Raw genomic sequence first — 72,089 nt, 5'->3', positions numbered from 1 at the left:
GGCATGGCTCTGTTGGTAAAAATTGAAATCAAATCATTAGAAAGAACTGACATTGGGTCGGAAGGTGTTGAATCATTGTGGATCGAGCTAAGGAACTGCAAGGGTAAAAAGTGCCTGATGGGAGTTGTATACAGACACTCAATCAGTTGTAAGGATGCGACCTACAAGTTACAACAGGAGATAGAAAATACCAAAGGGGCAATGATACAATCGTCATGGGGATTTCAATATGCAGGTAGATTGGGAGAATCGGTTTGGTGCTGGATCCCAGGAGGGGCAATCTCTAGAGTGCTCACAAGATGGTTTTTCTGAGCAGCTCGTGGTTGGGCCCACTAGAAGATCAGCTGTTCTGGACTGGGCATTGTGCAATGAACCGGAATCGATCAGACAGCTTGAGGAGAACGTGGTCATAATATGATTGAATTCTCCCTGCAGTTTGAGAAGGGGAAGATAAAGTCGGATGTGTCAGTATTACAGTGGGTAAAGGGAATTACAGAGACATGAGAGAGGAGTTGGCCAGGTTTGATTGGAAAAGGACACTGGCAGGGCTGACAACAGAGCAGCAACAGCTGGGATTTCTGGAAGCAATTCCGAAGCCTCAGGATTCTATAGAGGAAGATGTATTCCAAGGGCAAGATGATACAACCATGACTAACAAGAGAATTCAAAGCCAACATAAAAGACAAAAATTAGTGTGAAGTTAGAGGATTGGGAAGCATTTAAAAACCAACAGAAGGCAACCCCCCTGACAAAGTAATTAAGGTGGTAAAGATAGAATAAAAAAAAGTAAGCTAGCCAATAATACTGAAGTGGATACCAAAAGTTTCTTCAGATACATAAAGTGCAAAAGAGAGGCGAGCGCAGATATCAGACCACTAGAAAATGATGTTAGAGAAGTAGAAATGGGGGACAACAAAATCACAGATGAACTGAATAACTATTTTGCATCAGTCGTCACTGTGGAAAACACTAGCAGTATTGTGGAAGTTCCAGGAGTCAGGGGTCATGAAGTGTGTGAAGTTACCATAACCAGAGAGAAGGTTCTTGGGAAACTGAACGATCTGAAGGTGGATAAGTCACCTGGACCAGACGGTGTACACTCCAGGGTTCTGAAAGAGGTGGCTGAAGAGATTGTGGAGGCATTAGCAATGATCTTTCAAGAATCACTAGGTTCTGGAATGGTTCCAGAAGACTGGAAAATTGCAAATGCCACTCCACTCTTCAAGAAGGGAGAGAGGCAGAAGAAAGGAAATTATAGGCCAGTTAGTCTGACCTCAGTAATTGGGAATATGTTGCAGTTGATTGTTAAGGATGAGGTCTCAGTGTACTTGGAGGTACATGATAAAATAGGCCATAGGTTTTCTCAAGGGGAAATCTTGCCTGACGTATTAATAGACAATAGACAATAGGTGCAGAAGTAGACCATTCGGCCCTTCGAGCCTGCACCGCCATTTTGAGATCATGGCTGATCATCTACTATCAATACCCGGTTCCTGCCTTGTCCCCATATCCCTTGATTCCCCTATCCATAAGATACCTATCTAGCTCCTTCTTGAAAGCATCCAGAGAACTGGCCTCCACTGCCTTCCGAGGCAGTGCATTCCAGACCCCCACAACTCTCTGGGAGAAGAAGTTTTTCCTTAACTCTGTCCTAAATGACCTACCCCTTATTCTCAAACCATGCCCTCTGGTACTGGACTCTCCCAGCATCTGGAACATATTTCCTGCCTCTATCTTGTCCAATCCCTTAATAATCTTATATGTTTCAATCAGATCCCCTCTCAATCTCCTTAATTCCAGCGTGTACAAGCCCAGTCTCTCTAACCTCTCTGCGTAAGACAGTCCGGACATCCCAGGAATTAACCTCGTGAATCTACGCTGCACTTCCTCTACGGCCAGGATGTCCTTCCTTAACCCTGGAGACCAAAACTGTACACAATATTCCAGGTGTGGTCTCACCAGGGCTCTGTACAAATGCAAGAGCATTTCATTGCTCATGTACTCAATTCCCTTTGTAATACAGGCCAACATTCCATTAGCCTTCTTCACTGCCTGCTGCACTTGCTCATTCACCTTCAGTGACTGATGAACAAGGACTCCTAGATCTCTTTGTATTTCTCCCTTACCTAACTTTACACCGTTCAGATAATAATCTGCCTTCCTGTTCTTACTTCCAAAGTGGATAACCTCACACTTATTCACATTAAACGTCATCTGCCAAGTATCTGCCCACTCACCCAGCCTATCCAAGTCACACACTTGGAATTCTTTGAAGAAATAACAAGCAGGATAGATAAAGGAGAATCGGTTGATGTTATGTACTTGGATTTTCAGAAGGCCTTTGACAAGGTGCCACACACGAGGCTGCTTCACAAGCTACGAGCCCATGGTATTACAGGAAAGATTCTAGCATGGATAAAGCAGTAGCTGATTGGCAAAAGGCAAAGAGTGGCAACAAAGGGAGCCTTTTCTGACCAGCTGCTAGTGACTAGTGGTGCTTCACAGGGGTCTGTGTTGGGACCGATTCTTTTTACATTATATGTCAATGATTTGGATGATGGAATTGATGGCTTTGTTGCAAAGTTTGCTGATTATATGAAGACAGGTGGAGGGGCAAGTAGTTTTGTGGATGTAGAGAGGCTAAAGAAGAGTTTAGACAGATTAGGAGAATCAGCAGATGGAATACAGTGTCGGGAGGTGTATGGTCATTCACTTTGGTAGAAGAAATGGAAGGGTTGACTACTTTCTAAATGGAGAGAAAATACACAAAACTGAGGCACAAAGGGACTTGAGAATTCTTGTGAATTACCTGTGGTGAGGAAGGCAAATGCATTGTTGGCATTCATTTCAAGAGGACTAGAATATAAAAGCAAGGATGTAATGCTGAGATTTAATAAAGCACTGGCGAGGCCTCACTTGGAGTATTGAGAGCAGTTTTGGGCCCCTTAACTTAGAAAGGATTTGCTGGCACTGGAGAGGGCGCAAAAGAAGTTCACGAAAATGATTGCAGGACTAAATGGCTTGTCATATGAAGACTGTTTGGTGGCTCTGTATCTGTATTTGCTGGAATTCAGAAGAATGAAGGGTGACATCATTAAAACCTATCGAATGGTGAAAGACCTTGATAGGGTGGATGTGGAGAGGATGCTTCCTGTGGTGGGAGAGTCTAAGACTAGAGGACACTGCCTCAGAATAGAGAGGTGTCCTCTTAGGACAGAGATGAGAAGGAATTTCTTTAGCCAGAGATTGGTGAATCTGGAATTCTTTGCCACAGGCAGCTGTGGAGGCCAAGTCTGTATGTATATTTAAGGCAGTTGATAGATTTTTGAATGGTCAGGACATGAAGGGATATGGGGAGAGGGCAGGAGATTGGGCTGAGGGGAAAATTGAATCAGCCAGAACAGTCTCGATGGGCCAAATGGCCTAATTCTGCTTATGGTTTTATGATAGTGTAGTGGTTAGCATGTGATGCTATTACAGTTCGAGGTGTCAGAGTTTAATTTCAATGTCCTCTGTAAGGAGTTTATACATTCTCCCCATGACTGTGTGGATTTCCTCTGGGTGCTCTGGTTTCCTCCCACAGTCCAAAGATGTACTAGTTAGTAGTGTAAGTGCCCCACGATTAGGCCGGGGTTAAATCAGTGGGTTGCTCATTGGGCTGGAAGAGCCAGTACCAAGCTGTAACTCTAAATATTAAAAGAAATTTTCCCCTTCCGCCCAGGGTCTGAAGGTGACGATGATCAAGCACCCAGCCAGCTTCAGGCTGGTGGGCCACCTCGAGGAGCTGAAGGAGAAGGGGAGGGGTGAGCGGACAGTGCTGTACCAGGGCCCCGTGAGGGATCTGTGCCCGCTGGCACCCAACAACGTCAACACCATGGCTGCTGCCGCTATGGCTGCCCACAACCTGGGCTTCGATCAGGTGCAGGGCTGCCTGGTTGCCGACCCCAGGTGAGTACAATGTAGGGAGAGCTCGTTCTCCTGTGCTCTGGTGGGAAGCAGGGCCTAGGCAGGAGCCTGAGCCTGAAGTGCGGGATGGTTGATTGAGACGTGGGCAGCAGCGTTTCAGAGGAAATCACGGACGCTGGTTCAGTACGAGAGTCCTGACCATCATCACTGTTCCTGCATTCCCCTTCCCACTTCTACCTTCTGTACAGATTCCAGTGAAATCCTCCCTCCCTGGAACAATTAACATACAACACAGAACTCTACAGTACTTTAGTGTTCTCGTGCAGTGTGTAGAAACTCTGATCTAAACACCAAGTTAAACCGTAGCCAATGAGGACAGGATTGCAGTAAGATTAACCGTTTACTGTTGACTCTTCCACAATAACGTATGGTGAAAATTGTTGATAAAACAATACAAAATATATACAGTATTTGTTTCCTTCTTGGCATCACATTTGCATCATAAATACTTGTAAAACTACAAACCATATTACATTAAAGTCTCATTAAAGTACAACATACAGTCAGAATCTACCTACGCCATCAACAGCTTTAAATACACTTCAACACAAACTTTCCAGCAACGCTTTCAATAGCACAAGAAAATAAACTTTATCAACCGTCATTTCTTTTAACAGAATCAGCGTTAACATTTTTATTTCAACATATCTGCTGTCATATGAACTTACGGCATTGCTTCTATGATGTTTCTTAGAGTGTAGAAATGGAACTTTTCTCACGTTGTTCCTGCACACACAAGCCCCCGCCTTCCCGTTTCTCCAAACCGGTATTTACTCACAAGACGCGGCAAAACCAGGTGTGATGTCATCACATGTTGCGATACATCGCAGATAATGAATTTACCTTCAACAACTGCAACGTAGTTATCAACCTTAACTTTAACTAGAAAATAATTACAAATGAATTATTCAAAGCGAAAATGTAATAAAGCTAAATAAATGCCTCGAAGGCAACACAAGCACAGTACAGGCCCTTCACCCCTCTGTGTTGTGCTGCCCCTTTAACCTCCTCCAAATCAATCTAACCCTTCCCTCCTCTGTCACTCTCCAGTTTTCTATCATCCACATGCCTATCCAACAATCTCTTAAATGTGTCTGCCTCTACCACCTGCCCCCCCCCCCCCCCCCGGGCAGGGCATTCCACACACCCACCACTCTCAGTGTTAAAAAAAACTTACCTCTGTCTCCCTCTCTAGATTTTCCTCCAATCACCTTACAATGATGCCCCGTTTATCAGCCACTTCCGCCCGGAAAGCGTTAATGATGTTACCCAAATCAACCGCACACGACAAGGATTTTCTGCGCACTCTCTGGGTGGTCCAGAACAGATTAAACCAGGACAGTGCGCCAAAGCTGATAGCAAGGGGTGATTATGGTGGGTCTGATGGGGTGGGGGATGTTCCACACTGGTCTGGTAGTTGTTTGCTCTTTGACCCCACAGTTTAACGGACTGGCACGTGGTGGACATCGAGCTGAGAGGCCCAGTTGATGAAGCCACAGGTCACCAATTCACAGTGAAGAGCACACGAAGGAACCCCTCCTCACCGGGAGCAGTGACGGGGGCTGTCACCTATGCTTCATTCTGGAGTAGTCTGCTGAGTAAGCACCAGTCTGTGTCTCTACCTCAATACAGTCCAGTCACTGACCAGGCCCGAGTATTACCAATCTGTGCCCCCCCACAACAGGCCAGAGCGAGACAGTCCAGTCACTGGCCAGACCCAAGTATTACCAATCTGTGCCCCCCCTCAACAGGCCAAAGCCAGACAGTCCAGTCACTGACCGGGCCCGAGTATTACCAATCTGTGCCCCCCCACAACAGGCCAGAGCGAGACAGTCCAGTCACTGGCCAGGCCCGAGTATTACCAATCTGTGCCCCCCCACAACAGGCCAGAGCGAGACAGTCCAGTCACTGACCGGGCCCGAGTATTACCAATCTGTGCCCCCCCACAACAGGCCAGAGCGAGACAGTCCAGTCACTGACCAGGCCCGAGTATTACCGATCTGTGTCTTTACCTCAATATGCCAAGGCCAAACAGTCCAGTCACTGACCGGGCCTGAATAAGTACCAATCTGTGCCCCCCCCCAACAGGCCAGAGCGAGACAGTCCAGTCACTGACTGGGCCTGAGTATTACCGATCTGTGTCTTTACCTCAATATGCCAAGGCCAAACAGTCCAGTCACTGACTGGGCCTGCCGATCATGTTACATCTTTGGCCATTGGAACCAGAGAACAGGTATCCGATCCACCACATTGAGACGACCCTTTAACCTGGAGGTGAGGAGGGGAGTTTCTTTAGCCAGAGGGTGGTGAATCTGTGGAATTTGTTGCTACTGACAGCTGTGGAGGCCGAGTCATTGAGTAGATTTAAAGCAGAGGCTGATACCTTCCTGATCAGTCAGGGTGTCAAAGTTTACAGGGAGAAGGCAGGAGAATGGGGTTGGGAGCGAAAATAAACCAGGGGTGATGGAATGGTGGAGCAGATCGATGGGCCGAGTGGCCTAATTCTGCTCCGATGTGCTATGGTCTATTGGAGAACAGAGAAAATGCTAAGGAACTCTGGTTCTTTCAGACCTGATATCGACTCCCCATTCCTGCCTAGTGTTATCCCGTTCATTGGGAGGCAGACCCCCCCCTCCCTGATTGTCACCAAGTAATAAACCAATTGACCAGTTCCCCAGCAGTGCCCCCCTGCAAAAAAAGTCAGGGAACAGGGGCAACAGAGGCCACTCGGCCCCTCGATTCCGCCCCGCTATTCACCATGTCTCCGGCCGATCTAGACTAACCGCTTCCCCGGACACCTAACTCCCCGTTTCCCTGTCTTCAATTTAAGTACTCCCCGGGGCGATCCCGGGCCTCTTCTCACCGGTACCCCCTCCGGGCTCCGGGTCCCGGTCCCCAAGACCCGGACACGGGTTCCGAAACCACCCCCCCCCCGTCCCAGACACCTGGCTCCCCTCCCCAGGACCAATCGGCCCCTCCAGTCCCTGCTGGGAACGGAACCGCTGCTCCGCGTCCCAGCCGAAAGCGAAACAGGTTCAGTTTGTGGAACCGGTCAAGGGTTTTATTTAAAATTGAAGATAAATTGTTGTTAAAGCGGCTGTTTAAAGCACGAACGGCCTCGGATCATGCAGAGCAGATGGAGCGTTTTCTCTGCCGCTCTGAATTGTGGGAATACAACCCGCCATAATTGTGTTCCCGTTACCGTCTGGAGCACGTATTGTTATATTCCACTGACTTGAAGTCAGTGCACTCTGTTACTGCATCCTGATAAATCAATCAGACTAGATCGTTGTATTCCTAGACTGTCCCATCAAGTAGGGTTATTTTACTTCAGGGTATTTTAGGGTTATTTTACCCACCAGGCTATTTTACTTCCTTTCCATGCAAATATTTAATTGCTAACATCCTCACTTTATTGTTCTTCCTCAGACTGCAAAGGTCACGGGGGGAAACTCTGTCTCTGCTGATGATCCGTCCCAACCAAACATTATGGAAGACTGCGTCAGCGTTTAGAACTTAAGCGAGTGATACGACATTGTAGGAAACCATAATTCCTCACACAAACAATAAAATCGCGATCTATATTATTTGTGACACGTCTGGAGTCTCTTTTTGGGGGAGGGCGGCAAGCACCTCGTGCAACCAGGGCACTGGTTGACTGGTTTACAATCGGGTTCATGATCACAAAATGGCAATCGAGACAAACCAGGAAATTCTAGGCAGGTCAGCTTGTATCAGTGATATATTGTAGAAGATGTTTAAGAGTAGGAAAGCTCAAAGTAAGTTTGTTATCAAAGTACATATGTGTCACCATATAGAACCCTCAGATAATTTCTTGTGGGCATACTCAATAAATCCAATGACCATAATAGAATCAATGAAAGACTGCACCAACAGGGCAGACAACAAACTGCGCAAATACAAACAGAGGGGTAATAACTGTTCCTAAACCTGGTGGCGTGAGTCCTGAGGTTCCTGTATCTTCTTCCTGACGGCAGCAGTGAGAAGGGAGCATGTCCTGGATGGTGGGGTTTCTTGATGATGGATGCCGCTGTCCTGCGATGATGCTTCCTGTAGATGGGCTCAATGGTGGGGCTGGGCTGTATCCAATACTTTTTGTAGGATTTTCCAGGGCATTTGGGGTTTCCGTACCAGGCTGTGATGCAGCCAGTCAATACACTCTCCACTGCTCATTGATAGAAGTTTTAGATGCTATGCCAAATCTTCACAAACTTCTAAGGGTTAAAGGTGCTGCCGTGCTTTCTTCATAATTGCACATGTGCTGGGCCCAGGAATGTAAAGTTGCTCCACCTCTGATTCCCTGATGAGGACCGGCACGTCAAATTCTGGTTTCCTTCTCTTGAAGTCCCTGGTTTTGCCGACATTGAGTGAGAGGTGGTTGTTGTGGCACCACTCAGTCAGATTTTCAATCTCCCTCTTAAATGCCAATTCATCACCACCTTTGAATTAGCCTACAATAAATCAGAGGTGTTGTCAGCAAACTTAAATATGGCTTTGGAGCCAGACCTGTCTGTTTACAGACTTATCACTGCGCTGGAAACGTCCTGTCTCTCAGACATGATTAAAACCTTGATGATCGACAAGGACAGGACAGTGGATGTTGTCTACCTAGACTTCAGTAAAGCTTTCAATAAAGTCTCTCATATTAGCCTGATGCAAAATGTAACGAGCTCTTTGGGAACGTGCGGGGCACCGCAGAACATCGGGCTTCAAGGCCTTTAGAGCACCTGAACTGGTTAATTGTTGGTTAATGAGTCGTTAATCATTTCGAGCTCCTTGTATTTTTCTCGAGGGATTCGCTCTTTGTAACAAGTCTCCTGATGTTTCTGTTTAAGCTGATTAAGTTTACTTTGATGGGTTCAGGGACTCCGTGTTACTTGTATTATTGAAGTGGATGCCCGATTAGCACGAATTGCGGAGTCCTAGTCTTGAGAATGTTATTTTTCACGGTGTCGCTCAGCCGAGCCACTGAAGTTCTTTTGGAATTATTATGACTAAACTCTCATTGCCATCTCTACATCGGAGTCAGTCTTTCCTCTGCACCTGGGTTCCAATCATGCCAGCACACGTTGTGACACAGTTGGGATCCATGGAGACTAGGTGAATAGGATTAAAGTTGGCTTGGACATAGAAGGCAGAGTGCACTGGTGGGGAGGTGTTATTCTAACTGGGGGCCCTGTAATAAGTGGTGTACCACAGGGACCAGTACTGGGACCTCTGTGATTTGCACAAAAATGGAGGTGGAATAACTAATAGCATCGACTGAAATGTGTATGGTGAGAAAGGTTGTCAAAGGATTCAGCACGACATAGATGTGTTGAAATGTGGGTAGAATCAGCGCACGGTCCAGCAAAAGGCACAAATTATTGTCTTGGATGTTTTATTGTGATTGCACGACCCGGAGGGACACCAGTAATGCAGAATACTGCAAGCCTGGTCACTGGTTTATCAGTGAGACTGGCAGCGGGTTCGTGGGAAGCTGTGCTGACTCAGTTGCTGCACAGACCAGGCTCTCACGCTGCAGCTGCCCAGGACAGGAGATGCCAAGGTGGGGTAGAAGAGGGCAGGGGCATCTATGGGCACTATATGTATATAGTGATTGTGTGTATTTCTGAAATCATAATTATATGTACTATATGTGATGTGTGCTGCTGGTACTGTGTTTTGTACTTTGGCCTTGGAGTAACACTGGCTCAATTGGCTGTATTCATGTACGATTGAATGACAATTAAAATTGAACGTGAAATAGCAAATGGAGTTTAATCTGGGCAGGTATGTTGCACCTTGGGGAGGTCGGAGATTAGACATAGACAGTAAGTGGCAGCAGCCCGCACAGCGGTCCATAGCTCCCTGAAAGTGCAATACAAATAGATTTGTTTATTCGTTCTGTGCTGTGTCATTGATATGGGCGATCATGGTCTTTCCATGACTTGTGATCTGCACCGGCTGCTCATACGACCATCCACCACCTGCTCCCATGGCTTCATGTGACCCTGATCAGGGGGCTAAGCAGGTGCTACACCTTGCCCAGGGGTGACCTGCAGGCTAGCAGAGGGAAGGAGCACCTTACACCTCCTTTGGTAGAGATGTATCTCCACCCCACTGCCCTGACAAACAGATCATGCTTGTAAGGAAAGCACTTCACCTGCTTGTTTTCATCAGTCTGGCTGTTGAACATAACAGTTGGGAAGTCACACTGCAGAGGTGTAAAACTCTGGTTAGGTCACATTTGGAGAACTGTGTGCAGTAAAGTTATGAAACACAGGCTAGATGGCTAGAATCTTTCTCCGGCTGTGGAACTGGAAACCATACATAATGTGAGTGGGGAAGGTTCAAAGGAGATTTAGGAGGTAATTTTTAACACAAAAGTAGAGGTCTGAAATGTGGGGCTTGAAGAACTAGATAACGTAGTGGATTTTAAGAGGCAGGGACCAGAGGGAAATGGTCCATGTGCAGGTGGGTGTACATCGTCGGTACAGACACAACGGGCCGAAGGGCCGGCTCGTCGGCTCTACAGTTTAATGTTCTAAACATTATTCTCATGCTACCGTCTGTATAGACAGGTTTAATTCCAGCGCAGGGTGAGAGTGTTTCCATGGCGCCATGGAGCTCGGAGAACATGCACAGTGTTTGTCCAAATCAGGTTTCGAAAGACGGCACGGGCCCACGCGTTAGTCCGAGGGTGTGAGACCCGAGATACCACTGTATTGCAGTTTTGTACTTGGGATTGAAAACGGAGTTTAAGGAAAGTTGCTGGACTGCGATTGCACAGAGTGAACAGCAGGGGGTGCCCTTGACCACGGGTTTGATTAAACAGCTAACCAGTGGTCGGGGTTGACCAGCTGTCTATGTGATTCGCAAGCCTGGCAGTACAATATGGAGAGCAAGCTATTCCCGTGTAGCAGCGCTCTCCACGCAACTAATGAATTTAAAGGAACGGCAGAGACTGATAAAGTTTGGCACCACTGGCGTCGCAGGAGTTGCCAGTCAGCGTTGAACTGAACTAACTGCGTTAGGGGCTCCCGATCCGGATTTTCCCTCAGGGTTTACTCCCGAAGCCTTCCTCGTGAGTGGGTATGGCCGCAAGGCCGTGGAGGTTTGAGATCAGAGTATTCCTTCTCCTCGATGAGCTGCCAACCACAGCTGACAAGCCCCACCAGCCCCTACATTGGAGATTCCACCTCCCCTCCCCCGCCGCCAAACTGTACCTGTTCTTGTGTCCGGGTGTAAGATTTACTCCCTGAACCCACTTACTGCTCCCCCCACCCCTCCTTGTCCCACATACGGCACCAGATCACATTCCCCGCGTGTCACTCAAAAGTTATTGAAAAACACGAGGGATTCTGCAGATGCTGGAAATCCAGAGCGACATACAACAAAACGCTGGAGGTACTCAGCAGATCAGGCAGCGTCTGTGGAGAGGAATTTGGGCCCATGTCCTTCATCGGGACTGGAAAGGGAAGGGACGAAGCCAGAATAAGAAGGGGGGAAGGGTTGGAGTAAAAACTGGCAGGTGATAGGTGAGACCAAAGGGAGGGTGGGGGAGTGGAGGGAGAGGAGGGATAAAGTAAGAAGCTGGGAGGTGATAGGTGAGACCAAAAGGTGAGACCAAAGGGAGGGTGGGGGAGTGGAGGGAGAGGAGGGATAAAGTAAGAAGCTGGGAGGTGATAGGTGAGACCAAAAGGTGAGACCAAAGGGAGGGTGGGGGAGTGGAGGGAGAGGAGGGATAAAGCAAGAAGCTGGGAGGTGATAGGTGAGACCAAAAGGTGAGACCAAAGGGAGGGTGGGGGAGTGGAGGGAGAGGAGGGATAAAGTAAGAAGCTGGGAGGTGATAGGTGAGACCAAAAGGTGAGACCAAAGGGAGGGTGGGGGAGTGGAGGGAGAGGAGGGATAAAGCAAGAAGCTGGGAGGTGATAGGTGAGACCAAAAGGTGAGACCAAAGGGAGGGTGGGGGAGTGGAGGGATAAAGTAAGAAGCTGGGAGGTGATAGGTGGAAAGGGTAAAGGGCTGAAGAAGAAGGAATCTGACAGGAGAGGAGAGTGGAGCGTGGGGGAAAGGGAAGGTGTGGGGCATCACGGGGGGTGAGGAGAAAAGAAGAGGTTGAGAGGGCAGTCAGAGTGGGGAATGAGGGAGGTAGGGAGAATTTACTGGAAGCTGGAGAAATCAATGTTTATGCCATCACGTTGGAGGCTACCCAGACGGAATACAAGGAGTTGTTCCTCCAACCTGAGTGTGGCCTCATCTTGACAGTAGAGGAAGCCATGGATGGAAGTTGAATTGAAATGGGTGGTCACCAGGAAATCCCTCTTTTTGTGGTGGACAGAGAGACAGTTGTTAGTACTTGGTGGCCAAGAATTTCCCTTTTTGAACTACTGTGCACGTACCTGTGTTTCGTTCACCAAAGTCCTGCTTTGCTCTGGTCTTTCCTCCTCTGTCCTATATAATGTATATTGTCTGTTGTTGCAAGATTTTCACCGTATCTGCATCACTGTGCCTGTGCACATGACACCATTCAGCACATCTACATGAAACGCTGTTACAGGAAAGTAATCAGGGACCTCCACCACCTAGGACATGCTCTCTTCTCACTGCTGTCATCAGGAAGGAGGGAGGTACAGGAGCCTCAGGACTCACACCACCAGGTTAAGGAACAGTTATTAACTCTCAACCATCAGGCTCTTGAACCAAATGGGATAATAACATTCACTTGCCCCATCACTGAAATATTCCCACAACCTATGGACTCATTTTCAAGGACTCTTCATCTTCTGTTCTCAATATTTATTGCTTATACATTTACTTTGAACTTTGTATAACGTTGACTTCACTCCATCGGGCAGAAGAGGCTCCAATCTCATTAGTGTTTAACCGATCTCGATGTCGCCTCGCCGATACTCCTGGACTAACCTGTGGTCTCCCAGGATAAACTGGTCACAGACAATCTCAGGGACAGAGGGCTCCACTGGCAGACAGAGCAGTTTCAAAGTCTCGGAGGATTATGGGTTTCAAGGTCGTCATTATCAAGAGGACTACGTGCCAAACAAAGTTAAAATGGTCCAACAGGAGACGAAAGGTTACTCTCAAGAGCTAGCTGAATCCTGGGCACAGATCGCTGACAGATAAGCCTACAAGAGAGAAGGCTGTACTTGATCTGGTATTGGGAAATGAACTTGGTCAGGTGTCAGATATTTCAGTGGGAGAGCATTTTGGAGATAGTGATCACAATTCTATCGCCTTTACCATAGCATTGGAGAAGGATGGGAACAGACAAGTTAGGGAAATGTTTAATTGGAGTAAGGGAAATATGAGGCTATCAGGCAGGAACTTGGAAGCATAAATTGGGGACAGATGTTCTCAGAGAAACGTACAGAAGAAATGTGGCAGATGTTCAGGGGATATTTGCGTGGAGTTCTGCACAGGTATGTTCCAACGAGACAGGGAAAGGATGGTAGGGTACAGGAACTGTGGTGTACAAAGGCTGTTGTAAATCTAGTCAAGAAGAAAAGAAAAGCTTACGAAAGTTTTTAAAAACTGGGTATTGATAGAGCTCTAGAAGATTATAAGGCTCACAGGAAGGAGCTTAATAATTAAATTAGCAGAGCCAGAAGGGGCCATGAGAAGGCCTTGGCAAGCAGGATTAAGGAAAACCCCAAGGCATTCTACAAGTATGTGAAGAGCTAGAGGATAAAACGTGAGAGAATAGAACCAATCAAGTGTGACAGTGGAAAAGTGTGTATGGAACTGGAGAAGATAACAGAGATACTTAATGAATACTTTGCTTCAGTACTCACTACAGAAAAGGATCTCGGCGATTGTAGGGATGACCTACAGTGGATTGAAAAGCTTGGGCATGTAGACATTAAGAAAGAGGATGCGCTGGAGCTTTTGGAAAGCATCAAGTTGGATATGTCTCTGGGACTGGATGAGATGTACTCCAGGCTACTGTGGGAGGCGAGGGAGGAGATTGCTGAGCCTCTGGCAATGATCTTTGCATCATCAATGGGGACGGGAGAGGTTCCGGAGGATTTTTGGAGGGTTGCAGATTCAAGAAAGGGAGTAGAGATGGCCCAGGAAATTATAGACCAGTGAATCTTACTTCTGTGGTTGGTAAGTTGATGGAAAAGATCCTGAGAGGCAGGATTTATGAACATTTGGAGAGGCATAATATGATTAGGAATAGTCAGTATGGCTTTGTCAAAGGCAGGTCATGCCTTACGAGTGTGATTGAACTTTTTGAAGATGTGACTAAACACATTGATGAAGGAAGAGCAGTAGATGTAGTGTATATGGATTTCAGCAAGGCATTTGATAAGGTACCCCATGCAAGGCTTATTGAGAAAGTAAGGAGAGATGGGATCCAAGGGGACCTTGCTTTGTGGATCCAGAATTGGCTTGTCCACAGAAGGCAAAAACTGGTTGTAGCACTGGATGTCAGTGACCAGTGGTGTGCCTCAGGGATCTGTTCTGGGACTCCTTCTCTTCATGATTTTTATAAATGACCTGGATGAGGAAGTGGAGGGATGGGTTAGTGAATTTGCTGATGACATAAAGATTTGGGGTGTGGTGGATAGTGTGGAGGGCTGTCAGAGGTTACAGTGGGACATTGATAGGATGCAAAACTGGGCTGTGAAATGGCAGATGGAGTTCAACCCAGATAAGTGTGAGGTGGTTCAATTTTGGTAGGTCAAATAAGATGACAGAATATAGTATTAATGGTAAGATTCTTGGCAGTGTGTAGGATCAGAGGGATCTTGTGGTCCGAGTCCATAGAATGCTCAAAGCTGCCACACAGGTTGAGTGTGTGGTTAAGAAGGTATATGGTGCATTGGCCTTCATCAATCGTGGGATTGAGTTTAGGAGCCGAGAGGTAATGTTGCAGCTATATAGGACCCTGTTCAGACCCCACTTGGAGTACTGTGCTCAGTTTTGGTCACCTCACTACAGGAAGGATGTGGAAACTATAGAAAGGGTGCAGAGGAGATTTACAAGGATGTTGCCTGGATTGGGGAACATGCCTTATGAGAATAGGTTGAGTGAACTCAGCCTTTTCTCCTTGGAGTGGCAGGGGATGAGAGGTGACCTGATAGAGGTGTATAAGATGATGGGAGTCATTGATTGTGTGGATAGTCAGAGGGTTTTCCCCAGGGCTGAAATGGCTAGCACAAGAGGGCATAGTTTTAAGGTGCTGTGGAAGTAGGTGCAGAGGAGATGTCAGGGGTAAGTTTTTTGATGCAGAGAGTGGTGAGTGCGTGGAATGGGCTGCCAGCGATGGTGGTGGAGACGGATACGATAGGGTCTTTTAAGAGTCTCTTGGACAGGTATATGGGGTTTAGAAAAATAGAGGGCTACGGGTAACCCTAGGTAATTTCTCAGGTAAGGACATGTTCGGCACAGCTTTGAGGGCCAAGGGGCCTGTATTGTGCTGTAGGTTTTCTATGTTTCTATGACTACAGCTCAACATTCAATACCATCATCCCCTCAAAACTAATCAATAACCTCCAAGACCTTGGCCTCAATACCTCCTTGTGCAATTTGATCCTCGATTTCCTCCCAGTCAGTTCGCATTGGCAACAACATGTCCTCCACGATCTCCATCAGCCCAGGTGCACCACAAGGTTGGGTGCTCAGCCCCCTGCTCTACTCGCTTCACACTCGTGACTGTGCGGCTGAGCACAACTCCAATGTCATATTTAAGTTTGCCGATGACGATCAGCATGGATTTGTGAAAGGAAAATCATGTCTGACGAATCTTATAGAATTTTTTGAAGATGTAACTAGTAGAGTGGATAGGGGAGAGCCAGTGGATGTGGTATATTTAGATTTTCAAAAGGCTTTTGACAAGGTCCCACACAGGAGACTAGTGTGCAAACTTAAAGCACATGGTATTGGGGGTATGGTATTGATGTGGATAGAGAATTGGTTGGCAGACAGGAAGCAAAGAGTGGGAGTAAACGGGACCTTTTCAGAATGGCAGGCAGTGACTAGTGGGGTACCGCAAGGCTCAATGCTGGGACCCCAGTTGTTTACAATATATATTAATGATTTAGACGAGGGAATTAAATGCAGCATCTCCAAGTTTGCGGATGACACGAAGCTGGGCGGCGGTGTTAGCTGTGAGGAGGATGCTAAGAGGATGCAGGGTGACTTGGATAGGTTAGGTGAGTGGGCAAATTCATGGCAGATGCAATTTAATGTGGATAAATGTGAGGTTATCCACTTTGGTTGCAAGAACAGGAAAACAGATTATTATCTGAACGGTGGCCGATTAGGAAAAGGGGAGATGCAACGAGACCTGGGTGTCATTGTACACCAGTCATTGAAGGTGGGCATGCAGGTACAGCAGGCGGTGAAAAAGGCAAATGGTATGTTGGCATTCATAGCAAAAGGATTTGAGTACAGGAGCAGGGAGGTTCTACTGCAGTTGTACAAGGCCTTGGTGAGACCGCACCTAGAATATTGTGTACTGTTTTGGTCTCCTAATCTGAGGAAAGACATTTTTGCCATAGAGGGAGTATAGAGAAGGTTCACCAGATTGATTCCTGGGATGGCAGGACTTTCATATGAAGAAAGACTGGATCGACTAGGCTTATACTCACTGGAATTTAGAAGATTGAGGGGGGATCTTATTGAAACGTAAAAGGGGTTGGACAGGCTAGATGCAGGAAGATTGTTTCCGATGTTGGGGAAGTCCAGAACGAGGGGTCACAGTTTAAGGATAAAGGGGAAGCCTTTTAGGACCGAGATGAGGAAAAACTTCTTCACACAGAGAGTGGTGAATCTGTGGAATTCTCTGCCACAGGAAACAGTTGAGGCCGGTTCATTGGCTATATTTAAGAGGAAGTTAGATATGGCCCTTGTGGCTAAAGGGATCAGGGGGTATGGAGAGAAAGCAGGTACAGGGTTCTGAGTTGGATGATCAGCCATGATCATACTGAATGGCGGTGCAGGCTCGAAGGGCCGAATGGCCTACTCCTGCACCTATTTTCTATGTTTCTATGACAGCACTGTCACTGGCCGAATCAGAGGTGGGGAATGAATCGGCATGTAGGAGGGAGAATGTAAATCTGGCTGAGTGATGTCACAACAACAACCTCCCACTCAAGATCATTAAGACCAAGGAGTTGATCATTAAGTGTAATGAGCCAGACCTCATTGGAGGGCCAGCAACTTTAAATTGTTACCTTGGAGGGCCTGTCTGGACCCAGCACAATTACAAAGGAAGCATAGCAGTGCCTCCACTTCCTCACGAGTTTGTGGAGATTCGACATGACTTCTAAAACTTCTACAGATGTGTAGAAGTACATTGACAGTCTGGTATGAAAACACCAATGCCCTTGAATGGAAAATCCCACAAAAGGTAGTGGATATGGGCTAGTCCATCATGGGTGAAGCCCTCCCCACATCTGAGCCCATCTACATGAAGCACTGTTGTAGGAAAGCAACACCCATCATCAGGGACTCCCATCACCCTGGACATGCTCTCTTCTCGCTGCTGTCATCAGGAGTGAGGCACAAGAGTCTCAGGGCTCACACCACCACGAACAGGAACAGTCATTATCCCTCAACCATCAGGCTCTTGAACCAAAGACAGTAACTTCACTCGCTCCATCACTGAACTGTTCACACAACCTATGGACTCACTTCGTTTCATGTGCCTGATGCGTAATGCGTATTTGCTAATTATTATTTCTTCAGTTTTTATTTGCACAGTTTGTTGTCTCCTGCGTTACGGCTGAACACACAATTGGTGTTGTCTTTCATTGATTGTGGTATGGTCATTATTCTATAGATTTCTGGCCGTTGTATATGGTGACACATATGTACTGCGGTAATAAATTTACTTTGAACTTTTCCAGAGGAATGTTTATTCTGTATCCGTCCTTTAACCTCTAACTTTATTTTTATATAATTATTAATTCTGTGTAATTGTTTTTGTTGAATGTCAGGCCCTGACCAACACGCCACAGCACATTCCCAAAACCTGGCACTGTTTATGAATAAAGTTGATGCTTGCTTTCATATAAATTCTGCAGGACGTTTTTAACCTTGTATTTGTGTCTCCTCTCAATAAAAAAACACAGTGGATACATTTGTTTATATATTTCTTACTGTAATTTATAGTAACTTTACGTTTCGCAATGTACTACTGCCGCAAAAGGACAGATTTCACGACGTACAGTGATGGTGAACTTGGTTCTGATCGATCGCTCTCATTGCCTGTGTACACGGACATCGTGTGTCCCCCCCGGCACCCGGTTTGCTTTCGCCCCAGACCAGTCCGAAAGTCCACATGAGGTTAACAGTTCCACTGGCGATTCAGAAGCTGCAGGAGCGCCGAATTTGGCGGGGGTAACTCTCCCACCCTTGGGGAACGGCTCAGTTCTCCGGTCCATGGACACGCCGGGCCTTCCAGGATCACTGGCCGAACGAGACCTGCGGTCCAGCGGGAAGCTGGCCCCGGCTCACCACCCGGACGTTCTGGGCTCTTCGGCTCCATGTCGCGTCTGGATTCGGCCAAGTGCAAAGGAGCCGCGCTCTGGGCTATAGCTGGGGCCGGACCTGCCAGGCGGGGAGGTACGGGCCGGTGTAGCAGGCCAGCGGGCACAGTCTGTTATGGAGGAGGCTGTCGCAGGAGGAGCTGGCGGCCAGGTGTTTGTAGAGGTCCAGGGGAACCCCGAGACCTTCCCCGGGCACGGCGGGGACCACGAAGGGGTTGAGGGCGAGCGAGGTGGGCAGGGACGAGTAGAGAGGATGCTCCTTGACCGGGAGCACGTAGCCGGCGGGGAAGTGCGCCCGCAGGCCATCGGTAACGGCGGCGTCCGGGACACCGGGGGCCGCCAGCAGCCAACCCGGGACGGCGGGCAGCGGGGGTTTCAGGGCCTTGCCCTCCCCAGCCAGCCTGTCCTTGGCCTCGGGCTCCCTGGCCAAGTGGAGGGGCGAGACGACGCGGAGCTTCCTGCCGTAGCAATTCGTCTCGCAGTCCTTGGTCCTGAGCTCCGGCCGCGGCTGGAGAAGCGCCCCGTCCAGCTTCGCTCGCTTGGCCGGCACCTTCCTGGGCAGGGCCACCGTGAGGGGCGGCACCCAGCACGCCTTCGGCTGGTGGGAGGGAGCGGGCAGCGGGCCCACCCTCAGTGCCTCGCCCTTGGGCTCCGGCACCCAAGGAGCCACCCGGGGCAGGGCGAGCTCGGCAGCACGATCCCCCGCCCGGCCCAGGCGCCTCGACCCCTTGTCGAGCGGGAGCACGAAGGCGCTGAAGTCCCTGAAGCCGCGGAAGCGGGACATCGGGCTGGCCCTGGTGGGGAAGGGCTGCAGGAGTTGGAGTCCGCTGAAGGGCAGTTCGCAGCCCCGGCTGCCCTTCTCGTCCCGCGCCGGGTACAGGGGCAGCGGGGCGACGGGGGCCGCTGGTCGGGGCGGCTGGATGACCGATGGTCTGGCCAGGGGGAGCTCGGTCGCCGCGAACCGCTTCTTCTTCGCCAGGGGAGAGATAATGTCCTGCTCCCTCCTGGGCCCCTGGCCCTCCTCTGCCCCTCCGCCCGCTCCCCAAACCTCCTCGCCGGCTCGCCCTGGCGACCTGCCGCCGCCCTTCTCCGCCGACTCGACGTGCGGGCATTCGCGCTCTTCAGCGGTGGCGGGGCCCGGAGGCGCTCCCTCCTTCTGCCCCCTTCCCGAATCCTCGGCTTCTGCTAAGGGGGAGGCCTGGGGAGAGAGAAGCGTGTCACTGGGGCTACCGAGCTAAAACATGACCAAAGGTGAGATTGTCCTGGGACTGCCATAGACCCGATGGACCGAAAGGCGGCAGGAGAGGGCCACTCGGCCCCTCCGGCGCATGCCCAATTGCCCCTGACCTGTGTACCCCTTTCCCCATGGCTCTCACTAACGAGTTAGGTCACTAGTCCCTCCTCTTATTTACCTTCCAACAGAGAGAGAGAAAGATCTGTCTATCAACAATCCCATCAGCCCCAGCCTCCCCAAATTACTACCTTCACCACATTTCCATCAACTCCCCCAGGTTCTACCCCTCACCCACACACGAGGGATCAGATAACCCACCCGTCCTGCATGTCCTTGGAACGTGAGAGGGAACGGGAGCACCCCGGGGAGAACGTACCAACTACACACAGATGGTTCGAACCAGGGTCCCTGGCACTGTGAGGCAGTGGAACCACTCTTTGCTTTGCTGTGAACCCCCACCCCATCAAAACAACCGTACCCTGAGTGAGTAAGTTACCCTACCGCACTGCTCCCGCCGATCTGCGGCGCACCATCCTTTGCCGGTTTCCGTTTATTTCCCTGATCCTTCAGCTCGGCGCCCGGCCCCTTCCCGTCCTTGGCTTTGACGACCCGGTACTGTTTCCGAGGCTTGCTCGCCGGCAGAGGTTTGTCCTCTTCCCCCTTCAGGTGACGCTCGTAGGGCAACACCAGTCTGCCCGGTGAGGGGGGAGAGAGAGAGAGAGAGTGAGTGAGTGAGGGAATGAGAGAAAGAAAGTGTGGGTGAAGGGAAAGAGAGAGTGAGTGAGGGTAGAGAAAGTGTGAGTGTGTGGGTGAAGGGAAAGAGAGAGTGAGTGAGAGAAAGTGAGGGGAGAGAGAGTGAGTGAGAGAAAGTGAGGGGAGAGAGAGTGAGTGAAGGGAAAGAGAGAGTGAGTGAGAGAAAGTGTGGGTGAAGGGAAAGAGAGAGTGAGTGAGAGAAAGTGAGTGAAGGGAAAGAGAGAGTGAGTGAGAGAAAGTGAGGGGAGAGAGAGAGTGAGTGAGAGAAAGTGAGTGAAGGGAAAGAGAGAGTGAGTGAGAGAAAGTGAGGGGAGAGAGAGAGTGAGTGAGAGAAAGTGAGTGAGAGAAAGTGAGTGAAGGGAAAGAGAGAGTGAGTGAGAGAAAGTGAGGGGAGAGAAAATGTGGGTGAAGGGAAAGAGAGAGTGAGTGAAGGGAAAGAGGGAGTGAGTGAGAGAAAGTGAGGGGAGAGAGAGAGGGAATATGGGTGTGTGAGCCAGAGAGAGGTTAAGATTGACTTTATCACATGTACATGCAGTGAAAAACATTATTGGCATCGAATCGGTGAGGAAATGCTGGGATCGGCCTGCAGTTAAGCGTCACCACATTTCCAGAGCCCGTGTAACTTGCTCACCACTTAACTAACGCTAACTGGCACATCTTTGTAACGTGGGAGGAAACCGGAGACTGACACTAGAACACGCCCATTGCTATCTCGGCTGCCCTTTGGTGGGTACACGGTAGTGTTGCGGTTAGCATAACACTACTACAGCTCGGGGCGTCGGAGTTCAGAGTTCAATCCCAGTGTCCTCTGCGAGGAGCTTGTACGTTCTCCCGGTGACCGCATGGGTTTCCTCTCACTGTCCAAAGGTTAGTATGTTAGTTGGTTAAATGGGTTTAACTAGGTGGCTCGTTTCAGACACCTGTTTAGCACAGTCATGGGCTGCTGGTGGTTCCAGCTCACCGAAGAGGATGTCTTTTGGGATGTGGCCACACTGCATGTGGCAGACATGCCAGACCAGAGCCTACACACTGGGGAGAGAACAGGGTACTCTGTCTCCAGGAGGTGTCCAAGAGATAGACACTGGGGAGAGAACAGGGTACTCCGTCTTGCAGGAGATAGACACTGGGGAGAGAACAGGGTACTCTGTCTTGCAGGAGATAGACACTGGGGAGAGAACAGGGTACTCTGTCTCCAGGAGGTGCCCAGGAGATAGACACTGGGGAGAGAACAGGGTACTCTGTCTTGCAGGAGATAGACACTGGGGAGAGAACAGGGTACTCTGTCTCCAGGAGGTGCCCAGGAGATAGACACTGGGGAGAGAACAGGGTACTCTGTCTTGCAGGAGATAGACACTGGGGAGAGAACAGGGTACTCTGTCTCCAGGAGGTGCCCAGGAGATAGACACTGGGGAGAGAACAGGGTACTCTGTCTCCAGGTGTCCAGGAGATAGACACTGGGGAGAGAACAGGGTACTCTGTCCCCAGGAGGTGCCCAGGAGATAGACACTGGGGAGAGAACAGGGTACTCTGTCTCCAGGAGGTGCCCAGGAGATAGACACTGGGGAGAGAACAGGGTACTCTGGACTCTGTCTTGCAGGAGGTGCCCAGGAGATAGACACTGGGGAGAGAACAGGGTACTCTGTCTTGCAGGAGATAGACACTGGGGAGAGAACAGGGTACTCTGTCTCCAGGAGGTGCCCAGGAGATAGACACTGGGGAGAGAACAGGGTACTCTGTCTTGCAGGAGATAGACACTGGGGAGAGAACAGGGTACTCTGTCTTGCAGGAGATAGACACTGGGGAGAGAACAGGGTACTCTGTCTCCAGGAGGTGCCCAGGAGATAGACACTGGGGAGAGAACAGGGTACTCTGTCTTGCAGGAGATAGACACTGGGGAGAGAACAGGGTACTCTGTCTCCAGGAGGTGCCCAGGAGATAGACACTGGGGAGAGAACAGGGTACTCTGGACTCTGTCTGTCCAGGAGGTGCCAAGATGCAATGAAGGCGATGAGCCTTCTCTCCAGCCTAGCCTATGTTGTCCAGGTCTCACTGCCGTACAGCAGTGTGCTGGCAATACAAGATTGTATTGACTGGGAGTCTGGAGCTCTCCCAGACTCGCAGGGAGGCAGGCAAGAGTTGTTGCACCCTTCCTGACACGTTGTGGATTTCTGCGTCCAAGGAGAGGTTGTCACGGATGGTGGACCCGGTGTGTGAACATCGAGTTCGTAGTCACCAATGGTGCCACTGCATCTGGTCCCAAGACCTTAGTCTTTCCCAGGCTGCTAGTCAGGCTGGCAGGCCTGGGAGAGCGATCCGTCAAGCTGCGGAGCGTGGGCTGCGAATGATGTATCAGCTGCAACATCATGTCTGGGATCATAACCTCGCGCACTGGGTGGGGTTAGAAAGCCTGCCATCTGGCGGTAGGTGCAATGTTGGATCCGTGCCTCAGGAGAAGAGCAGATTCCTTTGAGTGCTGGGACCAGAACACAGCCTGTGTCTGTAAATACGGTACAATGAAAGGGTGTGTGCGAGCTCCCGGGGAACAGTGCGTGCCAGGGCTCTGTGCCACCTACTTCTCGTAGTGCCGGCGGGTACAGGTGGCTGCGCTGGTGCTCCCTGGGTTTCCCCCAAGCTCGTCGTAGATGTTCTTCCAGAGTCGACTCGTCGTGACCTGCGGGGGCATAGAGCAGAGGCGGTGAGTGAACGAGATTCAAGCTCCAGTTTCCTTCTCAAGTGTTCATCGAAACATACAGTGAAACGTTTGTGTGAACAACCGACACACCCAAGGATGAGCTGGGGCAGTCCCGAGTATCCTGGCGCTAACGTTGCATGGCAGACCACGCTGTTCCTCCTTCCAGCCCCACCCACGTACACAGTCCTTTAACCCATGGCAGACCACGCTGTTCCTCCTTCCAGCCCCACCCACGTACACAGTCCTTTAACCCATGGCAGACCACGCTGTTCCTCCTTCCAGCCCCACCCACGTACACAGTCCTTTAACCCATGGCAGACCACGCTGTTCCTCCTTCCAGCCCCACCCACGTACACAGTCCTTTAACCCATGGCAGACCACGCTGTTCCTCCTTCCAGCCCCACCCACGTACACAGTCCTTTAACCCATGGCAGACCACGCTGTTCCTCCTTCCAGCCCCACCCACGTACACAGTCCTTTAACCCATGGCAGACCACGCTGTTCCTCCTTCCAGCCCCACCCACGTACACAGTCCTTTAACCCATGGCAGGCCACGCTGTTCCTCCTTCCAGCCCCACCCACGTACACAGTCCTTTAACCCATGGCAGACCACGCTGTTCCTCCTTCCAGCCCCACCCACGTACACAGTCCTTTAACCCATGGCAGACCACGCTGTTCCTCCTTCCAGCCCCACCCACGTACACAGTCCTTTAACCCACCACCTGCCTCCAGCGGACCCAGGTTCGAACACAAACACACAGACTTCGGGTCCTCCACTACCCCAGTGAACCGGGAGAGATTCGCTGACCGGTCTTGGCTAACGGACCTGCTCTGACCCTCATCACTAACCGAATGACACACCTACCAGGCCTTAAACTCTGTACTCACAACACCAGGACTCTACACTCCACCCCACCCCATTCCCTTTGACCTCCTCTCCCTCCAACATCATACCCGTCCCATCTCTCACCCTTCCCAGCTCTGACAAAGGGCAATACTGTTCTCAGGGCCAGAGGGAGCACGATCTGGGTGAGCTCCCTAAACAGTGAAATCACGTCCTCCACCTCTGCTGGGATCTCACTAGGAATATTGTGTTCAGTTCTGGTCACCTCGTTAAAGGTGGGCTGTGGAAGCTATGGAGGGGCTGCAGAGGAGATTTACCAGGATATTGGCTGGATTGGAGATCAAGTATGAGTGAGCGAGGGCTTTTCTCTTTGGAGTGAAGGAGGATGAGAGGTAACGATAGAGGTGTACAAGATGATATCAGGCATAGATCAAGTGGACTGACAGAGTTCTCCCAGGGTGGAAATGGCTAACACGAGGGGACATGATTTAAAGGTGACTGGAGGGAAGCATGGCGTGGGGGGGGGGGGGTGGTTGTGGATGTCAGCCAGTTTTTGTTTGCACAGGGAGTGGTGGGTGTATGGAATGCACTGTCGGGTGGTAATAGAGGCTGAGAGGTGGCAGATGGAATTCAAATGAGAAAAGCGTGAAGTGATTTACCGGTACTTAGGAATGTCAAAATCATTTGAAGTCAGAGTACAGGGTTAATGGCAGGATTCTGAGCAATGGAGGAACAGAGGGATCTTGGGGTCCACATTGATGGACCCCTCAAATTAAGGACATTGAAGCTAGGAACATGGATGAAGGAAAAATGGAGGGTCATGGGGGAGGGAAGGGCTAGATTCATCTTGAGTAATTTAAGGGGTTAGCTCAACATAGTGGGCCGAAAGGCCTGTACTGTGATGTACTGTTCTATGAGTTAGGGCCACAGTCTGACCCACCGAGTTTTTACAGAATTTTCTTTACTCATTTGAGACCAATGGGAAAGCATCAGCCAATTCAAAAGCAGCGTGGGGACAGAGTTCAAGCACAACATAGTACCCCAAAACACCCCCACCCCACAACATAGTACCCCAAAACACCCCCACCCCACAACATAGTACCCCAAAACACCCCCCACCCCACAACATAGTACCCCAAAACACCCCCACCCCACAACATAGTACCCCAAAACACCCCCCACCCCACAACATAGTACCCCAAAACACCCCCCACCCCACAACATAGTACCCCAAAACACCCCCCACCCCACAACATAGTACCCCAAAACACCCCCACCCCACAACATAGTACCCCAAAACACCCCCACCCCACAACATAGTACCCCAAAACACCCCCCACCCCACTGTAATCCCAACAGAGCACCAAGGGAGAACTGCCTGCCATCAGATACACAACGGCCCAGCGGTCAGACAACTGTCCTGGGGGAACTGACGTCAGGACAAAAGGGGCCAGCAGAGATGGTGGGTTCAAGGGGTTGATAGGCCTGTTCCTGCTTCTATTTCCTTGTGAGTGTGTATCAGGTCACGTCACAGTTCACCAGGTCAGGGTGAATCGGGGTCACGTCACAGTTCACCAGGTCAGGGAGTATCGGGGTCACGTCACAGTTCACCAGGTCAGGGAGTATCGGGGTCACGTCACAGTTCACCAGGTCGGGGTGACGTCACAGTTCACCAGGTCAGGGTGTATCGGGGTCACGTCACAGTTCACCAGGTCGGGGTGTATCGGGGTCATGTCGGGCAAATTCCTTACAGAGGATGCAGGAATTGAACCCATGTCAGCTGCTACTACGCCGCCCCTGTTGCTCAGGAGCTGGTACGTTCTCCCACAGTGACGGAAATCGAACCCCCATCGCTCATACTCTATTTAATATTTCAGTAATATTTGAGTAATCCTGTGTGCGTAAAACATTCTTGTCCGGTTAAATAATTTATTACAAGTCATTCATTTAAAATATGTTTATTCCATACATCATCACGCTACCACATGATATGTGTGCACCTCACTTAAAGTAAACACAAAGTTTACTTTATGTACCTATGGTACCCTGGCTGTAATGCCAGCACCCCGCCCATAGGCATATACATCTCCCCACCTTTCACAGGCTCTCTCCCGGGATCAACGATGGTTTCAATCCTCTCCGACTGGGCCAGGGTAAGGACCTGCAGCCTCCCTCTGCTGGGGCAGGGGCAGGGGCAGCACTCCCCTCAATTGCCAACAGAGGGCAGTATGGTACCACCATGGCGAGCAGGGGCTCAATTCCAGCGATTCCTGCCAGGGTTTCCCCCACACGTTGTAAAGGTGTCCCGCTTGGTTAGGGCTAGTAAATTGTGGGCATGGTATGTTGGTGCCAGAAGCATGCTGTCACTGTGGGCATGCCCTCAAACTGTGGAGGTCAATGACACAAACGCCAGTGGGCAAAGGAAACTGGAGGAACCCAATCTCACACAGATCTCTCACACCTTTGAAATGATTACTTACTGCCCGTTGCACGCTAGGGTTTAGGGCAGCAACGACAGTCCTCCAGCTCTATCTGCTCATACCATTGCACACAGATGTAGCAGGAGTCTTCATTCCTGTTTCCGTAGCATTTTTTTTTTTGACCATCCAGGGTTGTTAACCCTGAGCTGAACCCCCGAGCCTGGAGGACCGGTGGAGCGCTCAATGCCTGGCCTCTACCCTTTGACCTGTTTGGCATGGGTGACCCTGCCCACAGCCAGAGCACAAGGCCCTGACTCCAGCCAACATCGCACTTCGGGTCGGTGAGGCACGCAAACCCTACGACAAGGTTGTGGTCCTCTTGGAGGTTGAAATCATTGCTCTAACGAAGAAGTTTGCAAATGGTTGAGACCGGCCACGGTCAGGTCCAACCAAAGAAAAAGTTCACAAAGCCGCCACTTGCAAAATGACTGGTGGAAAATAGTTCTGTCAGCGAGGCGTGTGCCTGTCCAGTAAGCTAGCTGCATTCGAAGTTACTGGTGTGTTTTTATCAGCTCTCCATCTGTTCACACTTCCTGACACAGTGAGACACCATTTCTCAGCAAGACTTTAATTCCCACGTCTAAAGTCAACAGTTTGAAGGGGGTTTCCCCGTTTTTGCCCGGCAGTGTGCTGTGAATACTTATAGCCAGTAATCAGAGGTATCTTTGAGGCTCCTTTCACTCTTACAGTACATGTTACGCATATTACAGTATGTGATCCCACTGGCCCAGGTCCGCTAACCAGGCTGCAGTTCAGGGTCCTGAAGTCGGCTATACTGGGGCTCGATACAGAAGTCGAGGAGGGATTTCTTTAGGCAGAGGGTGGTGAATCTGTGGGATTCAGTGTCACATATGATGGTGGAGGCCAAATCATTGGGTGTATTTAAAACAGAGGTTAATGGGTTCTTGATTAGTCAGTGTGTCAAAGGTTACGGGCAGAAAGCAGGAGAATGGGGTTGAGAGGGAACATAAATCAGCCATGATGAAATGGTGGAACAGACTAGATGGGCCAAATGGCCTAATTCTATTCCTATGTCTTATGGTGGTATGGAAGCTGAAGAGTGGAGACTGGAGGCACAGTAAGGTGTTCTGCTAAATGCTACGTTACTGTGGTGCCCGTAGAAAGCAAGAGAGGCGGCAGAACTGAGCATGAGTCAGGCTCTCTCACCAGATCGGATTTCTGTACAGGCGGGGGCCATGAGAACCGGTGAAGCCACCCTCCCAGGTACGCGAGTCAGCCAGACTGGAGCTCGGCTCCTCATCCAAGGTCTTTTGAGGCCTAGTGCTCGGGTCCCATCAGACGGGTCTGGAGTTGGAGGCTCCTCATTAATCAGCGAGTCCGGTGATCGACATCGAACACTGAAGCCCAGAGGCCGAGTGCGAGTCCAGAGCTCTGGGTCTGCGCGTCCCTGAGAGTCCGCTGGGGAAGTCGAGGCTCAACGTCTGTGAGTCGGAGTGCACTGGAGGCTGAAAGCTGAGGCACCTGCTCCTGGGGCTGGGGACCGTGTGTAGGTGGTGGCTCGGAGGGAGGAACGGGGCTTATTTTCCTGTACGGTTTTGTTGCTTGTGTTGGTTGTTGCATGGTTCTGCCAAGCATTGTTTTCATTTTGAGATACAGCCCTTCTGGCCCTTTGAGCCAGTCAGCCAGCAACCCACAGGTTCATCTCTAGCCTAATTACAAAACAATTTACCCACTAACCATTACGTCTTTGGACTGTGGGAGGAAACCGGAGCACCCGGAGGAAACCCACACACTCCACAGGGAGGACGTACAAACTCCTTACAGAGGATGCTGGGACTGAACTCTGAACTTTGACAGCCTGAGCTGTAATGGTCGCAGTGTCCGCTACTCTAGTGGTGTGGGCACGCGATGCGGGCACTGGAATGTGTGGTTGCCCCCTGCACGTCCTTGTGCTGTTGGTTGTGAACACAAACGATACATTTCACTGTATGTTTCCAGGTACACGTGACATGTAAATCCGAATCTGAGTCTGTAACCCTCGGTAACGTGCTGGCATCAGCAGCTTCCTATTTTAGTCCTTCGTTTCAGATGATGCAGCTGCCGAGAATTGTGCTTTAGCTGTGGATTCGGAAGCTGTCACATGAAACTTGGCAGAGACCAAGTCTACTCTCCTCCACATCGCACGGGGTGGGGGTGGGGGAGGATGTAGTTAGAGGACTTCCTAGGCTGGGGCACTAACCACACCGGAATACGTTCGATGGCCGGTGTGTAGAGTCACTGCCTCACAGTGTGGGAGATTCTGGTTCAATCCCCATCACTGCCACTGTCCGTAAGGAGTTTGTAGATTCTCACTGTGACCCCGCTGTTTTCCCATATCCCACATCCCAGTAACATGGGGGTCGCGGGTTTAACCTTGCTGTGAACTGCCCCCAGTGGAATCTTGGTGGGGGGGGGAGTTCATGAGACTGTGGGCAGTGAACAGTGTAGGATTTCCCATTTGGGGTGGCATTGTAGCCGGGCATTTAGTGATTAGTGGTGTTCCACAGGGGTCGGTGTTGGGAATAGATGGCTTTGTTGCCAAGTTTGCAGATGATATGAAGATTGGTGGAGGGGCAGGTAGTGTTGAGGAAACAGGTAGACAGATTAGGAGAACGGGCAAGAGAGTGGCAAATGTTGGAAAATGTATGGTCATGTACATTGGTGGTAGAAATAAATGTGCGGACTATTTTCTAAATGGGGAGAAAATCCAAAAATTTGAGATGCAGAGGAACTTGGGAGTCCTTGTGCAGGACACCCTAAAGGTTAACTTGCAGGTTGACTCAGTGGGGAGGAAGGCAAATGCAATGTTAGTATTCATTTCAAGAGGTCTAGAATACAAGAGCAGGGATGTGACGCTGAGGCTTTATAAGGCACTGGTGAGGCCTCACCTTGAGTATTGTGAACAGTTTTGGGCTCCTCATCTTAGAAAAGATGTGCTGGCATTGGAGAGGGTCCAGAGGAGGGTCACAAGGATGATTTCAGGAATGAAAGGGTTATCTTACAAGGAACATTTGATGGCTCTGGGTCTGTACTCACTGGGATTTAGAAGGATGAAGGGGGGGATCTCATTGAAACCTTTCGAATGTTGAAAGGCCCAGACGGAGTAGATATGGAAAGCATGTTTCCCATGGTGGGGAGTCTAGGACAAGAGGGCACAGCCTCAGGATAGAGGGACGGCCATTCAAAACAGAGATGTGGAGAAATTTCTTTAGCCTGAGGGTTGTGAATTTCTGGAATTTATTGCCACAAACAGTTGTGGAGGCCAGGTCGATGGGTGTATTTAAGCCAGGGATTGACAGGCTGTTGACTGGACAGGGGATGAAAGGTTACGGGGAGAAGGCCGGGAACTGGGGTTGAGGAGGAGATTAAAAAAAACTGGATCAGCTATGATTGAATGGCGGAGCAGACTCGATGGGCTAAATGGCCTAATTCTGTTCCTTTGCTTTATGGTCTTATGGTAACACTATTACAGTGCCAGTGACCAGGGTTCAAATCCCCACATGGTCTGTAATGAGTTTGTACATTCTGCCCGTGACTACATGGGTTCCCAGTTTAATCGCACTGACATGTGAGTTTGGAAGTTAATTGGTTCCTGTAAATTGCCCCATTGAGGGGTGGAATCTGGAGGAGTTGATGGCAATGGTGGGAGGATCAAAAAAGATGGGATTGAAGTTGGGTTGGTGTAAATGGGTTGATTATCAGTATATATTCAATGGGCTGAATGGCCTCTTTCTGTGCTATCTCCCTTCCATAACTCTATGTCCCTGTACCCTTGAGAGGCCAGAATAACCCTCAGTGCAGGTAATCAGAGGTTGGAATGCAGTCAGAAATTGGTAGGAACAGCTCTCCAAAGACCCCCAGACAGGGAAGCCCACCCTCCCTAACACACAGGACACCCGTCAGATCAGCAGGTTTATTCCAAGCAAAATGCTTGTACAGAAGGAGAGATGTGCTCGATATCAGACCTCAGGAATGATTCCCAACTCCTCCTGCCGGCTCCCAGCCGAGGAACCCTGGGAGCCAGAATCTGGAGAAGGACCCATGACCAGAGGGTGAAAGATCAGCATTCCTGGCCAGCAGGGGGGTCGATATTGATGTTGGGGGCTGGACTCAAGCCTTCGGGTTTAGAATTGGATGCCAACCAATCAGACCCATTCAGTGGGAAAGGAGCCTGTCCCATTGGTCAAAGGAAAGGCCAATCAGCCTTCACAGCCAAAATACCACAAGTACTGCAGATCCTGAATAGAGCTGAATATTAGTTTTATATATTTGTCACAGTTGTTGGCACTCTATGTAAAGCGTTAGGTTGCCCAGAGTCGCTGTTCTATTAAGCAGCATAGTAACATAACATAATGCGTTATACAGTGTCACTGCCCCTCCCGGCCTAATGAGCCAGTTACACCCATGTGACCAGGGAACCACCCAACCGGTACGTCTTTGGATTGTGGGAGGAAACCAGAGCACCCGGAGGAAACCCACGTGGTCACAGGGAGAACATACAGACTCGCTGCAGACAGCAACAGGAATTGAACTCGGGTCACCGGCACCCTTCCGAGCACTAACCAGTACGGTCCAAGTTTGTCAGGGAACGTGTCTGTCCGCGAAGCCGCAGTTAGCCAACCGGTGGTGTCGTGGAGTCCGCACCAGACTTCGGGGCGGGTCAGACCCGGCCCACTCCTTGCTCGCTGGATTGAGGGCCGAGCTGGCAACTCGGCCTCGTAAAAAAATAGTCAAATGCTACGGAGACTAGGGAGGGGAATAAACAGTCAGCGTTTCATCAGGTCCCAACATATTCGCTGCTTCCCCTCTCGGCAGACGCTGCCTGGCCTGCTGCTTCTTGTACCCATGGGGTGGCAGGGCAGCGTAGTGGTCAGCACATCTGCTTTAAGGCATCCGGTTCCGTCTGGAGGGAGTTTGTACGTTCTCCTCATGACTTCATTGGCCTGGACCCACATTCCCAGATGTACAGGTTAGGGTCAGTGAGCTGTGGGCATGCTGTGTTGGTGCCGGAAGTGTGGCAACATTTACGGGCTGCCCCCGTACACCCTCGGACTGTGCTGGTTGTTGATTCAAACAATACACTTCACTGTACGTTTCGATGTGGCATGCAAAGATAATCTTTATCTTTTGTTTAACTGAAATTTAAAAGCAGTGAAAAGCCAGCCAACTGGCCAGTGCCGGGCTGGAACCCCGAGACCGCACGGCTGATTGGGTGGGTGTCCTCGCCCGTACCACAGGAAGGAGGGATTGATTGGTGCTAGTTAAAGATTACTCACCGCTTCGTAGCCACCCAGCTTCTCAACCGCCTTGTAGAGCGTGGCGAGGTTCACTGGAAAGAGGAGGATTTCACAACGTCAGCGAAAGTAGAGACGCCCGTCGAGACCCCGTCACGCACAGAGAGACGGTCGCTCGGGGTGACTGCACCCTCTCCCCCCACCGGTTAACACCCCGTCTGCTCCCACAGGTGGCCAGTCGCGGATCACCCCATCTTGGGCAGTGAGTATCCACAGCTATCCTCAGCACCCTTTTGTGTCAGCCCTGCTGCAGGTAGTGAGGGAGCACCCTAGGGTCTGTGCCTTCAGCCTGTGATTTTATACACCCTCTACAAGATCACCCCTCGGTGTCCTACACTCCAAAGTCTGAGTCAGCCCAATTCCTCCTTATAACTCAGCCTCTCGAGTCCTGGCCCTATCGTGTGTAGTTCTGGCCACCCAGCTATGGGAAAGACACCATTAAGATGGAAAGTTGGCAAAGGGGATTTAGAAGGATCCTGACGAAGGGTCTCGGCCCGAAACGTCGACAGCGCTTCTCCCTATAGATGCTGCCTGGCCTGCTGCATTCCACCAGCATTTTGTGTGTGTTACAAGGATCCTACTGGGATTTGAGGGACTGGGTTGTGTTGAGCAGGGTGGGACGTTTTCTGATGGAGTGTTAGAGAATGAGAGGTGATGTTATAGAGATCTATAAAGCACGAGGGGTAAATATGCACAGTGTTTTCCCCAGGGGTGGGGAACAGGAACCAGAGGGCACGGGTTTAGGGTGGGGGGGAAGATTTAATAGGAACATGAGGGCCACAGTTTTCACCCTGTATGTGGAATGGGCTGCCAGAGGAAGTGGTTGGGACAGGTGTATTAACAACATTTAAAAGTTACTTGGACTGGTACCTGGATAGAAAAGGTTTAGAGGGATTGGGGCCAAACACTTAAAAATGAGCCTAGCTCAGATGGGCCGATGGGCCTGTTTTTTGTGCTCTACAAACCCTATGGTGAAACTCTGACTGCATGGGAACAGATCTCATAAGGAAAAAAGAAACACCCATCGACATCTCCAAGTCAGATATTCTAGTTTTTATGGCAGGTTCCACATGGTTCCTGGGCCGGGGAACATTTTGGAGAGAAGTTACCCCTTGTGAATTGCAAGTCTCATGACACCCCTCCTGTGCCGGGGATGGGAGCGCCTCACCTTGCTTGAATCCCAGGTGTGGGATCCTCTCAATTGGGGTGCCCCTGTCCTTCATGAACTTGTACAGGTTGACCAGGAAGCTCTGCTGGCTCATGTCACCGCCGTCGGCCTCCTTCGCCGCTTCCAGTCCCTCCGCCATCCCTGTCTCTCCGTCAGCACCGCCGTCGATCCAGGAAGCTCCCGTCACTCCTGCAGGGGCAGTAACAAGCTGAGTGCCGCCCGTGGAGAAACCCGAGGGTCTGTCCCAGACCATACCGGCGTCCACCCCACTGAGGTCCTGTGTCACTAATCCCTGCTCCATTCCCAATGCCATTTCACAGAGATCTGAGCTAATGGGTTTCATTGGAGGCTACTCAGCCCATCGAGTTGCTGCTGGCTCTCACAGCATTCCCATTTCCTGTACATATCACAGTAATCTGGTCTCTCTCCTGTGCCCATTAACTCCAGAGCCTTCCAGTTCTCCCCAGTGGAGATTTATAGGGACTAATTAAACACTGACTATCTGCCCCCCCCCCACCCCACGCACATTGTCGGAATGAGAGAGGAAAGTGGAGCATCTGGTGGGGGGGAGGGTTGGAAGCATGAGAGAACCCACAGAGACACAGGGAGAAGACACAGACAGTGCCGGAGGTGGGGATTGAACCTGGTGTGAGGAAGCAGCCAGTAGGAACAAGGGGAAGGGAAGGTGGTCAGAGGATGTAATGGGTGACAATGGACACCACACACAGCCGCCATGTCCAAAGTCTCCCGTGGCAGTGGAGGGCAGGACGGTGAGGGTCTCCAATCCTGCTTCGGGGCTTGTTGGAAAGCTTGCGGCCCTCCGGAAATGGCAGCTGTCCTGTTGTCAGGGTAACGGGGAGCTGGCTGTCTGCCTGATGCTGCCATTAACAAGCTACAGGGTTCAACAAACCCTTTATCAAATCAGCATCAAATATTACTTCAGACTGCGGCGACCACTGAAACCACCCTGCTCTTTCACATCACACCTTCCCCTGTTCTGAAAACTCAGCGGTGAAAGACAAATATTTCTGATGTATTTGCACAGCCGGGCATCCTTGAGTGCAGATTAAAGCAAGGCTCCCATCACTCCTCACCACCGCCCCTTACCGCCATCTTCTAATTCTTCCCAGAAGAATTCCCTGCTCCATTCCCAAACACCCGCCAATTGCGGCACGATGGCAAGCAGTTAGCGTAAGGCTTTACAGAGCCAGTGACCCGGGTTCAATTCGCACCGCTGCCTGTAACCACGTGGCTCCGGTTTCCTCCCACGGTCCAAAGGTGCTCTGGTTTGTAGGTTAATTGGACCTTGTAAGGTGTCCTATGATTAGGCTAGTGTTAAATCGGGGACTACTGGGCGACATGAGTCAAAGAGCTGGAAGGGCCTATTCTGCACTGTATCTCAATAAATAACAAATCAATAATAGATGCAACGCCTGCCAGTGAGGTTTCACGGTAGCGCAAGCTTTACAGAGACAGTGACCCGGGTTCAATTCCCGCCGGTGCCTGTAAGGAGTTTGCACCTTCTCTCTGTGACCATGTGGGCTTCCTCCGGGTGCTCCGGTTTCTTCCCACATTCCAAAAATGTACGGGTTAGGATTAGTAACTTGTGGGTACGCTATGTCGGTCCCAGAAGCGTGCTGACACTTACAGGCTATCAGTGACACATCTTTGGACTGCGTAGGTTGCTGCCGAAAAGCAGAATATTTCACTGTACTTTTCGACGTGTGTGTGACAAATAAAGCTGATCTGCTTTTTCTCTGATGTGCACAGTTGTTATTGCCACACGTAGGAAGGATGTGGAGGCTTTGGGGAGGGTGCAGAAGAGATTCACCAGTGTTCTTTGACCAGTCCAGTTTATTGTCAATAAAAAGACAGGGTAGACGGTCGTAAATTGGGGGACCACTTCATTGAGCACCTCTGCCCCATCTGTCACAAACAGGACCTCCCAGTGACCAAACATTTTAATTCCCATTCCCATTCTAACATGTCAGTCCACGATCTCCTCTTGTGCCAAGATGAGGCCACTAAGAAGCAATTCCTTATATTCCATCTTGGGTAGCCTCCAAACTGATGGCATGAATATTGATTTCTCCTTCCAGTAAACAAATTCCACCCTTCCCTTCCACTATTCCCCACTCTGACCTTCTCACCAGCCTATCACTTCCCCCGGTTCCCTCCTCCTTCCTTTTCTCCTATGGTGCACTCTCCTCTCCTATCAGATTCCTTCTTCTCCGGCCCTTGACCTTTCCCACTCACCTGGCTTCACCAACCCTCTTCCAGCTATCCTCTTTCCTCTCCCCCATCCTTCTATTCAGCATCTTCCCCCTTCCTTCTCAGTCCTGAAGAAGGGTCTCACCCAAACTGTTTATTCCTCTCTATAGATGCTGCCTGACCTGCTGAGTTCCTCCAGTGTTTTGCTAGGGTAGACAGTCAGAGTCTTTCTCCCAGGAGAAAACGTCAAGTCCAAATGGCATGAATTGCCATCTCCCTCCTGCCGTCTGGCAAAAGGTACCGAAACATCCGGGATCTCCCGACCAGACTGTGCAACAGTTTCTTCCCCCAAGCCATCGGACTCCTCAATACCCAGAGTCTGCTCTGACATCTACATCATTTGTTATTATATTGAAATTTGTCCTCTACTGTGCCTACTGTCTTGTTTATTTATTATTGCACTGCCCTGCACTGTTTTGTGCACCCTATGTAGTCCTGTGTAGGTCTGTAGTTTTTATGTTGTTTTACATAGTCTAGTGTAGCCTTGTGCTGTCTCACATAGTCTAGTGTAGTTTTGTATTGTTTCATGTAGCACCATGGTCCTGGAAGAACGTTGTTTTGTTTTTACTGTGTACTGTACCAGCAGTTTATGGTCGAAATGACAATAAAAAGTGATTTGACTTGACTTGAAGGTGAGAATGGGAATGTTTATGATGTGGTGGTGTGATGACGTGTGCCATGACTTGGTGCTTTTACATATAACCAGTAAATAATTACTTAAACAAAGAATGCTTAATCAAACAATATACTTACAATATTGCTCAAATATTACTGAAATATTAACTATACAACACAGATCACGAACAGAATATTGGTATCCTACGATAATCCCATTTTTTTTTGTACAGCCACGTGCCAATCCCAAACTAATCTCACTATTCTCTTCTTTCACTGTGGACTTGGTCCATTGGGAACTAACCCAAGCAACACACACAAAATGCTGGAGGAACTCAGCAGGCCGGGCAGCATCCGTGGAAAAGAGTGCAGTCGACATTTCAGGCCGAAGCCCTTCATCAGCACTGGAGTGAAAAGATGAGGTCAATGTAAGAAGGTGGGGGGGGGGGGGGAAGAGGGAGGAAGAAATACATGGTGGTAGATGATGGGTGAAACCAGGAGACGGGGAAGGGGAGAAGTAAAGAGCTGGGAAGTCAATTGGTGAAAGAGATAAATGGCTGGAGAAGGGGGAATCTGATAGGAGAGGACAGAAGACCATTGAAGAAAGGGAAAGGGGAGAAGGAGGTGATGGGCAGGTAAGGAGGTAAGGTGAGAGAGAGAAACAGAAATGGGAAATGGTGAAGGAGAGGGGGTGGCCATTACCGGAAGTTCAAGAAACCAATGTTCATGCCATCAGGTTGAAGGCTGCCCAGATGGAACACAAGGTGTTGCTCCTCCAACCTGAGTGTGGCCTCATCACTGCATTGGCCATGGACTGACATGTCAAACTAACTGGGAACTTACCCAGTTCATCACCGTGGTAACCTCTGCACAAGTTCAAAGTCAGACTCTTTATTCTTTTACGACTTTCTCAGTAATTGTAGTGGCCAGTGTCAAGGTTCTCCAAGCCAGAATGTTCCACATTACCGCAACACTCTCCGGCCTCTTCCTCCCTCCAGGAGACATCGAGTCACTCCCTCTCCAATGGAGGGAACCTTCATTGCGCTCAGTGATGAGAACATCCACTGTTCTCACTCTAGACAACACTGCCATGTTCTGGGTGGTGCCATTTGGGCATGGCATGTTGCAGGTTAGGAATGGGGCTAGTTAACCAGATGCTGGTCAGTGCTGAGAAACAAAAAGCCATTTCATACTGGGACCCTCTGCAAGGTAGCAAGGCTAAACTCACTGTTACACACACACACACACACACACACACACACACACACACACACACACACACACACACACACACACACACACACACACACACACACACACACACACACACACACACACACACACACACACACACACACACACACACACACACCAGCATCATGTTCCACCAGTCTGTTCACAACAAAAGATGATCTGAGGTTACACTGTTGAACACAATGTTGAATTTCCTGTTCTTACTCACTTCCTCTTTGGAAAAAGAGAGTTGAAACACAAACAGAAACACACCACCTCCAGTGACTAACCCTGATCTGCTGATTACGATAGAGCCTGCTCCAGTAGTTAAGGTCAATATAACCGTCTTTAAACGCGCTTTCATAATCACAACTGTCACAAGGATGGTTTGGCCCTCTTGAGAAGGCAGCTCAGTGCCCATACACAGCAGCTTTCCAGTCTCTAATCCGATCTTGTCCTGATAAGAGAGTGTGTCAGCACCGAGACTCAACGCAGCACCCAGCGTTCCCCAGCCTCCTGTTCCGCACTCCCTGGGCACCTCACTGCTGTTCGTGATTAATGATGCCACCCGCTCCAGCTGCTGACACCACTTTTGTGAAGGTCAGTCAGTCTTCTTAAGGCCGGAGCTGCATGAAGCCATCTCAGGAGTGTATAACCGAGCTAGTATAAGGCATTAGTCACATCACATTGTGAGCTGTTGTGGGTCCTATGTCAAAGAAAGGATGTGCTGGCATCGGAGAGGGTTCAGACGAGGTTCAAGAGAACGATCCCAGGATTGGCCCAATTCTGCTCCTGGGTCCTATGATCACAGAAGCAGCTTCTTTGACCCATCACGTCTACACCGGCCATCACCTGCACTTAGGCAATACAGGGCATCAAAGGATATGGCTAGAAGGCAGGTGTAGTGGGATCCGGGATCAGGCATGATGGGTTGAATAGCCTAATTCTGCTCCTGGGTCCTATGGTATAATTCCAATTGCCTGGCTCGATTCTTGGCATACAGGCAGAGACTGAGGACCAAAGCACGAGTTACATGGACCGCAAAGATGTGGCCAGGGGAGGGAGAGGAGCACTTACAAGTTTCAAAGTAAATTTGTTATCAAAGTACATTTATGTTGTCATACACTACCTTGAGATGAATTTTCTAAGGGAAAAATAAATTCCCAGGAAAATTCACAGGAAAATAAAGAAATACAATAGAAGTTGTGCGCGCGGGCGCGCGCGCGCGCACACACACACACACACACACTCACACTCACACACTCACACACACACACACACTCACACACTCACACACTCACACACTCACACACTCACACACTCACACACACACACACACACACACACACACACACACACACACACACACACACACACACACACACACACACACTAACAAACAAAATTCCCTCTTTCTTTTACAGGAAATTTTTATACGGCCTGAAAACTGTGCGGCACTCTAATAAAGGATTATATAAAAGAAAATAGCAGCTGCGTGGCAAGAAAGGCTCCGAGCTTGGGAGCGTTTCCATTACTGCGCAGCCACGCACCCGCGCAGCTTAAAGGGAACAGTCTGACAAACAGCCAATGTGCAATGGTAGACAAACTGAAAAAACATGAATTAATCCTGAGAACAAGTTGTCCAGACCTTGACAGTGAGTTTGTAGGTCGTAGAATCAGCTCCGTGTTCATACGAGTGAAGTTATCCACGTTGGTTCCGGACCCTGAAGGTGTAGGGTAATAATTGTTCCTCAACCTGGTGGTGTGGGACCTAAGGCTCCTCTGCCTCCTGCCTAGTCACGCTTGTGGGGAGAGGGCATGGCATCGATGGGCTCCTTGATGATGGATGCTGATTTCTTGTGGAAATGCTTCATCTAAATATGCTCAATGGTGGGGAGGGTTTTGCCTGTGATGGACTGGGCTGTATCCACAGCTTTCTGTAGTCTTTTCCATTCCTGGGAATTGATGTTTCCATATCAGGCCATAATGCAACCAGTCAGGATACTCTCTACTGTGCATCTATAGAAGTTTGTCAAAGTTTTTGGTGCCATGCAGAACCTACTCAAACTTTTACGGATGCAGAGATGCTGTTGTGCCTTCTTTGTGATGGCACTGGTCCCAGGAGAGGTCTTCCGGCTGCTTTAAATCGGTGGACTGGAACTCATTCAGGGATTCATCTTTGGATCTAAATGATATGCCACAGTCATCACCCAACTTCACCAAGAGCTGTGTGGGATCAGTGTGTGGCTTCAAGAACATACCGAACAAACTCAAACCAGAAGCTGTGGATGAACCAGGAGATTCATAGTCTGCTGAGTGCTAGATCTGTGGCATTCAAGACCAGTGATCGAGAACCTTACAAGAAGCCAAGGTACAATCTACAAAAGGCAAAAGTGCAATCTGATGTGAAGTTACAGATAGGATCACAGGTATACCAGGGTTTACCAGCTAATTCTTCCTATAAGGTGAAAGCTAACCTCATAAAGGGCTGTGAGGCTTCACTCCCCAAGAACCTCAATGCTTTCTACGCACTCTTTGTCAGGGAGAATAAAACTACACCTGTGCCATTCTCCACAGCATCCAGCAACCCTCTGATCTCTGCCTCATAGGCCAACGTCAGTACATCCTTGCAAGATGTCTTCGCCCAATGGTGTACCTGCTGGGTACTAACAACCTGTGCCAACCAACTGGCAGGAGTGTTCAAAGACTTCTTCAATCTCTCACTGTAGCAGCCAGAAGTTCCCACCTGCCTCAAAAGGGCATTAATCATACCGGTACCCCGGGAGAGCAGTGTGAGGATATTTATCACCCAGTTGCACTCATGCCTACTTATACGGAATGCTTTGAGAGGCTGGTCATGGCTAGAATCAACTCCTGCCTCAGCAAGGACCTGGACTCACCACAACAGGTCCACAGCAGATGAAATCTCACTGGCTCTCGTCTAGGCCTTGGATCACCTAGACAACGGTATTACCTACATCAGGCAGCTGTTTATTCATTACAACTCGGTGTTCAACACCATCACGCCCTCAGTACTAACACGCTTCAGAATCTGGATCTCTGTACCTCCCACTGCAACTGGATTTTTGACTTCAGGAGGCCACAGTCAGTGTGAATAGAAATAACATTTCCACCTCTCTGACAATCTACACTGGTGCACCTCAAGGACATGTGTTTACACCACTGCTCTGCACTCTCTACACCCACGGCTATGTGGCTAGGTACAGCTCAAACACCATCTGTGAATTTGCTGATGACACAACTGTTGGTGGCAGAATTTCAGATGGAGACAAGGTGGCATACAGAAGTGAGATAGATCAGCTGGTTGAGTGGTATCACAGCAGCAACCTTGCACTCTGCATCGGTAAAACCAAGGAATTGATTGTGGACTTTAGGAAGAGAAAGCTGAGGGAACACACACCCGTCCTCATCAAGGGATCAGCTGTGGAAAGGGTGAGCAAGTTCAAGTTGCTGGGTGTCAACATCTCTGAAGATCTATCCAGGGCCCAGCATTATTGTTGTAATTATGAAGAAAGCATGACTCCAGCTATATTTCATCAGGAGGATGAGGAGATTTTGTCACAGTAGACTCCCACAAACTTCTACAGAAGTACCGTGGAGAGATTTCTGACTGGTAGCATCACTGCCTGGTAGCATCACTGCCTGGTAGCATCACTGCCTGGTAGCATCACTGACTGGTAGCATCACTGACTGCTATGGAAACTCCAAAGCACAGGATCAAAAGAAGCTACGAAGGGTTGTAGACGCAGCTTCATCATATGCATGAGCCTCCAAACCATTGAGGACACCTTCAAAAGACGGTGCACCAAGAAGAAATCAGAATCAGGTTTATTATCACCGGCATGTGACGTGAAATCTGTTAACTTAGCAGCAGTAGCTCAATACAACACATAATCTATCAGAGAGAAAAAAATAAGTAAATAAATTACAGTATATGTATATTGAATAGGTCAAAAGTTGTGCAAAAAACAGAAGTTGTCCAAGAATTCAACGTCCATTTAGGAATCAGATGGCAGAGGGGAAGAAGCTGTTCCTTCAGGCTTCTGTACCTCCTACCTGATGGTAACAGTGAGAAAAGAACATACCCTGGTTGCTGGGGGTCCTTAATAATGGACGCTGCTTTTCTGAGACACTGCTCCCTAAAGATGTCCTGGGTACTTTGTAGGCTAGTGCCCAAGATGGAGCTGACATGATTTACAACCTTCTGCAGCTTCTTTCGGTCCTGTGCAGTAGCCCCTCCCCCCCATACCAGACAGTGATGCAGCCTGTCAGAATGCTTTCCATGATACATCTATAGAAGTTTTTGAGTGTATTTGTTGACATACCAAATCTCTTCAAACTCCTAATGAAGTATAGCAGCTGTCTTGCCTTCTTTATAACTACATCGATATGTTGGGACCAGGTTAGGTCCTCAGAGATCTTGAAACCCAAAACTTGAAACTGCTCACACTTTCCACTTCTGATCCCTCTGTGAGGATTGGTATGTGCTCCTTTGTCTTACCCTTCCTGAAGTCCACTATCAGCTCTTTCATCATCCTGACATTGAGTGCAAGATTGTTGCTGTGGCACCACTCCACTAGTTGGCATATCTCACTCCTGTACACCCTCTCGTCACCACCTGAGATTCTACCAACAATGGTTGTATCATCAGCAAATTTATAGATGGCATTTGAGCTCTACCTAGCCACACAGTCATGTGTATAGAGAGAGTAGAGCAGTGGGCTAAGCACACACCCCTGAGGTGCACCAGTGTTGATCGACAGCGAGGAGGATATGTTTTCACCAATCTGCACAGATTGTGGTCTTCCGGTTAGGAAGTCGAGGATCCAATTGCAGAGGGAGGTACAGAGGCCCAGGTTCTGCAACTTCTCAATCAGGATTGTGGGAATGATGGTGTTATATGCTGAGCTATAGTTGGTGAACAGCATCTTGACATAGGTGTTTGTGTTGTCCAGGTGGTCTAAAGGCGTGTGGGGAGCCATTGAGATTGCGTCTGCCATTGACTTATCGTGGAGATAGGCAAATTGCAGTGGGTCCAGGTCCTCGCTGAGCCAGGCGTTCATTCTAGTCATGACCAACCTCTCAAAGTATTTCATCACTGTAGATGTGAGTGCTACTGGGCAATAGTCATTAAGGCAGCCCACATTATTTTTCTTAGGCACTGGTATAATTGGTGTCATTTTGAAGCAAGTGGGAACTTCTGCCCGCAGCAGTGAGAGGTTGAGAAGGCAGCGTCAATCACTAAGGACCATCTGAAACAGGCCATCTTCTCACTTCTGGGCTGCCCCAGCTCAATCCTCAGAACGCGTTGGTCATTGATGCAAATAACATATTCACTGTATGTTTGGAGGTTTCCATGTGCCTGTGACCAATAATACTAATTCTAATAAAGCACTTATTTCAGATTTTCTAGCATTTGCAATCTTTTGCTTTGATTGTAACTTGCCCCCTTGGGTGAACATAAAGATTCCATGGTGATGGTTGGGGGAGCAGTGCCCTCCCCCTGAATACTGGGCCCACCTCAGCCTTCAGTCCCTGCCTTTATCCAGTTGCTCAGTGCCATTAATGACATCTTCCTCTGCATTAACCGGCTGCCAAGTGCACAGTTATTTCCACTGGCCATGGCCTCCCACATCAGGAAGAGCTGTGGATCTGGGAGTGTTTACTGAACTCCTGGAGCCTGAGAACTGCTCACCCAGCTCAGGCCAATCCTGTCTGCATCTGCAAGAAGAGTAAGGCTGTCAGCCCCTCCATGGCTGACATTCCCTACTGTACTCAGTTTCCTGATCTGTCAAATATGCGTCACCACATTAAATCCCACCCCCCCCAACTGTGATCTCAACTCCACAACAGAGATTCACCACACTCTGCAAAAAGAAATTATTATGCAATTTATTTGCAAATAAACACCCCCTTATCTACTGCTTTTCCATCTATAAATTTGCCAGTTGTTGGCAGAATCTCAGATGGTGACAAGAGTGAGGTAGAATAGCTGGTTGAGTGGTGTTGAAACAACAACCTTCCATTCAACTTCTAAGACCAAGGAATTGATTGTGGACTTCAGTAAGGGGAAGTTGGGAGAACACACACCATCAGCAGAGGGAAGGGTGAGCAGCTTTGGGAAGGTGACGTCAGGAGTACACTCACCAAGGGGTCAGCAGAGGGAAGGGTGAGCAGCTTCAAGCTCCTGGGTGACAACGTCTCTGAAGATCTATCCTGGGTCCAAAATATCGATACAATTACAAAGAGGGTAGCTTGAGGTGACTTGGTATGCCATCAAAACCTCTAGTAAATTTCTGCAGATGAACCATGGAGAGCATTCTAACTGGTTCCATCACTGCCTGGTATGGAGGCACCACTGCACAGGACTGGAAAAAATGCTGCAGAGGTTTGTAGACCCAGCCAGCTCCATCATGGACACTGGCCTCCCCACCATCGAGGACATCTTCAAAAGGTGGTATTCATGATTAAGGGCCCACGCCACCAAGGACATGCCCTCTTCTCATTACTACTATCGGGGAAGAGGTACAGGAGCCTGAAGACCTTCACAAAGTTTTAGGATCCAATTATTTCCCTCTGCCATCAGATTTCTGAATAGACAATGAACCCATGAACATTACTTTCACTATTTTAACTCTCCTTTTACATTATTCAGTGTTTATCTTGTTTTTAATATACATTTTTTATTATTTTATAGTATATTTTATGTATTGCACTCTACTGATGGTGCAAAACTACAAACTTCACAATATACAGTACTGTGTGGTAGAAGATTTTAGACACATACTGTATATATAGCTAGGGTGCCTAGGATTTTTGCACAGATGTAGAAATTTTATGTATTGCACTGTACTGCTATTGCATAAAAACAAATTTCATGACACATGTGAGTGATGATAAATGTGTTTCTGATACGGGTCCCTATTGTGGGCTGAGAGTGGGAGGCACAGGGAAGGGAGAGGGCAGGGAGCTGGAAGCACCACAGAGACATTCTGTAATGATCAATAAATCAAATGCTTGGATCAAATGAACTTGCCTGGTGCCTCAAGGCTGGATGTGTCAGCACCAGTGCCACCCCCTGCCCTGGCACTCCTCTACCACCCCTCCCACAGCGCCCCACCCTTGCAATTCCCAACATCCTTTGCTCCCGCCAGATTTACAAACTCGCTGTCCACCCTACATTGACAGATACACTACTGTAAAGTCTTGGGCACCCTTGCTATATATATATATGTGCCTAAGATGTTAGCACAGTGCTGTACTTTAGTGATAGTGAGCTTGATTCTGATTCTGGACGCGTGAAGCTGGAACCTGAGCAACAAGCAATCTGTCAATGGCTGGGCAAGGAATTGTCAAAGTTTCAAGTTGAAACCCCAGCTCAGGACTGAGAGAGGAGAGGGAGCTGGTCTGTCGTCCCCACAACAGAGATCTTGTTCAACTCACTGAGTACCTCCGACACATCAGCTGCAGCTCCCTTCTCATGCAGCTCTTTCTCTCTGCTTAAGACTCTCCCACGAGTAGAAACATCTCAACATCTGCCCTTTTGTCCCGATGCAGGGTTTTCAACCTGAAAAACTGACAATTCCTTCCAACTGGTTTGGAAATACCAATGCCCGAGAATGGAAAAGTCTATAGAAAGTGGTGGATTTAGCCCAGTCCATCATAGCCAAAGCCCTCCCCGGCAATGAGCACATCTACACGAACTGTTGCCACAAGAAAGCATCATACATCATCAAGGACCCTCAACATGGAGGCCATGCTCTCTTCTCACAATCATGATCAGGCAGGAAGCACTGAAACCTGAGGTCCCATGACACAATCAGGTTCAGGAACAGTTATTACCCCTCAACCATCAGGTCCCACACCATCAGGTTCAGGAACAGTTATTACCCCTCAACCATCAGATCCCACACCACCAGGTTCAGGAACAGTTATTACCCCTCAATCATCAGGTCCCACACCACCAGGTTCAGGAACAGTTATTACCCCTCAACCATCAGGTCCCACACCACCAGGTTCAGGAACAGTTATTACCCCTCAACCATCAGGTCCCACACCACCAGGTTCAGGAACAGTTATTACCCCTCAACCATCAGGTCCCACACCACCAGGTTCAGGAACAGTTATTACCCCACAACCATCAGGTCCCACACCGCCAGGTTCAGGAACAGTTATTACCCCACAACCATCAGGTCCCACACCGCCAGGTTTAGGAACAGTTATTACCCCTCAACCATCAGGTCCCACACCACCAGATTCTGGAGTAGTTGTTACCCCTCAACCATCAGGTCCCACAGCATCAGGTTCAGGAACAGTTATTACCCCGCAACCGTCAGGTCCCACACCACCAGGTTCAGGAACAGTTATTACCCCTCAACCATCAGGTCCCACACCACCAGGTTCAGGAACAGTTATTACCCCTCAACCATCAGGACCCACACCACCAGGTTCAGGAACAGTTTTTACCCCTCAACCATCAGGTCCCACACCGCCAGGTTTAGGAACAGTTATTACCCCTCAACCATCAGGTCCCACACCACCAGGTTCAGGAGCAGTTGTTGCCCCTCAACCATCAGGACCCACACCACCAGATTCTGGAGTAGTTGTTACCCCTCAACCATCAGGTCCCACAGCACCAGGTTCAGGAACAGTTATTACCCCGCAACCGTCAGGTCCCACACCACCAGGTTCAGGAACAGTTATTACCCCTCAACCATCAGGTCCCACACCATCAGGTTTAGGAACAGCTATTATCCCTCAACCATCAGGTCCCACACCACCAGGTTCAGGAACAGTTATTACCCCTCAACCATCAGGTCCCACAGCACCAGGTTCAGGAACAGTTGTTGCCCCTCAACCATCAGGACCAACACCACCAGATTCTGGAGTAGTTGTTACCCCTCAACCATCAGGTCCCACAGCACCAGGTTCAGGAACAGTTATTACCCCGCAACCGTCAGGTCCCACACCACCAGGTTCAGGAACAGTTATTACCCCTCAACCATCAGGTCCCACACCATCAGGTTTAGGAACAGCTATTATCCCTCAACCATCAGGTCCCACACCACCAGGTTCAGGAACAGTTATTACCCCTCAACCATCAGGTCCCACACCACCAGGTTCAGGAACAGTTATTACCCTCAACCATCAGGTCCCACACCACCAGGTTCAGGAACAGTTATTACCCTCAACCATCAGGTCCCACACCGCCAGGTTCAGGAACAGTTATTACTCCTCAACCATCAGGTCCCACACCACCAGGTTCAGGAACAGTTATTACCCCTCAACCATCAGATCCCACACCACCAGGTTCAGGAACAGTTATTACCCCTCAACCATAAGGTCCCACACCACCAGGTTCAGGAACAGTTATTACCCCTGAACCATCAGGTCCCACACCACCAGGTTCAGGAACAGTTATTACCCCTCAAACATCAGTCCCCACACCACCAGGTTCAGGAACAGTTATTACCCCTCAACCATCAGGTCCCACACCACCAGTTTCAGGAACTGTTATTACCCCTCGACTGTCAGGTCCCACACCACCAGGTTCAGGAACAGTTATTACCCCTGAACCATCAGGTCCCACACCACCAGGTTCAGGAACAGTTATTACCCCTCAACCATCAGGTCCCACACCATCAGGTTTAGGAACAGCTATTATCCCTCAACCATCAGGACCCACACCACCAGGTTCAGGAACAGTTTTTACCCCTCAACCATCAGGTCCCACACCGCCAGGTTTAGGAACAGTTATTACCCCTCAACCATCAGGTCCCACACCACCAGGTTCAGGAGCAGTTGTTGCCCCTCAACCATCAGGACCCACACCACCAGATTCTGGAGTAGTTGTTACCCCTCAACCATCAGGTCCCACAGCACCAGGTTCAGGAACAGTTGTTGCCCCTCAACCATCAGGACCAACACCACCAGATTCTGGAGTAGTTGTTACCCCTCAACCATCAGGTCCCACAGCACCAGGTTCAGGAACAGTTATTACCCCGCAACCGTCAGGTCCCACACCACCAGGTTCAGGAACAGTTATTACCCCTCAACCATCAGGTCCCACACCATCAGGTTTAGGAACAGCTATTATCCCTCAACCATCAGGTCCCACACCACCAGGTTCAGGAACAGTTATTACCCCTCAACCATCAGGTCCCACACCACCAGGTTCAGGAACAGTTATTACCCTCAACCATCAGGTCCCACACCACCAGGTTCAGGAACAGTTATTACCCCTCAACCATCAGGTCCCACACCACCAGGTTCAGGAACAGTTCTTACTCCTCAACCATCAGGTTCAGGAACAGTTATTACCCCTCAACCATCAGGTCCCACAGCATCAGGTTCAGGAACAGTTATTACCCCTCAATCATCAGGTCCCACACCACCAGGTTCAGGAACAGTCATTACCCCTCAACCATCAGGTCCCACACCACCAGGTTCAGGAACAGTTATTACCCCTCAACCATCAGAACCCACACCACCAGGTTCAGGAACAGTTTTTACCCCTCAACCATCAGGTCCCACACCGCCAGGTTTAGGAACAGTTATTACCCCTCAACCATCAGGTCCCACACCACCAGGTTCAGGAGCAGTTGTTGCCCCTCAACCATCAGGACCCACACCACCAGATTCTGGAGTAGTTGTTACCCCTCAACCATCAGGTCCCACAGCACCAGGTTCAGGAACAGTTATTACCCCGCAACCGTCAGGTCCCACACCACCAGGTTCAGGAACAGTTATTACCCCTCAACCATCAGGTCCCACACCATCAGGTTTAGGAACAGCTATTATCCCTCAACCATCAGGTCCCACAACACCAGGTTCAGGAACAGTTATTACCCCTCAACCATCAGGTCCCACACAACCAGGTTCAGGAACAGTTATTACCCTCAACCATCAGGTCCCACACCACCAGGTTCAGGAACAGTTATTACCCCTCAACCATCAGGTCCCACACCATCAGGTTCAGGAACAGTTATTACCCCTCAACCATCAGGTCCCACACCGCCAGGTTTAGGAACAGTTATTACCCCTCAACCATCAGGTCCCACACCACCAGGTTTAGGAACAGTTTTTACCCCTCAACCATCAGGTCCCACACCACCAGGTTCAGGAACAGTTATTACCCCTCAAACATCAGGCCCCACACCACCAGGTTCAGGAACAGTTATTACCCCACAACCATCAGGTCCCACACCGCCAGGTTTAGGAACAGTTATTACCCCTCAACCATCAGGTCCCACACCACCAGGTTTAGGAACAGTTTTTACCCCTCAACCATCAGGTCCCACACCACCAGGTTCAGGAACAGTTATTACCCCTCAAACATCAGTCCCCACACCACCAGGTTCAGGAACAGTTATTACCCCTCAACCATCAGGTCCCACACCACCAGTTTCAGGAACAGTTATTACCCCTCGACTGTCAGGTCCCACCAGGTTCAGGAACAGTTATTACCCTCAACCATCAGGTCCCACACCGCCAGGTTCAGGAACAGTTATTACTCCTCAACCATCAGGTCCCACACCACCAGGTTCAGGAACAGTTATTACCCCTCAACCATCAGATCCCACACCACCAGGTTCAGGAACAGTTATTACCCCTCAACCATAAGGTCCCACACCACCAGGTTCAGGAACAGTTATTACCCCTCAACCATCAGGTACCACACCACCAGGTTCAGGAACAGTTATTACCCCTCAAACATCAGTCCCCACACCACCAGGTTCAGGAACAGTTATTACCCCTCAACCATCAGGTCCCACACCACCAGTTTCAGGAACTGTTATTACCCCTCGACTGTCAGGTCCCACACCACCAGGTTCAGGAACAGTTATTACCCCTGAACCATCAGGTCCCACACCACCAGGTTCAGGAACAGTTATTACCCCTCAACCATCAGGTCCCACACCATCAGGTTTAGGAACAGCTATTATCCCTCAACCATCAGGTCCCACACCACCAGGTTCAGGAACAGTTATTACTCCTCAACCATCAGGTCCCACACCACCAGGTTCAGGAACAGTTATTACCCCTCAACCATCAGATCCCACACCACCAGGTTCAGGAACAGTTATTACCCCTCAACCATAAGGTCCCACACCACCAGGTTCAGGAACAGTTATTACCCCTCAATCATCAGGTCCCACACCACCAGGTTCAGGAACAGTTATTACCCCCCAACCATCAGGTCCCACACCACCAGGTTCAGGAACAGTTATTACCCCACAACCATCAGGTCCCACACCACCAGGTTTAGGAACAGTTATTACCCCTCAACCATCAGGTCCCACACCACCAGATTCTGGAGTAGTTGTTACCCCTCAACCATCAGGTCCCACAGCACCAGGTTCAGGAACAGTTATTACCCCTCAACCATCAGGACCCACACCACCAGGTTCAGGAACAGTTTTTACCCCTCAACCATCAGGTCCCACACCGCCAGGTTTAGGAACAGTTATTACCCCTCAACCATCAGGTCCCACACCACCAGGTTCAGGAGCAGTTGTTGCCCCTCAACCATCAGGACCCACACCACCAGATTCTGGAGTAGTTGTTACCCCTCAACCATCAGGTCCCACAGCACCAGGTTCAGGATCAGTTATTACCCCGCAACCGTCAGGTCCCACACCACCAGGTTCAGGAACAGTTATTACCCCTCAACCATCAGGTCCCACACCATCAGGTTTAGGAACAGCTATTATCCCTCAACCATCAGGTCCCACACCACCAGGTTCAGGAACAGTTATTACCCCTCAACCATCAGGTCCCACACCACCAGGTTCAGGAACAGTTATTACCCTCAACCATCAGGTCCCACACCACCAGGTTCAGGAACAGTTATTACCCCTCAACCATCAGGTCCCACACCACCAGGTTCAGGAACAGTTATTACTCCTCAACCATCAGGTTCAGGAACAGATATTACCCCTCAGCCATCAGGTCCCACACCGCCAGGTTTAGGAACAGTTATTACCCCTCAACCATCAGGTCCCACACCACCAGGTTCAGGAACAGTTTTTACCCCTCAACCATCAGGTCCCACACCACCAGGTTCAGGAACAGTTATTACCCCTCAAACATCAGTCCCCACACCACCAGGTTCAGGAACAGTTATTACCCCTCAACCATCAGGTCCCACACCACCAGTTTCAGGAACAGTTATTACCCCTCGACTGTCAGGTCCCACACCACCAGGTTCAGGAACAGTTATTACCCCTCAACCATCAGGTCCCACACCACCAGGTTCAGGAACAGTTATTACCCCTCAACCATCAGGTCCCACACCACCAGGTTCAGGAACAGTTATTACCCCTCAACCATCAGGTCCCACACCACCAGATTTAGGAACAGTTTTTACCCCTCAACCATCAGGTCCCACACCACCAGTTTCAGGAACAGTTATTACCCCTCAAACATCAGGCCCCACACCACCAGGTTCAGGAACAGTTATTACCCCACAACCATCAGGTCCCACACCACCAGGTTCAGGAACAGTTATTACCCCTCAACCATCAGGTCCCACACCACCAGGTTCAGGAACAGTTTTTACCCCTCAACCATCAGGTCCCACACCACCAGGTTCAGGAACAGTTATTACCCCTCAAACATCAGTCCCCACACCACCAGGTTCAGGAACAGTTATTACCCCTCAACCATCAGGTCCCACACCACCAGGTTCAGGAACAGTTATTACCCCTCAACCATCAGGTCCCACACCACCAGGTTCAGGAACAGTTATTACCCCTCAACCATAAGGTCCCACACCACCGGGTTCAGGAACAGTTATTACCCCTCAACCATCAGGTCCCACACCACCAGGTTCAGGAACAGTTATTACCCCTCAACCATCAGGTCCCACACCACCAGGTTCAGGAACAGTTATTACCCCTCAACCATCAGGTCCCACACCACCGGGTTCAGGAACAGTTATTACCCCTCAACCATCAGGTCCCACACCACCAGGTTCAGGAACAGTTATTACCCCTCAACCATCAGGTCCCACACCACCAGGTTCAGGAACAGTTATTACCCCTCAACCATCACTCTCCTCAACTCTGAACTGATTTCACAATCTACAGACTCACTTTAAATAACTCTGCAGCTCATGCCTTCAATATTATTTATTTACTTTTTATACTATTTATAACATTTGTCTATTTTGCACATTGGTTATATACTGTATAGTTTGTCATATATTCTATGGAATTTCTTTATTTTTTCTGTAAGAAAATGAATCTCACGGTACTACATGGTGACGTATGCGTACTTTGGTAATGAATGTCTTTTGATCAGAGACACTGCTGAGTCCCTCCCGCAGACAGATTGTTTCAGAATCAGGATTACTATCACTGACATTTGTTTCGCAGCAGCTGTACAGTGTAATACATTTTTAAAAATCACTATAAAATACAATACACTCACTGGCCTCTTTATTAGGTACCTCCTGTATCTAACAAAGTGGCCATTGAGTGTATCTTTGTGATCCTCTGCCGCTGTGGCCCTTCCACTTCAAGGTTCAATGATGCTCTCTGCACACCGCTGTTGTAACGGGTTACTGACGACTTCCTGTCAGCTTGAACCAGTCTGGCCATTCTCCTCTGACCTGCCATTCACTGGCTGTCTTTTTGCACCATCTCTGTCAGCTGTCTCGACAGTTGTGTGTGAAAATCTCAGGAAATCAGCAGGTTTTGAGATGCTCGGACTGCCTCGTCTGTCACCAACAATCAACCTACATTCAAAGCCCCTTGCATGCTTTTACGCATTGAGTTGCGGCCGCATTACTGGCTGGTTAGATGTTTGCTTTAGCGAGCGGGTGTACAGATGTACCTAGGAAAGCGGCCGCAGAGTCTGGAAAATCATAACTAGTGCGGGAAGAGAAGACAATAGTGAGAATCAGCACTCGTTCATCGAAACTCCCAAAGAATGCAAACACGTCTTCTTCAGCCTTTCGGGGTAGGAATAGGCTCTCAGCCCTAGAATTAGCCTCGCATCCACCACACTAATACATCTGTAGTTAGGGGGAACACAAACTGTGCACAACTCGCACACTCCATCCTGCCTCCCGTGCGGGAGGTGAAGGATTCTGAGTATCAGTGCTCTTCCTGACACAGCAGATCTAAAAATAAGGAAGGTGGAACAAAGCCGTCACTTGCTCCCGCGCGCCTTCGCCGTGCTGACTCCGCTCTGCACATCTGCGGAATGCTGAGGACGGAGCACGTCAGGGCAAGGACACGGGAGGACCCCGGCATCCATCCATCCATCCCCGACACCTCCTTAGCACAATCACTCCTCCAGGCCATTCAGCCCATAAAGCCTGCTCCACCTTTTGTTTGCGTTACAACAGACCCCGTTCACCCTCTTTGGCTTCACATCCCTCAAAGGCACTTTCAACAAAGACTTTTACCAACTACTGGAACGCGTCAGTGGGTTTTCTGGGGCTTACAGGCATTGATGCAGGTGAGGGAGCAAGGCAGTGACCCTCCCACAGTGTGACCCTCCCTCCGTACCACCCCTCCTAGTGTGACCCTCCCTCAGTACCATCCCTCCCAGAGTGTGGCCCTCCCTCAGTACCACCCCTCCCAGAGTGTTGCCCTCCCTCAGTATCACCCCTCCCACGGTGTGACCCTCCCTCAGTCCCACCCCTCCCACAGTGTGACCCTCCCTCAGTACCACCCCTCCCAGAGTGTTGCCCTCCCTCAGTATCACCCCTCCCACGGTGTGACCCTCCCTCAGTACCACCCCTCCCACAGTGTGACTCTCTCTCAGTATCACCCCTCCCACAGGGTGACCCTCCCTCCATACCACCCCTCCCACAGTGTGACCCTCCCTCCGTACCACCCCTCCCACAGTGTGACCTTCCCTCAGTACCACCCCTCCCACAGGGTGACTCTCCCTCAGTACCGCCCCTCCCACAGTGTGACTCTCCCTCAGTACCACCCCTCCTAGTGTTGCCCTCCCTCAGTATCACCCCTCCCACAGCATGACCCTCCCTCAGTACCATCCCTCCCACTGTGTGACCCTCCCTCAGTACCACCCCTCCCACAGTGTGACCCTCCCTCAGTACCATCCCTCCCATAGTGTGACCCTCACTCAGTACCACTCCTCCCACAGTGTGACCCTCCCTCAGTACCACCCCTCCCACAGTGTGACCCTCCCTCAGTACCATCCCTCCCATAGTGTGACCCTCACTCAGTACCACTCCTCCCACAGTGTGACCCTCCCTCAGTACCACCTCTCCCACAGTGTGACCCTCCCTCAGTACCACCCCTCCCACAGTGTGACCCTCACTCAGTACCACCCCTCCCACAGTGTGACCCTCACTCAGTACGTGCTGAACAGGTGATCGGTGCTGTAGGTTATTACCTGGAGTGTCAGCTTGCTCCCAACCCCAGACAAACTTTCTCAATTGACCAACAATAATGAAGAGCATTTACATAGCACCCAATAGATTAAAATAATGCAATTGTGTGCTAGCAAAGTAGAATAGTTCCAACAGCTAAATCACAGCAGCAGGCTGTAAATGTACAGTTTGCCATTAGTTAACTAAAATGTATTTACTTTTTGAAATACAGAGCGGAATAGGCCCTTCCACCCCTCGAGCCACACCGCCCATGACCCCTGATTTGACTCTAACTAATCAAGGGACAGTTTACAATGAACAATTAACCTACTCACTGGTACAAGTTTGCAATGCGGGAGGCAAATGTAGCACCCGGGAAAAAACCCAAGCATTCTACAGGGAGGATATGCAGCTGACACTGGAATTGAACTCTGAAGTCCGATACCCCGAGTTGTTACTGCGCCGTGCTGCTGTGGTGCCGAGAGTGGAGCTTGTTCCCACCGCTCTCTGTACGTTCTCCCCGTGACTGCATGGGCTTCCTCTCACTTTCCAAGGACGTGCGGGTTAGGGTTAGTGAGTTGTGTAGAAGTTATGTTGGCATTGGAAGCGTTGTGACAATGGTGGGCTGCCCCTAGCACAGTCCTCGAACTGTGTTGGCCATTGACACAAACTGATCAAATGGCACAGCAGACTCAATGGGCTGAATGGCCTAACCCTGCTACTATGTCTTATGGTCCATGATGCTCTGTGCTCCACTCAGGAGCAACGGGAAAAGCAGCAGATAGGCAGAAGAATCCCAGGTTGAGATATCATTGTTGGTCGGAATTCACTGATAATCAAATGTCGGTACTTTCCCCTTTATCAGACTGATCTTCCTCAGCAATCAAAACTTCCTCGGGTGGTTTCAGTCCCTCGCTTTGTTCTGCTCAATGTAAACATTAAGCAGTTTGCTTTTCAATTGACATCATTACAGCGAAAGGACCACATTTTCCATACAAACACATGTTTTTAGCAATGAAAATTTCCCTGTGGGGACACTGGATCGGTGCTGCTTTCGGTGTCTCTCTAGATCTGTGCTGGTGTTGATCAGTCTGGTTCACAAACACATCGAGACCATTTTCCCCTGACTGCACACCCCCAGTCAAGCTGCTACACGGGGAGACCATTTTCCCCTGACTGCACACCCCCAGTCGAGCTGCTACACGGGGAGACCATTTTCCCCTGACTGCACACCCCCAGTCGAGCTGCTACACGGGGAGACCATTTTCCCCTGACTGCACACCCCCAGTCGAGCTGCTACACGGGGAGACCATTTTCCCCTGACTGCACACCCCCAGTCGAGCTGCTACACGGGGAGACCATTTTCCCCTGACTGCACACCCCCAGTCGAGCTGCTACACGGGGAGACCATTTTCCCCTGACTGCACACCCCCAGTCGAGCTGCTACACGGGGAGACCATTTTCCCCTGACTGCACACCCCCAGTCGAACTGTTACACGGGGAGACCATTTTCCCCTGACAGCACACCCCCAGTCGAGCTGTTACACGGGGAGACCATTTTCCCCTGACTGCACACCCCTGGCTCTGACAGACCTGAGCTGGCTGCTCTCAGACCCACTGATTGTTCCTCACATCACCTGGGGTCCTGAGCCTCTGTCCTCCATTCCTTTGATGGGTAGGCCTCCCTGACTGCTCTCTAGCCTGCTTTACTCGAGAGAGAAGGTCCTCGGTTTCGCTAACCTGACAACGGAGCTGATACTGCTTACCACTGTGACCACGCCAGCAAATCTCTCTGTAGCCCGGCCTCAGACATTCACTTCCTCAAACCAGGCACAACTTAGTACTATCAAAGAGGACATCAAAAGATCTTTCATAGATATAAAGAATAACAGAGAGGTGAAAGTAGATAACACTCATGATAAAATAGGCCGTAGTCAGCATGGTTTCCTCAACGGAAAGTCTTGCTTGACAAATCTATTTAAAATTCTTTAAAGAAATAACAAGCAGGATAGACAAAGGAGAATTGGTTGGTGTTGTGTACGTGGATTTTCAGAAGGCCTTTGGTTAGGAGACGACTGAGGATGCTGACCAAGCTGAGCCCACAGTATCAGAGGAAAGATACTAGCATAGATAGAGGATTGGTTGATTGGCAGGAGGCAAAGATTAGCAATAAAGTGAGCCTTTTCTGGACTGCTGCCGGAGATGGGTGGTGTTCCACAGGGCTCTGTGTTGGGGCCGGTTCCTTTTTTTATGGTATGTCGATGGTTTGGATGATGGACTTGATGGTTTTGTGGACAAAGTTTGCAAGCAATAGAAAGATAGATGGGGGGCAGGTAATATTGAGGAAGCAGGGTAGCTGGTGAAGGACTTGTCAGACAAAGAAGTGGCAGATGGAATATAATGTTGGGAAGTGTATGGCCATGCATTTTGGTAGAAGAAATAAAAGCACAGACTGTTATCTAAATGGGGAGAAAATATAAAAATCCCAAGTGCAAAGGGACTTGGGAGTCCTCCTGCAGAATTTCCAAAAGGTTATTTTGCAGGTTGGATCGGTGGTGGGGAAGGCAAATGAAACGCTAGCATTCATTTCAAGAGGACCAGAATATGAAAGTGTCCGTCTGCCCTCACCGCAGTCCAAGGCAGGACTGGGGATTCTCTTAGCTGTAGGGGAAGGAGTGTTAAGTAACTACACTGTTATCTCCCACGGTGCTGACCTTGCGCCAGTGATCTCCACTGTCCTCGCCCACCCCAGGCCAGCCGCTGAAGCCTCCGCCCGCCAACTCCACACGATCTTCCACCCCCGAGCTTACTCGTCTGGGAATCATAGGACACTCACAGCCCGTTGCCCCGGCCTGTCCGGAGGACGAACACAGAAATGGATGAAGATGCTAGAATCCGGAGCTGAGCCCTCGACCTCAGCGGATCGAGCAGCGTCCGGGAAGGCAAAAGGGGCGAGTCAGTCCTGACGCGGGCTCTCGGCACCTCAGGCTGACTCCGAGCCGCCGCTCGACCCGCTGATCTCTCTCTCGCTACTGGAGCGGCTGCCGGGAGCTGAGGTCCAACCAGAAGCAGCAAGCCGAACTTGCCCGACGCCCTCCACCCGGCCACACACACACACACACTCACACACACACACACACACACACACACACACACACACACACACACACACACACAGACACAGACACACACACACACACACACTCACACACACACACACACACACACACACACACACACACACACACACTCACACACACACACACACACACAGACACACACACACACACACACACACACACACACACACACACAGAGACACACAGAGACACACACACACACACACACACACACCCCAGTATGGACAGCTCCACTTGAACTGCACCCTCACTCCCCTCTCTGTCTCCACTTACTTGACAAAGTTCCCGGACAGTGACCACATCAGACCCTCCTCCGTGCGCAGGACTCTCATCCGGAGAGCGGCTCCTTTCAGACGGGGCGCTCCCTCCCTCCCGCTGAAGAGCAGAACACGCGAATGTCCCACCGCCGGCCTGCAGGCCCCGCCCTCACCCTCACTGATTGGTCAGGCCCCCGGCATTTTCTCACAGTACTGCTCTCCCATTGGCCGGCTGCATTTGAAGATTTCAGATCGCATCTCCAAGACACTTGTGCAAAATTGCAAAATCGCAGATGAATTGAATAAAACCACAAAACACTGGAAATACGTAGTACGGGGGTGGAAGGATCAGGAAACAGCGAGTTATAATTCTAACAACGGCAAGCAGACTTGCGCCGAGACACAGTGAAAAACTTCGCTTCCCATACCTTCCTCATTGCAACAAGGCATTGAGGGAAAGAACACAGAAGCAGAATAAAGTGTCACAGTTACAGGGAAAGTGCGGCGCGGGCACATAGGGAGGTGCAGGGCCATAACCAGGTAGATTGTGAGTCTATTCTATAACCCCTCTCTCTGTAAAATTCACCTAAAGATATCCCTCGTCAAATTCGGGCGTCGCAAGTGTAGCGACCGCTGTAATCTAAGTCAAAGTCGAGTGGGCACAAGCGCAGTAGACCGCAAGTCCCTGCAAAGGATCGCGAGGTCTGCAGACAGGATCGTCGGGGTCTTTCTGCCCCCCGTCACACTGCCCTCCGGAGCCCCCAGCATTGTCAGTGAGCACTCCCATCCAGCCAGCAATCTCTGGGACCTCCTAGCGTCAGGCAGGAGGTACCGGGGAACTAGGACAAGAACGGTTAGCTTCTTCCCACAACCCAGGTCTCATCATGTATGGAGTACCAGTAGCTTTATACTGTTTACTTTTTAACTTGCGTCGTAAATGCGCCTTATTATTCCTTAAGTTTTTTACAGCCGGGAGTGGTAATGGGGGTAACGGGGCTCGTCAGCTGTGTTGCCAGCTCAAATGGGTGCAGGAAGACTCTGATCTGAAACCTCCGCTGCCTTGTGGCTGGACCCGCTCATGGGGATGGCTTCGGGAGTGAACCCCAAAGAAAGATCCAGAGTTGGAGTCCCTAAGACAGTCCTACATTGAGTTCAATGCTGACTGGCAACTCCTGTGACACTGCTGGTACCGAACTGGATCGGTCTCTGCCGTTCCTTTGGGCTCATCAGATGCGTGGAGAGGGGGAGCTCGCTACATGGGCAACAGCTTGCTCTCCATGTCCAACTTCCCAGGCTAACATATTCTAGACAGGTCGCAACACCCACGGTCAACTCTGACCGACAGAGGCCTTAGGTTACTTGTTCATTTATTTGTGGCAATATTACTTCTTGTGTTGTGTGTAAGTTATAGGTACTTTGTTGTGTGAGTTACATGTACTGTGTTGTGTGTCTTGTATGTACTGTGTTGTGTGTGAGTTACATGTACTGTGTTGTGTGAGTTACATGTAGTGTGTTGTGTGTGAGTTACATGTACTGTGTTGTGTGTGAGTTTTATGTACTTGTGTGTGAGCTGTATGTACTGTGTTGCGTCAAAGTTATATGTAGTGTGTTGTGTGTGAGTTACATGTACTGTGTTGTGTGTGAGTTTCCCTCAACTTGAACAAGTGTGGTTACTTTTCTTTAATTTGTTATGTATAATTCATGAATATTTAAGTTCATGTGAACTTATGTCTGTAACATACTGTGCTGTTGCAGCAAAAACCCATGACAATAAACTTGAACTCAAAATGCTGGCTCAGCTGCTGATGCCCAGATCTAAAAAAAATGAACATAAATATAACTGCAGGTAGACACGAAGGTGAAGTATCCTGGGATACAGTCAACAGTGCTAAAATATGGCAAACCATTGTCAAAGTGAAGTCTTGTGACCAGTAGGTCCGGGTGTTGAGATCGGACGTATGTTCAAAGACTGAGTCTGCACGATCAAACCTTTGAAAGTTCAGAATACGTTTATTTTCAAAGTACATATATATCACCATATGCCACCTTACACTTTCTTGCAGGTATTCACAATAAAACAAATTCAACTACACACAAAGACTAACAAAGGACCAATGGGCAGAAGACAATCTGAGCAAATAAATAAACAAGTATTATTGTGAATGAGAGCTTTATGGTCCTTGAAAGTGAATTTGAGGAATCTGTTCAGTTTTGATTTGAGTAATGGTCCATGGCCTCCTCTTGTTCCACAATGAGGCCCCCCCTCATGTTGGAGGACCAACACCTTATATTCCGTCTGGGTAGCCTCCAATATGATGGCAAGAATATAGATTTCTCTTTCTGATAAACAAATTCCCCCCACCCACCCTTCCTCTTTTCTTCATTCTGACCCTTTACCTCTTCCCACTGCCCTATTACTTCCCCCGATGGTAGGAGTGAGAAGAGATCATGTCTGAATGGTGGGGGTCCTTGATGCTGGATACTGCTTTCTTGTGACAAGTGCACTTTATTAATGTTCTCAATGGTGGGGAAGACTTTGCCTGTGATTGACTGGATAGCATCCCCTCCATTTTGTAGATTTCCTGTGCTTGGGCATTAGTGTTTCCATTCTAGGCTGTGATGTAACCAGTCAGATGCTCTCCACTGTGCATCTATAGAAATTCAACTTCAGTTTTGAATCAGACTTCAGAACAAATGTGGTATAAATGCGCAAATTAAATAGAGATTGATTCAGAGATGAGGGGAGATAATGGACATTTGACTAAGAACAATATCTGACTGAATTACATGTAAGCTCCGCTATGAGCAAACTATTGGAACCCAAACCCAGGGAAAATGTAAACCTTCTGTTTTTAAAAAAAGCAGAGTGTGAGGGATCATCGGTAAAGTTTTGTTAAAGAAAGCTACAGAGGTACAAAAGTAGGAGTAAGATTAGATCACAGAGCCCCTCCCACCTGTTCCACTGTTGAACAAGATCAAAACTGATTGATCTGATTGTAATCTCAACTCTACCACAGTAACCTGTAACCCTTATATCTATCTATCCGCCTATCCATCTAGAGCAACACACACAAAATGCTGGAGGAACTCAGCAGGTCGGGCAGCACCTGTTGAAATGAATAAACAGTCAACGTCTCAGGCCAAGACCCTTCTTCAGGAGTGGAAAGGAAGGGGGAAGACACCAGCATATAAAGGTGGGGGGAGCAGGAGTACATTAGGAAGGTGAAGCCAGGTGGGTGGGAGAGGTAAAGGGCTGGAGAGAAGGAATCTGATAGGAGAGGAGAATAGACAAAAGGAGAAAGGGAAGGAGGATGGACACGATGGGGAGATGATAGGCAGGTGAGAAGAGGAAAGAAGCCAGAGAGGGGAATAGAGGAAAGGAGGGGAATTGTTTTTTACCGGCAGGAGAAATTGATATGCATGTCATCAGGTTGGATCCAGCTGGATGTCTTGTTACTTAATTAGCTAGTTAATTATTTACTTGCTTTCTTATGTATTTTTATTTCAACCATTTAATGGTTCCATTTAATATCAGAGTCAGAATCAGGTTTATTATCACCGGCATGTGACGTGATATTTGTTAACTTAGCAGCAGCAGTTCAATACAATACATAATCAAAAGAATGTATACAATATACTGCCTGAAATTCTTACTCTTCACAGACACCCTCAAAACAGAAGAGAACCCCAAAGAATGAATGACAGAGAAATGTTAGAACCCCTGTTATTCATTCTTTGGGCGTTTTGTTTATTGATTTACTTCATTATTAGAGATTTTTCTTTCATCCATGTGTCTATTTAAGTGTCTCTTAAATGCCCCTACAGTATCTACCTCTACCATCAAGCTTGATGGGGTATTCTACACACCCACCATTCTCTGTGTGAAAAACCTACCTCTGATATCCCCCCCATACTTTCCTCCAATCACCTTAAAATTATGTTCCCTCTTACCACCTAATGCGGCCAGAATAGAGAATGCACTGATTCCTACTCCATATATGTCTCTTATCACACTATACTACAGACATTCGGTCTGCATTATACTAGACACCTGACATCTGGTGGGGTGGGGTGGGGGGAAGAGGGAGAATCATTGCCTTTGACCCAATATCAAACATCATATCAAATGCTGACCAGTAAAGTGTACAACATGCACAAAATGCTGGAGGAACTCAGCAGGTCAGGCAGCATCCAGGGAGGGGAATGAATAGTCAACGTTTCAGGCCAAGACTCTTCTCAGTAAAGTGTAGGAGCTGCTGCACCTGGGTGAGGCCGGGGACATGGTCTAGATGAACTCTGCTGTGATGTGTGTGTGCCTGGGTTGTGTTGATGCCAAGAGGGCAGGAAACCACACTGTTAATTGTCTGCTGACAACATCCCTCTGCTGGTGATCTGACTCATGTTGGAACACAAAATTCTACAGAATATCAAATGGGTGGCATCATTTCCACCAAAGAAGTATTCTGAAGTTGCTGTAAAAGTTAAGCTATTTTTAAAAACAGGAACTATTTCTATTCAGTTCCTCATCATCTCGCTGATTTCAGTTAAAAGAAACTCACTGTAATCTATTTCTTCTCTGTGCATTTGCCTCATGACAATTACAATGGACAACAAAGATTTTGCTTCCTGGATGTATCTTATGGATTTTGCACTGCTAATCATGAAAATCATCATGAAATTTCTCTATCATGCACCAATTGTTTTGAAATTGCCTATATTTGTTATTTCAATTCATAATTCAAGTCAGAATAACTCATGCCAAAATCAAACAGGTCATCAAATTCAGGCAATTTGAAGAACGTCTAGTGGGACTGGAGAAAATCACATGGAAGGTATTCAAGGATGTTGTTGAAAATTTTCTTGGCAACTACAGAGCACCAAACTACATGCAAGTGGTTGACAACATGGTTCAAGCATCCAAAACCATGAAATGCAACATGTCTCTAAAGATTCATTTCCTGCACTCCCATTTAGACTTCTTCCCTGCAAATCAGCGCTGTCAGTGATGAGTATGATGAAAGGTTTTACAAGCATATTGCGGCCATGGAGAAACAATATCAGGGCAATGCTGGCTGATTATTGTTGGAAACTTAAGTGAGAAGCCTTAGACAAATGAAAATCATCAGCAAAACATTTTTAGCTTAGTTGAACTATTGCGAAGCATCAGCGCTGTTGTGCAATTAAGCACATTATATTCAATAAAAGTTAATTTCTTGTTTCTTCAAATTCCTACGTAATATTTGTGTTCAGCTTCAAGCAGTCTATCGTAAATTTTAAAAAATCTGAGGAAGCAACACTTGTTTGTCCAAAGTTATTAAACTATTGTAAAAGATGTCATTTGTGATTTCACTGCGAGATCATGAGGTAACAAGGGTTCTCTCTGTGAACACAAAGAGAAGAGAGTGAGAAATACCCACAGTGGCCACTTCATTAGGTACACCTGTACACCTGCTCGTTAATACAAATATCTAATAAGCCAATCACACGTCAGCAACTCCGTGCATAAAAGCATGCAGACATGGTGAAGAGGTTCAGTTGTTGTTCAGACCAAACATCAGAATGGGGAAGAAATGTGATCTTAGTGACTTTGACCGTGGATTGATTGTTGGTGCCAGATGGGGTGGTTTGAGTATCTCAGAAACTGCTGATCTGGAATTTTCATGCGGAGCAGTCTCTAGAGAGTGAAAAACAAAAAGCATCCAGTGAGCGGCAGTGAAAACACCGTTAATGAGAGCGGTCAGAGGAGAATGGCCAGACTGGTTCAAGCTGTCAAGAAGGAACAGTATCTCAAATAACTATCTAATACAACAGTGGTGTGCAGAAGAGCATCTCCACACTCACAATACATTAAACCTTCAAGCAGATGGGCTACAGCAGCAGAAAACCACAAACATACACTCTGTCCCACTTTATTAGGTACACGAGGAACTGGCCAGAGAGCATGTTCCAATACAACACGGGGAGGAAAACATCCACCCTCAAAGAGGAGAGTAGAGAGAGACAGAGAGATTCAGAGACAGAGATAGAGAGAGACAGAGACAGAGAGAGAGAGAGACAGAGATAGAGAGAGAAAGACAGAGATAGAGAGAGATAGAGAGAGAGAAAGATAGAGAGAGAAAGATAGAGAGAGAGACAGAGAGATAGAGAGAGAGACAGAGAGATAGAGAGAGAGATAGAAAGAGAGACAGAGATAGAGAGAGAGATAGAGAGGCAGAGAGATAGAGAGAGACAGAGACAGAGGTAGAAATACTTTTACTTCATAGCACATGATCATTGGAGGGGATCATACCACAAATAAGTCACTCTATCCATCTATCCATCTCTCATTCTCTCTCTCGTTCCCTTGTCCACCTCATTCTCTCCCTCTCCCTCTCCTTCCCTCTGCTCTTCTCTCACCCTCTCTTATTTACGATCCCTCCCTCTGCTTTGCTCCCTCTTTCTGTTCTCTCTATATTGGGAAAGATATTTGCTTGTTGTCAATACTGGGGTGGGGGATTCCCCCCACCGTTTGCACTGAGAGTTGGCACCTTCTACGGTTGATAGTGAAAGTTTATGTCGCTATTCCACAGTCAGCAGTCTAAACCTACTCTGAACTTACTGAACCTACCACATGCCACAAATTACCATCAGACCAACCAAACTTTTTGCTGCCTGGAAAGTATGTAAAGCCCCAACTTGTTTGGGACTGTTTTTGCTTTCATTACAAATCTCAACAGGCCAGTGAGGCCAGCAGTGGGTGCAGTCCTGCCTGAGATAGTGAACAGGGGGTCTTGTGTTTCTATCTCCACAATGGTACCACCAAGTAGAACTTTAGCAGAGGAGCAGTACAGAGGAATCTCCCACACTCAGTACCGCCCCTCCCACAGTGTGACCCTCCCTCAGTACCACCCCTCCCTCAGTACCACCCCTCCCACAGTGTCACCCTCCCTCAGTACCACCCCTCCCACAGTGTGACCCTCTCTCAGTACCACCCCTCCCACAGCGTGACCCTCCCTCAGTACCACCCCTCCCACAGTGTGACCCTCCCTCAGTACCACCCCTCCCTCAGTGTGACACTCCCTCAGTACCCCTCCCACAGTGTGACTCTCCCTCAGTACCACCCCTCCCTCAGTAACACCCCTCCCACAGAGTGTGCCTCTCTCAGTACTTCTCTTCCCACAGTGTGTCCCTCCTTCAGTCTGATCCTCAGGTTCTAGAGTAACACCTCCTAATCCTACTGCCTCAAGTTAACGACAAAAACATAAATTTTTCCAACGTCCGGTAATTTCTTCCCCTCCCTCCTCCCCGCTTTTTCCATTCCCCATTCTGGCTGCCATCTTACCTCTTATCTTCTCCTCACCTGCCCATCACCTCCTTCTGGCTCTCCTCCTCCTTCCCTTCCTCCCATGTTCCACTCTGCTCTCCTATCAGATTCCTCCTTCTTCAGCCCTTTAACGTTTCTACCTATCACCTCCCAGCTTCTTACTTCTGACCCACTTCCACACCCACCCACTTTCACCCTCACCTGGTCTCATCTGCCAGTTTATAGTCCTTCCCCACCCCTTCCCTCCACACTGGTCATCTTCATATTCTACCTCCTTCCCCTATCCTTTCCAATCCTCCTGAATGGTCTCAGTCCACAACAACGATTATTTATTCCTCTCCATAGATGCTGCCTGACTGGCAGAGTCCCTCCAGCATTTTGTGTGTACTGCTCTGGATTTCCAGCATCTGCAGAATCTCGTGTGTTTCTGGTGAAGTGCAGGAGCCACAGGTCCCACACCAGCAGGTTCAGGAACAGTTATTACCCCTCAACCATCAGGTCCCACACCACCAGGTTCAGGAACAGTTATTACCCCTCAACCATCAGGTCCCACACCATCAGGTTCAGGAACAGTTATTACCCCTCAGCCATCAGGTCCCACACCACCGGGTTCAGGAACAGTTATTACCCCTCAACCATCAGGCCCCACACCACCAGGTTCAGGAACAGTTATTACCCCTCAACCATCAGGTCCCACACTACCAGGAACAGTTATTACCCCTCAACCATCAGGTCCCACACCACCAGGTTCAGGAATAGTTATTACCCCTCAACCATCAGGTCCCTCACCACCAGGAACCGTTATTACCCCTCAACCATCAGGTCCCACACCACCAGGTTCAGGAACAGTTATTACCCCTCAACCATCAGGTCCCACACCACCAGGTTCAGGAACAGTTATTACCCCTCAGCCATCAGGTCCCACACCACCGGGTTCAGGAACAGTTATTACCCCTCAACCATCAGGTCCCACACCACCAGGTTCAGGAACAGTTATTACCCCTCAACCATCAGGTCCCACACCACCAGGTTCAGGAACAGTTATTACTCCTCAACCATCAGGTCCCTCACCACCAGGTTCAGGAACAGTTATTACTCCTCAACCATCAGGTCCCACACCACCAGGTTCAGGAACAGTTATTACCCCTCAACCATCAGGTCCCACACCACCAGGTTCAGGAACAGTTATTACCCCTTAACCATCAGGTCCCACACCACCAGGTTCAGGAACAGTTATTACCCCTCAACCATCAGGTCCCACACCACCAGGTTCAGGAACAGTTATTACCCCTCAACCATCAGGTCTCACACCACCAGGTTCAGGAACAGTTATTACCCCTCAACCATCAGGTCCCACACCACCAGGTTCAGGAACAGATATTACCCCTCAACCATCAGGTCCCACACCACCAGGTTCAGGAAGTTATTACCCCTCAACCATCAGGTCCCACACCACCAGGTTCAGGAACAGTTATTACCCCTCAACCATCAGGTCCCACACCACCGGGTTCAGGAACAGTTATTACCCCTCAACCATCAGGTCCCACACCACCAGGTTCAGGAACAGTTATTACCCCTCAGCCATCAGGTCCCACACCACCAGGTTCAGGAACAGTTATTACCCCTCAGCCATCAGGTCCCACACCACCGGGTTCAGGAACAGTTATTACCCCTCAGCCATCAGGTCCTACACCACCAGGTTCAGGAACAGTTATTACCTCTCAACCATCAGGTCCCACATCACCAGGTTCAGGAACAGTTATTACACCTCAACCATCAGGTCCCACACCACCAGGTTCAGGAACAGTTATTACCCCTCAGCCATCAGGTCCCACACCACCGGGTTCAGGAACAGTTATTACCCCTCAACCATCAGGTCCCACACCACCAGGTTCAGGAACAGTTATTACCCCTCAACCATCAGGTCCCACACCACCAGGTTCAGGAACAGTTATTACCCCTCAACCATCAGGTCCCACACCATCAGGTTCAGGAACAGTTATTACCCCTCAGCCATCAGGTCCCACACCACCGGGTTCAGGAACAGTTATTACCCCTCAACCATCAGGTCCCACACCACCAGGTTCAGGAACAGTTATTACCCCTCAACCATCAGGTCCCACACCACCAGGAACAGTTATTACCCCTCAACCATCAGGTCCCACACCACCAGGTTCAGGAATAGTTATTACCCCTCAACCATCAGGTCCCTCACCACCAGGAACCGTTATTACCCCTCAACCATCAGGTCCCTCACCACCAGGTACCGTTATTACCCCTCAACCATCAGGTCCCTCACCACCAGGAACCGTTATTACCCCTCAACCATCAGGTCCCTCACCACCAGGTACCGTTATTACCCCTCAACCATCAGGTCCCTCACCACCAGGAACCGTTATTACCCCTCAACCATCAGGTCCCTCACCACCAGGTACCATTATTACCCCTCAACCATCAGGCTCTTTAACCAGTGTGGATAGCTTCACTCAGCTCAACACTGAACAGATTCCAGAACCTACAGACTTTGTGCCAGCCACTCATTACCTTTCAATTACCAGATCTTTCAATTTTTTAAAATTTTCATCCTCTAAGTAATTTCAATGATCTAACCAGAATGCAAATTCAAGTTAAAGACTGAAACAGTGTGCCGTATAGAAACCAGAGTAGAATATTGTTTCTATGCTCCACTCTATTTTTGTGCACACAGATCTGAAGTTAGGCCTTTCAAATTACAGCATAACAATGGATTAGCATCATTTCATCAGCAACTTTAAAGCAAAAGGATATTCTGCACGAATTGTCAGTGTATGGATGGCATGGTAATGTAGAGGTTAACACGATGCTTTATAGTGCCAACATTCACTAAGCAGGGTTCAATTTGTATCTTCTCCCATGGCCATGTGGGTTTCGTCTGGGTGCTCCAGATTCCTCCCACATCACAGAGATATACGGTTAGGTCAGTGATGTTATGTTGGCACTAGAAGTGCTGTGACACTTTAGTGGGCTGTCCCTGGAACAACTCAAAAAATCATTAACGCAACCGATGCACTTCACTCTATGTTTCGATATTTTGATGTAATGACATATAAAACTAATTTTTTTCTCCATTCAATTTACATTTTCTGTTTCATTACAAAAAGTTCAACACTGTAATAGCTTTTCCTATTCTTCTGAAGAAAGGCCCCATATTAAGTACACAAATTTAATCAAATTAAAAGCATTTCCATGCAATGGAGGACTGTAGTTAAATTATTCATTCACATCCATTTCCAATCAACATAAAAGAATGAATTAGAGAAGCAGACATGTTTGACTACCTGATTTAACAAATGAACACTGTATGCAAGGTTTTTCAGTAAGCTGCATACCTACAATTTTCTATTTTACATGTCGGGTGGCTATGGTTACTAGTTACATTTTGGTAGGACTAATCAAAATAGGACATACATGGTAAATGGTAGGGCATTGAGGAATGCAGTAGAACAGAGTGATCTAGGAATAATGGTGCATAGTTCCCTGAAGGTGGAATCTCATGTGGATAGAGTGGTGAAGAAAGCTTTTGGTATGTTGGCCTTTATAAATCAGAGCATTGAGTATAGGAGTTGGGATGTAATGTTAAAATTGTACAAGGCATTGGTGAGGCCAAATTTGAAGTACTGTACAGTTCTGGTCACCGAATTGTAGGAAAGAGATCAACAAAATAGAGAGAGTACAGAGGAGATTTACTAGAATGTTACCTGGGTTTCAGCACCTAAGTTACAGGGAAAGATTGAACAAGTTAGGTCTTTATTCTTTGGAGTGTAGAAGGTTGAGGGGGGTCTTGATAGAGTTATTTAAAATTATGAGGGGGATAGATAGAGTTGACGTGGATAGGCTTTTTCCATTGAGAGCAGGGGAGATTCAAACAAGAGGACATGAGTTGAGAGTTAAGGGGCAAAAGTTTAAGGGTAACACTAGGGGGAATTTCTTTACTCAGAGAGTGGTAGCTGTGTGGAACGAGCTTTCGGTAGAAGTGGTAGAGGCAGGTTCGATTTTGTCATTTAAAAAAAAATTGGATAGTTATCTGGACAGGAAAGGAATGGAGGGTTTTGGGCTGAGTGCAGGTCGGTGGACTAGGTGAGAGAAAGCGTTCGGCATGGACTAGAAGGGCCGAGATGGCCTGTTTCCGTGCTGTAATTGTTATATGGTTATATATGATTGTTATTTTTTCTCTTTTTTAAATTTGCACAGTTTGCTGTCTTTTGTACATTGGTTGTCTGTATTTGTCTGTATTTGTTGTGTGTGGTTTTTGAATTGAATTGACGATTCCTTACATCCTTCACATACATGAGGAGTAAAAATCTTTATGTTATGTCTCTGTTTTCATTGATGCTATTATTTTTCTTTGCATTTACTGTGAATGCTACAAGAAAATGAATCAGGGCTGTATATGGTGCCATATATGTACTCTGAAAATAAAAGCACTTTGAATTTACTTTGAAGTACGTGGATGGGAAGGGTACAGAGGGCCATGGTTCGGCTGTGGGTCAATGACACGAGGCACAATAAATTTTGGAGTGGACTCATTCGTTTGTTATGTTCCGTGTCATACGATGTGGATGATCACAGTCTTTCTATGACACAATCATTCTTAACAAATTTTTCTACAGAAGTGGTTTGCCATTGCCTTCTTCTGGGCAGTGTCTTTACAAGACGGGTGACCCCAGCCATTATCAATACTCGTCAGAGATTGTCTGCCTGGTGTCAGTGGTCACATAACCAGGACTTGTGATCTGTACCAGCTGCTCATACCACCATCCACCACCTGCTCCTGTGGCTTCACATGACCCTGATCAGGGGGCTAAGCTCCTTGCCCAAGGGTGACATGCAGGCTAGTGGAGGGAGGAGTGCATTACACCTCCTTCGATAGAGACATATCTCCACCCACCACCCGTTGCACAGACTAGATGGGCCGAAGTGCCTGCTTCTATGCCGTAGTGCTCTGTGACTCTCAGACGGACTGGTGAAATGCTGTACAGGGAAGTTACATTCACTCAATTTAAGTGTTAGGCAATCTCCACTTCTAAGTAAAGAGCCACGACATTCACCAAGGTCCCACCACTGACATCCTGGGGGTGATATTGTCCAGAGATAAAATGGACCAGTAACCAAAATGTTCCAGCCCATGGACTGGGGTATTTGTGCAGGCATGGCATACCGGATTAACAACATCCAAAAGGATCTTGCAATCGAAAGGTAAGTGACTGTGACGGCCACTGGCTATTTGTAAGCCTCCAGATAAGCAGCATTCACGAGAAAATGCATAAATTATACACAACTTTTACAAGAAATTACACAATTAGAACCAAAAATAGTCCATCTGAATATTAAGTGATCAAAGTGGCCATTATGTTGTTATACAGACACAATGATTAGGGATGTACAGGTTGGCTTAATAAATGAATGGTAACTGTTAGTGAACCTGGCGATGTGGGAGTTTGGGCGCCTGTCCCTCCTGCCTGGTGTAGCTGAGGGAAGATGGTGTGACTCAGATGGTGGCGATCTTTGATAGTGGGTGTTGCCTTCATGAAGCAGTAGCTCCTGTAGACGCTACCGAATGGGGGGGGAGGGGGATATTGGGCAGAGTCCACTACTCTGCAGCTCCTCTCACTCCCGCACATTAGAATTGCTATACTCCACCATGATGCAACCACGCAGGATTCTCTCAACGGTAGAATATGCTCGTGCTTCCGTAACATTGTCCATTTCAGGTTAAGTATTGCGTGAGTCCTCCCTTCCCCTCTTTCCCCTTCACTCAAGTGTGTGCTTGGACTGAATCCATTCAAACCTTTCAAAAAGTGAAGCAATTCTGTAATGAAGAAAGCTGCCAGACATTCTCAGAAGGCCAGGCATGGTACAGAGAGCAGAGCCTCCACTCAATGTATTGTAGAATTTACCTTCTCAAGGTGATACAATAGGTTCTTTTAAGAGATCCTTAGATAGGTACATGGAGCTGTGAAAAATAGAGGCCTATGCAGTGGGGTCATTCTAGGCAGTTTCTAGAGTAGGTTTCATGGTTGACACAACATTGTGGGCTGAAGGGCCTGTAACGTGCTGTAGATTTCTATGTTCTATCTTCACCCCATCTGCCACAAGCGGGACTTCCCGATGGCCAAACATTTTAATTCCAATTCCCACTCCCATTCCGCCATGCCAGTCCATGGCCTCCTCTTGTCAAGATGCAGATTCTGTCAGGGTGGAGGAGCAACACCTTATATTCCATCAGGGTAGCCTCCAACCTAAAGGCCTGAATATCAATTTCTCTTTCTGTTAAAAAAATGTTTCCCTCCCCCTCCTTTTTCTATTCCCCTCTCTGGCCAGTTACTTCTTCTCACCTCCCCCAGGTGCCCCTCCTCCTTCCCTTTCCCCTATGGTCGACTCTCTTCTCCTATCAGATTCTTCCTTCTCCAGTCCTATACCTTTCCTACCCACCCGGCTTCACCTTGTCAGACCTGAAGAAAGGTTTTAGCCCAATACGTTGATTGTTTATTCCTCTCTATAGATGCTGCCTTACCTGCTGAGTTTCTCCAGCATTTTGTGTGTCTTGCTTTGGATTTCCAGCATCTGCAGACCTCCTTGTTTTTGTAATTCAACCCCTGACACCCTAAGGTCTTTCTAGCACCCGCAGGAACAAGTCAGGAGCAGGGTAGAATACCCTCTCTCTCCGTTTGCTAGAATGAGCATTACTGCATCAACACGTAACACCATCCTGCCCTAAACTATCATCTCCTCTGACATTGGCACAATATGTACCACTTTAGATTAGATTAACTTTTTATTAATCATGCGTACATCAAAACATACCGTAAAATGCGTCATTTTGCTTCAACGACAAACACAGTCCAAGGGTGTTCTGGAGGGCAGCCCGCAAGTGTTGTCAAGTTGCCAGCACCAACACAGAATGGCCACACTTACTAACCCTAACCCGGACCATCTGGAGGAAACCCATGGGGGTCTTGAGGAGAACATTACAAACTCCCCAGAGAATTGAAACCTAATCTTACAGCTGAGCATTATAGAGTTTTACACTAAGCACATGCACCACACCCCGTGAATAAGTATAAAGAAACTCCCTGCTCTCTGCTGCCTGTGGATTTGATGCCCCAACATATTGATGCAACTACAAAGACAGTGACCATTTTTCATTAGGAGAAAACTGGTATGTCAGTAATGACTGTAGCCAATTTCTACAGATGTACCGTGGAGAGCATTCAAACCTGCTGCATCACCGTCTGGTATGGAGGGGCCACTGCACAGGATCAGAAAAAGATGCTGAGGGTTGAAAACTCAGCCAGATCCAACATGGGCACTTGCTTCCCCAGGATTGAGGACATCCTCAAAAGGCAATGCCTCAAGAAGGCTTGTTCTGATTCTGATTCAGTGAGTGTTGAGAAATTGCCTCTGTAGATTTCTCCTTCCTCATTTAGGCACTGAGTTTGGGAAAGTGTGATGATAAGAACCCTCGGTCATGGTGAGTTCAGGCTGAAAAGTGACCAGGATACTGTGGGAGAGACGGGGACACCAGTCAGACAAACACCAGCAATGGGGCAGGGCAGGGTGGGTTTATCATTCCGATTCAGGTACATTATCACTGACAGATAATGTTTTGTGGCAGCAATACAGTGAAATACATAAATTTTTTTAATATAAGTCACAAAAGATATATATTTAAAATAAATACATTGTGCAAAAAGATTGCAAAATAGAGAGGTAGAGTTCATGGACCATTCAGAAATCTAATGGCAGAAGGGAAGAAGCTGTTCCTAAAATGTTGAGTATTTATTTTTAGTCCTTGATGGTAGAGCATGTCCTGGATGGTGAGGGTCCTTCACAGTGGATGCGGTCTTTAGGCTTTGCCTTTAGGGGGTACCCTGGCCCGTGGGGAGGCTGGTGCCCGTGATAGAGCTGG

At 48.8% G+C, this 72,089-nt stretch overlaps 2 protein-coding genes across 5 annotated transcripts in view; one reads left to right on the top strand and one right to left on the bottom strand.

Annotated features, from left to right (window-relative positions):
- Nucleotides 1-7,553, top strand: part of aspdh (aspartate dehydrogenase domain containing) — a 14,557-nt gene extending 7,004 nt beyond the window's left edge. For all 3 annotated transcript variants that reach the window (XM_073061822.1, XM_073061806.1, XM_073061814.1), the window contains 3 exons: nt 3,722-3,948; nt 5,407-5,564; nt 7,396-7,553. In XM_073061822.1, the coding sequence (XP_072917923.1) occupies nt 3,722-3,948; nt 5,407-5,564; nt 7,396-7,433 (423 nt within the window). In that variant the 3' untranslated portion in view covers nt 7,434-7,553. The remainder of the gene's footprint in view (nt 1-3,721; nt 3,949-5,406; nt 5,565-7,395) is intronic.
- Nucleotides 7,554-18,076: 10,523 nt separating this feature from the next.
- LOC140740065 (AT-rich interactive domain-containing protein 5A-like) lies at nt 18,077-56,967 on the bottom strand. Of its 2 annotated transcripts, none has more exons than XM_073068962.1 (6): nt 56,855-56,967; nt 32,951-33,139; nt 31,765-31,817; nt 23,046-23,143; nt 20,221-20,410; nt 18,077-19,683 (listed from the first exon to the last, which is right to left on the bottom strand). In XM_073068962.1, exons 2-6 carry the CDS (start codon nt 33,087-33,089, stop codon nt 18,529-18,531), a joined length of 1,635 nt encoding a protein of 544 aa, XP_072925063.1. In that variant the 5' UTR covers nt 33,090-33,139; nt 56,855-56,967; the 3' UTR covers nt 18,077-18,528. The 2 variants fall into 2 exon arrangements, with proteins under 2 accessions (XP_072925063.1, XP_072925149.1); XM_073069048.1 differs by lacking the exon at nt 56,855-56,967 and adding an exon at nt 36,680-36,694.
- Between the last annotated feature and the right edge of the window lie 15,122 nt (nt 56,968-72,089).

The sequence above is a fragment of the Hemitrygon akajei genome, chromosome 1 (genome assembly GCF_048418815.1).
Source record: "Hemitrygon akajei chromosome 1, sHemAka1.3, whole genome shotgun sequence".
Classification (NCBI taxonomy): domain Eukaryota; kingdom Metazoa; phylum Chordata; class Chondrichthyes; order Myliobatiformes; family Dasyatidae; genus Hemitrygon; species Hemitrygon akajei.
The sequence above is the reverse complement of the archived record's forward strand: the minus strand, read 5'-3'. Positions and strand labels throughout refer to the sequence as shown.

What these genes read in the sequence shown, in the direction of transcription:
- LOC140740065 (XM_073068962.1), bottom strand. Translation starts at nt 33,089, where the DNA reads ATGGCGGAGGGACTGGAAGCGGCGAAGGAGGCCGACGGCGGTGACATG. An exon ending in AGCTGGGTGGCTACGAAGCG is followed by an intron (nt 23,144 to 31,764) that starts GTGAGTAATCTT and finishes ATGCCCCCGCAG; the next exon opens with GTCACGACGAGTCGACTCTG. An exon ending in ACCCGCCGGCACTACGAGAA is followed by an intron (nt 20,411 to 23,045) that starts GTAGGTGGCACA and finishes CTCACCGGGCAG; the next exon opens with ACTGGTGTTGCCCTACGAGC.